This window comes from Coregonus lavaretus, assembly GCF_964263955.1.
Source record: "Coregonus lavaretus genome assembly, chromosome: 5".
NCBI lineage: Eukaryota > Metazoa > Chordata > Actinopteri > Salmoniformes > Salmonidae > Coregonus > Coregonus lavaretus.
In genome coordinates, this window is record NC_139992.1 from 44,856,677 (window position 1) to 44,928,765 (window position 72,089).

General features: G+C 44.6%; 1 pseudogene across 1 annotated transcript; it reads right to left on the reverse strand.

Moving 5' to 3' along the window:
- Positions 1–22,509: 22,509 nt before the first annotated feature.
- LOC311129425 (protein FAM180A-like) lies at positions 22,510–34,126 on the reverse strand (annotated as a pseudogene). Its single transcript has 4 exons — positions 34,048–34,126; positions 29,273–29,434; positions 28,499–28,596; positions 22,510–22,860 (listed from the first exon to the last, which is right to left on the reverse strand). The product of its transcript is annotated as a protein FAM180A-like (transcript).
- Positions 34,127–72,089: the final 37,963 nt, after the last annotated feature.

The window sequence follows — 72,089 nt, forward strand, 5'->3', positions numbered from 1 at the left end:
TGAATCCAGGTGAAAGCTATGATCCCTTATTGATGTCACCTGTTAAATCCATGTAGATGAAGGGGAAAAGACAGGTTAAAGAAGGACTTTTAAGCCTTGAGACAATTGAGACATGGATTGTGTATGTATGCCATTCAGAGGGTGAATGGGCAAGTCAAAAGATTTAAGTGCTGTTGAACGGGGTATGGAAGTAGGTGCCAGGCACACCGGTTTGAGTGTGTCAAGAACAGCAACGCTGCTGGGTTTTTCACGCTCAACAGTTTCTCGTGTGTATCAAGAATGGTCCACCACCCAAAGGACATCCAGCCAACTTGACACAACTGTGGGAAGCATTGGAGTCAACATGGGCCAGCATCCCTGTGTAACGTTTGACACCTTGTAGAGTCCATGCCCTGACTAATTGAGGCTGTTCTGAGGGCAAAAAGGGGGTGAAACTCATTATTAGGAAGGTGTTCCTAATGTTTTCTACACTCAGTGTATAGAGAATAGCATGCCATGTACCTCTGATAAATACTACCCAAATAGCACACGACATCCCAATCAACAGACTGAAGCTTATTGCAAACCCTCTCCTCAATTACCATGGGAATGATGGGCGTGTTAACGAGGCAGGAGCGTGAGTAGTGGACGCATGAACAAGCTAATGATGGATTGATTCGCGTGTTGTGCGTGTTATGAGAGGTGGAATAAGGACATATTGTTTTCTCTGTTGGTGCAGCTGCTCTGGTTTTGCATATCTCTCCCTCCATCTGTGCACATAGTTGTGGCTGCCGCTGCCACTTAGCCATGAAAGAGTGCAAAAACAGCAGAAAACGTGAATAGTGGAAATAATGGGATCCCTGCCAGAGGGGGAATCTGATCTGAAAAGCACTGGACGGCCCCTCTGTGTGTTAGATTAATAGAGAGGCCGTAGCCACCCTGGACGGACGGAGAGAGAGGAGGAATTCAGCCGGAGTCATGGTCGGTGTTGAAACAGCTTGAGGTAGATCTCCTCAGACACTCGTCTTTGAAAGCGCTCCCCTTGGACCATGTTTAAGAATTCCATTACTGTAGTACAGTTGCAGTTCTGGTGGAATCAGCACAGCAGAGACTTCTTCAGTCTAATGTGGAATGACTTGGCATTTGAGAGGGAAACTTTTTATAAACGAGGGCATTTACATATCTAAAGGACATCATGTGATCTCACAGCGGAGGCAAGACGGAAGGTCCAGAAATAACAGCCTATAGAGAAAGGAGAGGAGGAACTCAATTAACTCAGTGACTCATAATACCCAGACAAACTCATAAGAGCGAGTCTGTGTCAAAATGAATGATTACTTCTAAACTAGCTTCTGGCTGACTTCTGTTTGACCCCAGACTACATGAATCCCACAAACTAAATTCAACCCAGAACACTTTATAATCTCCCTTCATACCTGATCCTATTATGAATCGCATACCTTCGAGGTCGCCCAATGATGACTAAGGCAGCCAGGGTGCGAGGATAGAAAGACATCATCGAATAATAACGCTGCTTCTCACTGTTACCAACTGTTACCTCTCATACATACCAACTCCCAGAAAGTCCCACAGGAAGGGCCAGAGTTAGAATATGGGATCAATCAACGGTTATAATATCTCCACCTTCCTACTACTCTCCTCCTTTCTTCCCTGAGGTGCACTGTACCAGTCAACTTTAATATCAACTGGTCCGTCTGTGTCTGTGACCTAGACTGGCTCTGTGTGAGGCCTTCCTGTTGTTTATGACATGTATACAGCAGACCTGGGTTCAAACACTATTTGAAATCATTTGTAAATACTTGTGCTAGGCTTGAATGATCTTTTCTGGCCAATAAAGTAGTCGCAAAAGTGCAAACCCTGACCATCTGGCACTCCAGGCAGGCTAGAGCAAACACTAATTTCAAATAGTATCTGAACCCAGGTCTGGTATACAGCACAGTGAACTGTTTGGCGAACCCCTCCTCACCCCTCACCCCCTGCCACTGAACAATATTGTCTGTCACAGTGCCAGACACCTCAGCAAGGGGTACAGTATAATATATCATATGTGCCCTCGCAGGTATTATCTTCTCAATTACATCTGTCTAGCTCAGGCATTAACTTCAATAGGAAAAACAAATTGGAGTTGGGTTATAAGATTTATACCACTTCCTGTAGTTTTGTCTAGCCATTGTCTGTGATAAAGGGTACAGTTACTAGCAGAGATAATTCTGACCTTCCTATCCAGGGATCTATGGCATATCATTTCGATTTATGGATTTTGGAGGATGACAAATGGGTCTAGTACAGATGCATGTTACCTTCTGTCATGATGAGAACGTGAAGTTATCAGGTAAAGGTCAAATTTGAAGGACCAGTGTCCCATGTACACTGTAATAATTGCCTCCTCCAATGATTCATAAAAGCGAGTGGACTAGTCTATTTCTTTCTGTCCATGTTTCAGCTGCTCAAAGGGCTCCATTCACATTCAGAAGCCACAGACATCTGTGTACCATTACTCAGCGGATGTTACCAGCTCCTAAATAAGTTATTCAAATGATGAGCATGTGAGTGAGAGAGTGACACAGAGAGAGACACAGAGAGAGAGACATGGTGCTGAGGGACAGAAAGACTGACCAATAGGCAGATACAACAGTATGTTTCACCTCATGACCAGAGCTATAGTGTAGTGCTTCTCATTCTCTTCCATTATCATAGCTTCCTCTATGCTTGTCAAGTACATGGTTATGGGTCATTACTCTCCCATAAAGCCCCATTCAATTTCATTACAATGACTTCTGCCTTCTACTGTGGTCCTCTGTAGCTCAGCTGGTAGAGCACGGCGCTTGTAACGCCAAGGTAGTGGGTTCGATCCCCGGGACCACCCATACACAAAAAAAAAAATGTATGCACGCATGACTGTAAGTCGCTTTGGATAAAAGCGTCTGCTAAATGGCATATTATTTTATATTATTACTGGATTTGATTGCATTTCATGCCTCATTTCACATCCCTGATATTGTGTTGATTTATTTCTCCCATAAGCCAACAGGCACTACTGATAGAGTTGTAGCACTGATGGAGAGTTCTACTGCCTTTGTGGTGGAACATTGAAACAATATCAAAGCAAGTGGCCAAAAGAGGTAAATTACCACAGTATGAACAGATCAGAACAGCACCGCCAGCTAGGCTCCTGCTCCTGGAATAGGAACACCTGAAAACACTCTCCTTCAATCCCAAGTGTATCAGTTCCCAGGATCTAACATGGAGCACAAAACATGGCTCCTGTCTGGAACTCATGTGACCCTGCTGACAGAAAACAAGTGAACACACGGGACGCAGTTTGGCCTTCCTTTAGACAGGTGGAGGACTTGTTAACTCTTCCTCCTCAGAGGGGATATAGATGGATACTAGTTTAAAAACACACAACCGAAGCCTTGGAAAGAATGCAGCCCTATTCGTGCCGACCCGCCCAGTTAGTTGGAAGCTGAAAATCTGGTATGAAAAGCAGCTTTCCGTCTTGTAAAGGGGATTGTTGCTTTAACCTCTGACTAAACTCTCCTATCAGCAATGTGCTAGTGATTTGGTTAGTGGGTCAAAAGCTTTTGATAATACCTCCTCTGATTACTTTGACACTGAACACCCCTGAAGACAGACACTGATGAGTTACTAGGGAACCAATCAGAGCCTAGAGAACCTTTAGAAAACAACAACATTCCACACAGACCGATCCATCATAATCTACATGGCTGCAGCTGACAGTTTAACATGGGGGTGAAGGCAGAAGGTTCCTTTAGGGCGTTTTTAGTTCTGCATCTAGACTCCTGTAATTTGACTGTCATCTTGGATCATCACCGGGATCTTCAGCTGTTCATTGGGATCCTCTGCCGGAATTTTAATCAGCTCGTGTCAATGTAGAAGAATTCTCAACGGGACATTCCTTCTTCAATCAGATCACGGCGGGGGCGAATTGCTCAATACTCAGTATTCTATGGCCATTCTTCCCTAAGCAGATCATGTCAATGTCAACTGGGAATGGTCATGCTTCTCCGATTGAGCCTCCGTCACAATCCAAGTGTCAATCAGAGTAATGACCTTTCTGACCGCCGAGGAAATAGAGAATGCCTGATTCACTGCTTCTGCCACCACCGTTCATCTCTACCCATTCAACACAGAATAGCTGTCAATGGTCTGTCTGGCAGCCCAAAGTCTAAGCCCAGTTTGTGTATGTGGAAGTCCAAGCCTCTCGCTACGTAAATGGTAACAATAAGGTATAATGTACACAAAGTCTCAGAGCAAGGGAAAGTCAGTGACATCCATCTTGGAACATGTAAACTCCTCATATTCCCCAAAGACTCATTCACAATAGCTTTCAACATGGATGGAGACCTGAATGGCCCACAGATGAACAACCTCAACGTTATTTGAAATGTCTATCTAGATAGCAAATTAATCTAAATATATAAATAAATGTTGAGTTTAGCCTGACTTTCAACTCAACCAAAGCTGAGTTTCATAGAAAGTTCAAAGTTCAAGAAAAAACACCTTAGATAAGGTAAACCTCTTAGGATAGGCAACATAAATTGACGAGGGTCAGGCTATCCCAGAGCTTACAACTCCAACTGCCATCCATTTCCATACACCAACAGACTGCTCTGGATGCACAGAAGCCTTGGCCCAGTGGCCCCACATGCTGCCTGCCTCTGAACAGATGTGCTGGGAGCTGCCGCCCCCTGATCCAATGATGCGTGACGAATGGCTGGATTTCTCCAGAGGTCAGGGGTCAAACCATATCCCTTACTCGGTCTGGGCATTAAACACAGATGCATGACGTTAGTTTCCATGCCTATGCTGCCTTGGGAGACCCACGGTGGTGCCTGTGACCGTGGCCCTCCCCACGGATCGGCTACCCCAACAACCACTCACCATGAACCCAAACTAACTAGCCCCATGTACCCAGCCCTATTTCATCCATGATCCATCCCTATGGAGCTATGTAGACCTACAACCCCACATCCACTCAAGGTTACCCCAGACCGCCCCCCCAGATACCCACTAAAGCCACTCACCTGTGGATGTAGAAAGCCTGAACACAGAGTGTAGGGGAAGGTCAACATGTTCCCTAAGCCTAGGTCAGGGATTCAATTTTCAATCTGCCGTGGCCTTCAGTCTTTCCCAACCCAGATGTGCTTCTCTCTTCCTGGGAGATAAACACAGATTCAGCAAAGGCCCGACCGATGTTTCCACGGCTAGATCATCTGCACAATATTATCAGGGATTGTTATGATCCGTTATCTGCAGCATAATTGGATAATCATTGGTTGTATGGAGCTGGTTTAGCATTTGAACGTAAACAAGACCCAATTCTGAACAAAAGTGTGTTGCCAAATGCTCCACCATTTCCAGAAATCTGATGTTTTAGATATAATTTTCCACTTCAGAGCAACGTTTTGTTTACTAGCAGATACCATTCCTGGAACCCAGTCACCAGGAAAAATGCTTTTAACCCACTCCCTAATCAAAACAAACGGAATTGCATTGTGACCATGCTTTCCCTTCACCAAGGACAGAGTGCCTTATCTAGAAATCACATGATCAATAAAGCTATACATTTTCATTTTACCTGGTGACTTCATTCTCCATGAGTAACTGTAGGCAGGGGGCCCTGTGTATTGTTGTCCCTCCCTCCACATGCTGTATAAATTAGGTAGAAACTAAGACAAATGTATCTGATTAGAGTGGACTGGCAGGTTAGCACAGAGAAGGGAGGGGATATTGGCCACTGTGTCTCGCAGCACTTACAAATTGGCCTTGCGCAAACATCCTGCTGTTTTATATGCTTCCTGGGGTCATGGGTCAACAGACGTGCATGATCAATCACAGCCCTAAATCAGGATCTGAATGCATTCTGTCATCAACACAGTGGAATTCAATTAGGTTTAATTCATTTTAAAGACCTGCTATCAGCCTCATTGTTACTTTTGTTGATGAATGGGTTTTTTAACAGGTGAAGGCTATGCTAGGATTGCATGCCTCCCCATGTCAAAAGGAACTGCAGCGAGTGCATTAATGGAAAGAGGAGAAAAGTGACACTTGATTTCCGCTTACCAGCTGCATTCCAGAAGCTCTTTTGGTCTATGCCAGCAGACCATTATTTATGTTGGTTCCACAATTCAATCAGGAGGTCCCCTAAGACCAGACCAATCAGAAGCAGAGAGACTGATTTGAGCCTCAGACATGTTAATCAATAACTGTATTATTGGTGTGTGGATACAGTGGCTTGTGAAAGTATTCACCCCCCTTGGCATTTTCCCATTTTATTGCCTTACAACCTGGAATTAAAATGGATTTTTGGGGGGTTTGTATCATTTGATTTACACAACATGCCTACCACTTTGAAGATGCAAACAAACAAGAAATAAGACAAAAAAACAGAAAACTTGAGCATGCGTAACTATTCACCCCCCCAAAGTCAATACTTTGTAGAGCCACCTTTTGCAGCAATTACAGCTGCAAATCTCTTGGGGTATGTCTCTATAACCTTGGCACATCTAGCCACTGGGATTTTTGCCCATTCTTCAAGGCAAAACTGCTCCAGCTCCTTCAAGTTGGATGGGTTCCGCTGGTGTACAGCAATCTTTAAGTCATACCACAGATTCTCAATTGGTTTGAGGTCTGGGCTTTGACTAGGCCATTCCAAGACATTTAAATGTTTCCTCTTAAACCATTCAAGTGTTGCTTTAGCAGTATGCTTAGGGTCATAGTCCTGCTGGAAGGTGAACCTCCGTCCCAGTGTCAAATCTCTGGAAGACTGAAACAGGTTTCCCTCATGAATTTCCCTGTATTTAGCGCCATCCATCATTCCTTCAATTCTGATCAGTTTCCCAGTCCCTGCCGATGAAAAACATCCCCACAGGATGATGCTGCCACTACCATGCTTCATTGTGGGGATGGTGTTCTCAGGGTGATGAGAGGTGTTGGGTTTGCGCCAGACATAGCGTTTTCCTTGATGGCCAAAAAGCTCCATTTTTGTCTCATCTGACCAGAGTACCTTCTTCCATATGTTTGGGGAGTCTCCCACATGCCTTTTGGCGAACACCAAACGTGTTTGCTTATTTTTTTTTCTTGAAGCAATGGCTTTTTTCTGGCCACTCTTCCGTGAAGCCCAGCTCTGTGGAGTGTACGGCTTAAAGTGGTCCTATGGACAGATACTCCAATCTCCGCTGTGGAGCTTTGCAGTTCCTTCAGGGTTATCTTTGGTCTCTTTGTTGCCTCTCTGATTAATGCCCTCCTTGCCTGGTCCGTGAGTTTTGGTGGTCGGCCCTCTCTTGACAGGTTTGTTATGGTGCCATATTCTTTCCATTTTTTAATAAGGGATTTAATGGTGCTCCGTGGGGTATTCAAAGATTCAGATATTTTTTTATAACCCAACCCTGATCTGCACTTCTCCACAACTTTGTCCCTGACCTGTTTGGAGAGCTCCTTGGTCTTCATGGTGCTGCTTGCTTGGTGGTGCCCCTTGCTTAATGGTGTTGCAGACTCTCGGGCCTTTCAGAACAGGTGTATATATACTGAGATCATGTGACACAGATTGCACACAGGTGGACTTTATTTAACTAATTATGTGACTTCTGAAGGTAATTAGTTGCACCAGATCTTATTTAGGGGCTTCATAGCAAAGGGGGTGAATACATATGCACACACCACTTTTCCATTATTACTTTTTTTGAATTTCTTGAAACAAATACTTTTTTTCATTTCACTTCACCAATTTGGACTATTTTGTGTATGTCCATTACATGAAATCCAAACAAAAATCAATTTAAATTACAGGTTGTAATGCAACAAAATAGGAAAAATGCCAAGGGGGATGAATACTTTTGCAAGGCACTGTAGGTTTCTCTGCAGAAGTAGTACCTCTGATTAGTGTCTGCATTTTGAACAGGAAGTGAGTACTCTTGTCCATCCATTGTTTAGGACCTTGTTTAGTCTTTTCAAATAAGGTTTAACATATTCCAGTCTTTTTAACTTTTTGAATTAGAAAGGCATTTGCCTTTGCCTCCACTCATATTTCAGATAGGTGAAAGAAAAATAGCCTTATAGCTATTCTTATTCTGGGCATTTAAAGAAAATAGCTTAGTAACAAATAAATCTCCGCTTAAAGCCACTGAACAAGCAGATACAGCTAAATGAAGAGATAAGAGACCATTTAAACCTACCCATTCATTTCATTCCAGGCTTTTTGTAATGTCATCCGTAAAGTATGACAATAACAAGTAGTAGGAGTACATAGGTATTTACTGCATATAACAAGGTCCTACAATTTCTGGTATTAAATAAGAAAAAATCATCAATCAAATACACATTCATTTACTGATATGTGGATATACTGTAATTCGCTAGACAACTTGCAACTTTTCACAATTTCCAAAAGCGTTCTTACCAGTACATCTTGATGATCTTAGACTTTTCGTATAGCCCACTGATTGCAATATTTTCTTGACCATATCCTGGAATCACTTACATATTGCTTGTTTGGTTCTTCATGTTGTAAGGTCAGATATGAGCTCATTCTCTGAGGGAGGGTTGCTGCAGTGTTAAGGCCAGCTCTGTATCATAAGAAACATGCTCTTACACCAAACCATCAGGCAGTCAACAGGCTGGATTACAAACACATGTGGACAACATGAGGCAAGGCTGGGAGTAAGGTGACGATAAGACATAAATATTGGGTAAACAGAAAACAAACAAGAACACCCTCACAGACCGTTCACCCACCACAAGCTACGGGTGTGGGGGTGAAACGTTGGCACAAAATAAACAAGTGTTTTAGGGATACTGCTTGAAGCTACTCCTTCTTTTACCACCACGTCCAACAATTGAATTGCACCCAGGTCTCTGACCTAACAGTACCAATCAGTTATATTACTCTAACAGTGTGACCGCACTATTGAGTCCCTCATGTTTTAAAGGGGATGACTTCAGGCCAGATCAATATGGTCCAATCCACAGGGGGATAGGCTGATGGGGTGGGGGGATGCCCACCCGTGTTCTAATCCCAGAGGAACAGCCACTCACCCACCCTCCTGAGCCAGCAATACCGTAAATGTGTGTGTGTACAAAAGTGTGTGTGTGTGTGTGTTTGTGTGTACATGGCTGTATTAATACTAGCTATTTAATTGGCCCAGCCTCATAGCGCTCTAGTATAGTACTTTGCTAATTACGTGAATGGATGACCTGGGGACCCAGGCGGGACACACTTAGGTAATTCTACTTAGGCTCTGATTGATTTTGTCAACATTAACCTGTGGTTCATATTCCTCCAGCACGCTATGGGCCCTCTTCCTCATTACAGCCCCAGAGAGGACCAAGGTTCATCTGCCATGTGTCCGGCGCTGGGCCTGCGGTCACATCTTCCATTGCTGCATCTGCAAAAGTATGAGAGGTTCCCTGCATGGCGTGTGTTGAGTCATGGACATCAGAACCTGTTATTACTGTTACAGTGAGTTTTGATTCTCCGTATTTAAAGATGAATGGGCTCCATATCAGGGAGTATCGACCACGTTAATGGACTCATGGACTTATGTATGGAGCTGTCATTGGGTCAGGACGCTTCAAGCCATATACTGAACCAGTTTCATTACTAGTCTACATATGAACACATTTACTGTTCTGCATAATCAGCATACAGAAGTGTCCTTGAGAGTCTCCACAAAGCTGTAAAGCAATGACTTGAATGTGATGAAGAGAAAGCCTCTTATCTGATCATGATGTGTTTAGGGTTCCATGCTGATTCCATGTCTGAACTCCATGTCTGGACTATGAGACTGAACACGCTGCAGGAGCACCAGAGCCAACGTTCAGGACAAAGAGCAGATGTTCGCTAGATAACCTCTCTCTGGTCAATTTTGGCACCCTAACCAGACAAGGATTTCCTGGGTAAACTACAAGTTGGCTGTATCGGGAAGGAATCACAAAAGCCGGGCTGAAGTTAAGCTTTGTGAATATGGATATACAGTATGCCTCCCACATATACATCAGTGGGATCAGGAACAGTAAAAGCAAAGGCCTAGAGCTATATGCATACTTTAGTTGATTACACATCAATCATAGGTCTATTTAACAGATAGGAGATAGGAGCAAACATGATCATAACTGTAAAGTCTGTCAGTGATGCCAAGATATACAGTGCCTTCGGAAAGTATTCAGACCCCTTGACTTTTTCCACATTTTGTTACGTTACAGCTTTATTCTAAAATTGATTAAATTCTGTTTTTTTTCTCATCCATTTTTTGAAATTGTTGCCATTTTATAATACATTTTTTACATAAGTATTCAGACCCTTTACTCAGTACTTTGTTGAAACACCTTTGGCAGCGACTACAGCCTCGAGTCTTCTTGGGGATGACACTACACGCTTGGCACACCTGTATTTGGGGAGTTTCTCCCATCTTCTCTGCAGATCCTCTCAAGCTCTGTCAAGTTGGATGGGGAGCGTTGCTGGACAGCTATTTTCAGTTCTCTCCAGAGATGTTCGATCAGGTTCAAGTCCGGGCTCTGGCTGGGCCACTCAAGGACATTCAGAGACTTGTCCTGAAGCCACTCCTGCGTTGTCTTGGCTGTGTGCTTAGGGTTGTTGTCCTGTTGGAAGGTGAACCGTCACCCCAGTCTGAGGTCCTGAGCGCTCTGGAGCAGGTTTTCATCAAGGATCTCTCTGTACTTTGCTCCGTTCATCTTTGCCTCGATCCTGACTAGTCTCCCAGTCCCTGCCGCTGAAAAACATCCCCACAGCATGATGCTGCCAGCACCATGCTTCACCGTAGGGATGGTGGCAGGTTTCCTCCAGACATGACGCTTGGCATTCAGGCCAAAGAGTTCAATATTGGTTTCATCGACCAGAGAATCTTGTTTCTCATGGTCTGAGAGTCTTTAGGTGCCTTTTGGCAAACTCAAAGCAGGCTGTCATGTGCCTTTTACTGAGTAGCTTCTGTCTGGCCACTCTACCATAAAGGCCTGATTGGTGGAGTGCTGCAGAGATGGTTGTCCTTCTGGATGGTTCTCCCATCTCCACAGAGGAACTCTAGAGCTCTGCCAGAGTGACCATCGGGTTCTTGGTCACCTCCCTGACCAAGGCCCTTCTCCCCCGATTGTTCAGTTTGGCCGGGCGGCCAGCTCTAGGAAGAGTCTTGGTGGTTCCAAACTTCTTCCATTGAAGAATGATGGAGGGCACTGTGTTCTTGAGGACCTTCAATGCTGCAGAAATATTTTGCTACCCTTCCCCAGACCTGTGCCTCGACCCAATCCTGTCTCGGAGCTCTACAGACAATTCCTTCGACCTCATGGCTTGGTTTTTGCTGTGACATGCACTGTCAACTGTGGGACCTTTTATAGACAGTTGTGTGCCTTTCCAAATCATGTCCAATCAATTGAATTTACCCCAGGTGGACTCCAATCAAGTTGAAGAAACATCTCAAGGATGATCAATGGAAACAGGATGCACCTGAGCTCAATTTCGAGTCTCATAGCAAAGGGTCTGAGTACTTATAAGGTATTTCTGTTTTTTATTTTTAATACATTTGCTAACATTTCTAAAAACCTGTTTTTGCTTTGTCATTATGGGGTATTGTGTGTAGATTGCGGAGGATTTTGTTTTATTTAATCCATTTTAGAATAAGGCTGTAACGTAACAACATTTAGAAAAAGTCAAGGGGTCTGAATACTTTCCGAAGGCACTGTATATATATATATATATATATATATATATATATATATATATATATATATATATAATCTCTTTCTCTATCTTTTCTCTCTATCTTTGTCTCTCTACATTAATCCTCATGTGGACACATTTATCACCACATTATATCCCTCCTACTGTGTGTGGTGTATTCTCCGGGACACTAATGCTTCAACTCCTCATCCCAAAGCATCTGCAGAGTCGTTATGTGACTCAGTCAACACATCTGTTCCACTGAAAAACATCATTAACAAGAAAGAAGGGGAAAGAGGGATTCACCAAGCCAACAGCTATTTAGTTTCTACTATCTGATCCAAGTAAACATACTTTCCCCATTGTGGAATAAAACCTGGGGCGTGTTAGGTCAAACAATGTTTGTCAGATAGATACCTCCCATAAGGCACCACGGTGACGACTAAGGGATGATCTAGGGAGGGTATGTGACATGTGTCTCTTACTGATGAGGTCATAAAGTGGAGACTGTCATACCCCCTAAGGTCCATCATACTGTAGGTGGACATTCCCCTGGAATACAAATCAGATGGCGTGTTGAAATGGAAGGATAAGCAGTTTGACTAAACGGCTCACAGGTTCAGGCTGGCTGCCTGAGGGCCACACGCTTCTTCACAGCTAGTTTCACACTGAACACACACACACACACATAATGGACCTGCTGCCTATGGTGACTGGCAGCTCAGGGGTGGGTTGGAGCAGTGTCTGAGGGGAACACACACACAGACGAATGCGCGAACGCACGCACGCAAGCAAGCAAGCACACACACACACACAGGTACTGTATGTGCACACTGACGCACATGCACCTAATTTCACGGTTTACTCTGTGAGAAATAAACACTTTAATTCCCTGTACATCGAGGCCTAACACTGGGTTTCCTGTATGTGTTGACACAACAGCACGATGCACATTAAAACCACACGAAGATGGCTACAGAGAAAACAGAGCCTGCTGACCACAGATCCTAGAGTCACTTAAAGGGGCAATCTGCAGTTGCTACATCCATTTCTGGACTTATAAATTAAGGATATGTACTCATTGATTCTTGAAGAATATAAGTTATAAATGCCTCGAGCTTAGTTACTCCAATATTTGTAAACAAAGTAAATGTAAACAAACACTACATACCCTCAAAACAAAGTTAAAACTGTAATGTTGATATCATGGACAGTCAGTCCTTGTATCCATAGCTCTGTCTATGAATTTGAGAGTGGTTACATTTCTCCAGCCCAATCCCTCAGCTAAATGTATTACCAAAACAGAGGCGGGGATTATGCCTTGTTATTATTTCAACTGCGGATTACCCCTTTAATGATTCATTCTTAAATAAACAGAGAAAATGATAGGATGGAAATCTGCCAAGGACCTAAACAGTGTGGAGTTCATTTACAGTCAAGTGTTTGACTGTTTCAGTCCCACCTTCTGTTTCTGGGTCAGTAACCATTGGTCACAAACCTCAGTGCAGGAAAGCACAGTGTTTATTCTCAAGGTGTTTTCCAACAGTCAGCACACCTCATGGAGCCAGTTGTTTACTCAATACTCACAGTTATCTTCTTACGTTTTCCAAGAAAATCATGCAAGAGTTTCTCCTTGGACGACAACCAATAGAAAAATCAGTTGTGTGATTCCGCCTCCATAAAGATGCCAAGCAACAAGGTGAGACAAATCCTAGCCTGTGATGAACTGGCTAAATGGCAGATATATTTGCACAATGTCCAAGGTGAGTCTATTAAAAACAGATTGCTGTAACCACATAGCTAATACACTGAGTCTATTGTGGGGACTGAGCAGTAAGGGGCAGTGTGGGCACGTGATAAGGCTGTTGCTCCTCTGGCAGTAACTGCTGGGTGGTGTTCAGTAGAGAGAAAACGTTTTGGTGTAGAGAGAAACGTGGAGGTATACTACCAAACGTGTCCAGTAAGAACACAGATTTTTTTTCTCCGGTAGCTAAAAACGTCCCTGGTGGGCTGAATGATTGTGGGCTGAATGGTTGTGGGTCTTGGCCGGCCTCATGCCAAAGTGATAAGGGGCATCTGGGTCCTCCTGACCCCCTCCTTCTCCTTCCTCCTTTTCTTCTACCGTTTAATCAGTGGGCCATGACAACAGCTATTTGAGTCAACAGACCCTTACCAGAGAGTGCAACTAAAGACTCCCTGAGGGATACAGCCACCCGCACTCACCCCCTGACCCCCCCCCCCAATACATCCTCTGACCCCCCCAATACACCACTGACCCCCCAACACACCCCATGACCCCCCAACACACGCCTTGACCCCCCAACACACGCCCTGAACCCCCAACACACGCCTTGACCCCCCAACACACCCCCTGACCCCCCACCAACACACGCCTTGACACGCACAATGTGATTGAGAACTCTGACTCATCTGGAACACATTTAAATTAGAACGAGCCCTGTTTTAAATGTTATTTTTTCTGTTTATATTGCCTGCATCAATCCCATGTGTCATCAAATAAATGACGATGACTCGAAAAACCGAACGCTGGATACAAGATGGAAAATGCTGTTTGTCACGGCCTACATTACAGTGACAGTGATGAGTTCAGATGTGATTTAACTGCAGCATGCTCCACTCTCAATTGGTTCCCTGCCAGGGCTAGTGTGAGCTGACATAGCTCTTCAGGAGGATCAGTTTTGTTACAGATTGTCTTTACCTAATGGAAGAAATGATTCACCTGTAAGCAACCAAATCTAAACCAACCACATCTGAGCTGTTCATGGTCTCCTCTCCAGCCTTGTGGAAGTCAATCAGTACCTGTAGAACACCTGTGATTCCATGTTTAATGGACCAATCAAATGCTGAGGTGTAACAAAAACAGACTCAGCAGGCATCCAGTATCCGCGAATTACAACCGTTACCACAAGGGAATCTGTTCTAGATATGACACAAAATGAGGGTTGCCTGAATTCTTGGTTGGGGGTACCCAAGTAGTTAAACCACATGATCCAAAGATATAAGTACACCGAACAAAAATATAAACACAACATGTAAAGTGTTGGTCCCATGTTTCATGAGCTGAAATAAAAGATGCCAGAAATGTTCCATACGCATAAAAAGCTTATTTCTCTCAAATGTTTTGCACAAATTTGTTTACATCCCTGTTAGTGAGCATTTCTCCTTTGCCAAGGTAATCCATCCACCTGACAGGTGTGGCATATCAAGAAGCTGATTAAACAGCATGATCATTACACATGTGCAGTTTATGCTGGGAACAATAAAATGCCACTAAAATGTGCAGTTTTGTAACACAACACAATGGCACAGATGTCTCAAGTTTTGAGGGAGTGTGCAATTGGCATGCTGACTGCAGGAATGTCCACCAGAGCTGTTGCCAGAGAATTTCATGTTCATTTCTCTACCATAAGCCACCTCCGACGTTGTTTTAGAGAATTTGGCTGTACGTCCAACCGGCCTCACAACCGCAGACCACCTATATGTTGTTGTGTGGGCGAGCAGTATGCTGATGTCAATGTTGGGAACAAAGTGGCGGTGGGGTTAGGGTCACCTAACCTAAGAAGCAGTCACCAAAAAACCACATCAAAGCGGGCATGATAATGCACGGCCCCATGTCGCAAGTATCTGTACACAATTCCTGGAAGCTGAAAATGTCCCAATTCTTCCATGGCCTGCATACTTACCAGACATGTCACCCATTGAGCATGTTTGGGATGCTCTGGATCAATGTGTATGACAGCGTGTCCCAGTTCCCGCCAATATCCAGCAACTTCGCACAGCCATTGAAGAGGAGTGGGACAGCATTCCACAGGCCACAATCAACAGCCTGATCAACTCTATGCAAAAGGGATGTGTTGCGCTGCATGAGGCAAATGGTGGTCACACCAGATACTGACTGGTTTTCTTTTTATAAGGTATCTGTGACCAACAGATGCATATCTGTATTCCCCAGTGTTGTGAAATCCATAGATTAGGTCCTAATTTATTTATTTCAATTGACTGATTTCCTTATGAACTGTAACTCAGTAAAATCTTTGAAATTGTTGCATGTTGCATTTATACTTTTGTTCAGTATGAATATGTAAATGCTCAGATATTTAATTTCAAATGGATCGACATAGAAATCGGCTGAAACAATATGTTATTTATCTCATCAGTATCATATTGGCATGATAACTATTATGGATCTATTGTGACAACTGTATCTACCATTGCTTTTCTAACTGAACTGAGAAACATAAATGGAGAAAAAACATTATTAAATGACACACACACGCTGGATGAGCATTACCCCTTGGGAAGCCAGCACCTGTGGTTGGATTACACCGGGCCAAATTGAGTTAAAGGCCCTTGCAGTGCGTTGTGTTGAAACAGAGCATACCAGAAGTCTCATGAGAACCCAGCACCCCTACATAACAATACTAGATAAGACCTGTAGGGGAGAGTAGGAGAGAACCACCTCATGCTTAAGCCTCATCACTCCCTCCCTGACAACTATCTCCCATTGCTTATCGACTGTGTCAGCGGTGCTATGCCCAACAAATTCATTTTGTGGGAACTTGGAGCAGAATGCCAGAATTCCAAGAGCTGTCATAACTGTGGCCGCTTCGGTTACTGAGCATTATGGGGTTTTGGAGGAGAAGCAGTCACCAAAAAAACACATCAAAGTGGGCAAGTGCTTGGCAAGAAGTAGAGTGACAGTCTTTGCTGTGAGATTCACTTTTGAGGGCAAAAACAGTGACAGAAGCATATATTAACCCAATCAAATGAATGCATGGCATATGTAAATGTGCAAAACAGCTTTTCATCAGAACACACAGAGCATTATTTATTTTCTCTGTTTTGAGACGTATTTTTATCTATTCTTGGTGACATGATTCCAAGTAGTGATAGTGTGTTTATTTCATTTCATGCTGATCTCATGAGCACATGCAGGCTGTTAAAGCAGACTGTTGTGGGTTGGACTGCCCTCCTCATACTGTGTAATTGGCTGTTGGATACACTGATGTATCCCATTCCCTGACTAACACATAGAAAACACACACACACACACACACAAGCACGCAAGGGCACACACTGTAGGCACCATCTCCCTTCTCCCCTCTCACTGTCAAAGCCAGGCTCCCCTGCCATTATACACGCTACATCAGTCTGTCAAAACTCTATGGAAGGATGGGGAAATACCTCAACCATCCCTTCCACCTCCCTACTAAAAATGTGTGGGTCACATTTCTAAAATCCTACGTCACTATCAGCCCCTGGGGAGTAGTGATTCGAGATCTAGTGTTCTGTGTGCTGCCCACTTAACATGGCATGGACCCTAATCAGAGCATTACAGGATTTGTACATTGCCATGGTTACTAGGTGGCACCATTATCTGGGTAATAGCATCACACTGTGCATGGCACTATAGCTCATAAATCAGAACATCTGAACCTAACATCTGGAGTCTCTGACTGTGTCTCAAAACCTCTCCACTTCGTCCTCTTCTCTACCGCTGCCATGTGTGACAATAATTAATACAAATGTTTTCTTTTAAAATCACTTTAATCTATTTTTCCCCTTTTTTCGGCCCACAACAAGAACATATTCTTTCAATGGAGTTTCAAAAGGAGGAATTTGGTCCATATGGGCCGTGCTGAGGGGCTGCCAGTGGAATGTTTTCCATGGAGCGTGTGTCTGATGGATGAGATACAGGCGCTGCATTACTTCCTCCATATAATAATAGGGGGGGGGGGACGCCAAGTCGCACCACAAGGCTGCTTGTGGATGGAAGGAAGGTTAGAAGGATAGACTCCACTGAGTCTGTAAAGGTTTAACGGCATGGTGGGTTTCCAGATTGGGCATTTATCCTTCATCACCAAACAAGGCATTGGTTTAACGGCACGGCGGGTTGCCAGATTGGGTAATTATCCTTCATCACTAGACAAGGCATTGGTTTAGTAGCCTACGTAGTCCCAGCAACACAGCACAAACAGATCTGGGACCAGGCTATTGGTTTAACATATGAGCAACACATGGAGATGTTTAGGCCATTGGTCCCCTTTGCCAGAATGGAGTGATCTGAAGTGAGAATACATGGGTGACAGCTGTAAAAAAAAGAAAAAAAAAAAAAAGTATGCAGTTGATAAGAGTTAAAGGCAGTGTTGATCATTCTCTCAGCTGATATTAATAACACTACATAACACCTCACTAGAGTTTGGAATCCAAACCAGGGCAGCTAGAAAACCGCAACTCAACCGTGACCGAGCAGCCAAGGTCTTAACCAAGGTCTTTAAACAGAAAGGGTTCCCCATAAGGACTTTGATGAAAGGCCGATGTTGACCATCTCCTCTTCTTCCTCCTTGTAATTGTCAGGACCTTGACCACTATAGCAAATAAAGCAGCAGACCAGTCATTTAAGAGATGCTGCAATGCTGCCACCTGGTGAGTAAAAACAAATCCAACCAATATTGTCTCTCTTTAATTTTGAGAATAGGGCCCTAACAGATAATGAAGCTACAATTATAATGGAGATAGTCCAGGAGGATCTTAGAGCTTGGAGGGGACAGAGGGGTCCTGTCTTTGGTACAGGTTCTTCTAAAGGAAGTCCAGGATCCTCCTCCATTTGTACTGCCCTTCCCACAACATGATCACTGCAACAACACATTACAGATTTACAGTAGGGTAAAAATACTAATGAAAACAATCACTTTCAGAGACTTATAATGTAATGTGTAATGTCTAGTGATACTATCGACTGGGTCCTTGATCTAGCCTTACAGTAAATAAGAGCAGATGAGAGATGCTCTGTAAATTCCCTCACCTTTGACCCTGTTCTTGGTGTAAAGCCTAAGGAAGGTGCTGGAGTGGAAGTGAGGAGTGTAGGAAGGTTTGATCAGGTGACAAGCCCCAGGGTAGGACACAGTTGTCAGCAGGTGACCGTTCCCTGTCCTCTCCATCATACTGCACATCTGTGCATAGAGGTCAGAGGTCAGGTGATATCTGGGATAGGCCTTTTAGTGTGCCAACTTATACTGTAATCAATGTATGTGTATGTATGCATTATCAGGTAGTGACAGGTAGCCTAGTGGTTAAGAGTGTTGGGCCATTAACTGAAAGGTTGCTGGTTCGAATCCCCGAGCTGACTAGGTGAAAAATCTGTCTTGAGCAAGGCACTTAACCCTAATTGCTCCTGTTTGTTGCTCTGGACAAGAGCATCTGCTAAATGACTAAAATGTGCAGTATATCCTGGACAGATTCTTCAGTGGCACAGTTCTGGTCAGCTTCTCCAACGACCATCAGTAATGGACACTTTAACCTCGACGGGATTGGTGTCCCATATACGGGACGGTTGAGCTAACATGCGCTAATGTGATTAACATGACTGTTGTAAATAACAGCAAACTTTCCAGGACATAGACATGTGTTATATGGGCAGAAAGTTTACATTCTTGTTAATCTAACTGCACTGTCCAATTTACAGTAGCTATTACAGTGAAAAAATACCATGCTATTGTTTGAGGAGAGTGCACAACAACAAAATACTTATCATGGCAACTGGTTTGATACATTCACCTCTGAAGGTAAATAATGTACTTATGTGACAGGTTAAAGGAAATATTCATAGCCTGTTATACACTAAAAAGTATTAGTAAGTTCATAGTATGTGAGGATCTTAAAATATCTAAGCTTAATAAGATCATGCATTCAGTACTAGTTCATTGAGATTGATAAAATTCATAACTGTGTTAAAAGTTTAAAATCCGTCAAGCGTAAGAGGAATGTGTAAACGTTATATTGACTACTTTATTTTGTGGTGCCTAATTTAAGGGTAAAAGTGTTAATCTGAGATCTACTAAATGCTCTTAATCTATGAGCCTGAGATCGATTGCTCTGGTCTCCACCCAAGTTCCCGGGGAAATTGCGGTCTTCATCATTACACTCAAGATTTCAGTGAGGAAACATAACTGCATCACTCTCGTGATTATTTCTCCCCTTTTTCAGGTACGGTATTGATAAAACAGAGTTAATTTAAATGTAATAACTTGCTAACATGTCAAGAGTGTTTAAGGTGTGTTTTAGTAACATCTTGAGTAAGTTAGAGTTAAGTTTGCAGAGTGTAATATGTGCGTGTGTGAGTGGAACCCTGCTTGGTTGCAGCGAAGAATAGCTTCGTACTGAGAGTAGCTGCCATTTTATGTTAACACTTACATTCAGTAATCTTGCTCTGATTTGTCATCCTGAGGGTCCCAGAGATAAAATATAGCATAGTTTTGTTTGATAAAATCCATTTTTATATTCAAATGTAGGAACTGGGTTCTACAGTTTGAACCCTTGCTGTCTCTGGCTCCACACCCACCCCGCCCGGCCATCTAGATGTGTGAAAGTTAGTGTATAAGCTAATGATCAATCATGTATGACATTCCTGGGAGTGTGTGAACTTACATTTTGTATTACCATATCATTTTTGTATGTTCTCTATAGTTATGTACTTGATAATGTATAAATTGACCAATTCGGCACATTTGGCAGACTTTATACAAAATAGTCCAGTATTGCAATGCTTCACTGGATCAATCTGAAACGTTGCTGCCATCTAGTGGCCAAAATCTAAATTGCGCCTAAACTGAAATTTAATATTGTGGCCTTTCTCTTGTATTTCAAAGATGATGGAACAAAAGATGTATAGAAAACACATTTTTTTTGTTTGTATTATCTTTTACCAGATCTAATGTGTTATATTCTCCTACATTCATTTCACATTTCCGCAAACTTGAAAGTGTTTCCTTTCAAATGGTCTCAAGAATATGCATATCCTTGCTTCAGGTCCTGAGATACAGGCAGTTAGATTTGGGTATGTCATTTTAGGCGAAAATTGAAAAAAAGGGTCCGATCCTTAAGAGGTTTTAACCTCCTGACCTATGGGGTCAAAAAGAGGTCCAAACACATGTCAGTTCCTCATTGTACAAATGCATACAGTATAGTGTACATACAATGCAGTCAGAATTATGTGTGAAAGATGCCATCACCTCTACTTTAGGGTCACTCTCAGTGATGGGCTGGATCATTTCTCTCCAGATCAAATGGTTGTTCTCATCAAAGTGCATCTTGTGCATATTTCTAGAGATTTGAGCAAAATGTAACTATAATTTCAGTGCATTCCAAATGAGGTCATTTACCATTGCTTCATAATAGGTTAAAACACACTCACTTGTTGTACTTGTCAGCTATTTACACAAGGGATCTTTTGAAAGGGAAAACATGGCTGCCACTAATACACACCATACATCTGGGCTGAAAAAGTTGGAAAATATGAGAGAGTTGTGTCTACACAGCAACTTAAAAGTAATTGTTTACAGTATTTGCATTCACTAATTAACTGGTTATCAATCAAACAAGTCAAATTCAAAGAGGAAGGTGTGGAATAATGACATCAGAATAAACGGCCAGGGATAAGGATACAGAACTTCCCAGTGAGAAGCCAAACACAGCCACTCTATCACTGGCCACCTGGGGGTGGTCTCTCAGCATACTGAAGGCTGTCTGCAGTAGGGGAGACAGTGTACATTTCTCACCCAGGTACACAACAAACTTGAGAGCACACACACTTCAGGCCTTTTGCATCTTTTTCCACAATAAAATGTACATACCTCAAAGTACTTGCATCCTATGGCAACTGTTGTGGAGAAGTCCGTGAGGTACTGCAGCACTAGGGAGACGTAGCTTTGGGATGCTAACAGGGAGGATCGATGCTCAAACAGCCCCCCCACCCCCCCTCCTCCCCCAGACAGCTCCAGCACAGCAAGGAATGGTCCAGGACCTTATAGAGGAAAACACATGCAGTAGTATAGTATAGTATAGTATATATTGATGTCTATCTTCTGACATCCTCCCTGCAGGCTAGAGCAGCTAAAATCCTCTACTTCCAAAATAAAAACAGGTTGGGACTGAGGCAAATCCCTCCCCACATTTTGCAAATGTGAGTGAACATTCTCAAGTCATATCACTCATTTGCACATAATCATAACATGGCATTTTTCAAAAGAGGACCATAGCACTCTCCAAAAAGTATTGTTGGTGCATAAAACCTGTGAATCCAGATAAGCAAAAAAAATTGTAATGGGTCCGCAGTCAAAAAGATAAAGCTTACTGCATGAGTATAGCATACGCATTCTTTTCAGCTGAACAGCCTTCTTCAGTGTGTAGGTTGGTTCATAACATGCCCATAACTATGGTACAGTTAAACAAAAATCATGTTGATAATTATTTTATTATAACATCAATTACAGAGAAATAAGCTGAGTAAATTGATACCCCTGTCTTCATCCAAAGCAATGTTCCAGTTCAATGCAATATTTCTGCACCTCATGGGACTATTTTTTAAATGAAGCTCCTTTTGGCATCAGGACCATGCTGGGGAAAGTTTATGTGATTGTGATAAACAGCTGAGAAGATTATGACAGAAGATTTGATAAAGACCTGTAATGAATCATGACAGAGTGACTGACAAAGTATTACAAATATTTGTCTACATCTGAAGTCCAGGAACAAGGCAGAATCCGATAGATAGAACATGAACAGGATATAGTTCACATGCCTCCTTTTCCCACATCTTCCCTTCAATATGACTAGATTATATCATAATTTGATCATAACCAAAAATATTACATTATCAGAACAGTCAATTTGATAATACAATGCAACTCGATAGAAAACATCCTTTGTACTCTCTGCCAAAAAGTGACTTCTGTTACAGTATAAAAGAGTCAGTATATTACAGTATCTAAAAGATGTGTCCACATAAGTCCATAACACTAGTTGTGCTGAGGTGTCCTGGGTGGGGGCGTCAGATCTTCTTGTATGGCCCTAAACAGCTGCAGCAGGGCTTCTCCCCACAGCGCCTTCTGGTGTTGGGAGGTGGTATGATCCAGAGTCTGGGCAGTGTACACCATAGTAAGCACTGTGCGCTCAAAGTCCTCCCTGCTAAGGGCACCTCTGCGCTGGGACAGGTGAGAGGTCAAACGTCTGATCTCTGAGAGTTTCTTGGGCAGAATGTCCTCACAGATGACCTCCAGCTTTTGGACCCTCCTCAGAGACGCCAGCTCCTGGTCTGGGATCACGAAGGGCTTGTCCTCACCCTCGATCTGCAGGCCTGCCAGCAGGATCTAGAAGACATCCACAGTGGTATCAGATTCTTTAAAGGTTCTATCAGATCCACTTTTCATATATCCATCTGTCATGTCAATACCTTCATGTTCTGGGATTGTTTGATTGATTTAATCAATTGGCTGATTGAATGATTCGATCAACAGAGCGATTTCCCACATTTAACATAGTCAGGGTGAAACTCACCTCATGCACCCCCAATGGTATAACTGGAACACAAGTCAAGCTCTTACCACCAGGGGGCATACAATACATTACAAAATATGTTTGCTGCCTTATTCTTCTGTTGAATCGGACTAAACACTCAATAATTAAGACCTTCCCAGCTCTGCAGATTTTGCTGCGAAGAGACAGAATCATTAGATAATTTGTTTTGGTACTGTCCATTTGTAGCTTGTTTTTGGTCACAGTTCCAGGAATGGCTGAATAATTGCAATATTTATCTAGAGCTAACCATGCAGATAGCACTACTGGGTGATCTGAAAAGTCATAGTCAATCGAGCTATAATATATTAAATACTTTTAGCAAAAATGTTTATTTTCAATTTACAATCTGTAGAAATAATGAGAATAGAAAGGTTCAGAACTTTCGTGAAACATCACAGCATAGTTGAAAAATATATAAATCCAATATGTTGTTTAGAGATAGATGGGAGGTTTTAATGGAGCTGAAGGTTGGGACTAATAACAACTAATAACAATAAGATAACTAATGTAAAACATACTGTGTCCATAATACAGTTGTGGTCAAAAGTTTTGAGAATGACACAAATACTAATTTTCACAAAGTCTGCTGCCTCAGTTTTGATGATGGCAATTTGCATATACTCCAGAATGTCATGAAGAATGATCAGATGAATTGCAATTAATTGCAAAGTCCCTCTTTGCCATGAAAATGAACTTAATCCCCAAAAAACATTTCCACTGCATTTCAGCCCTGCCACAAAAGGACCAGCTGCCATCATGTCAGTGATTCTCTCGTTAACACAGGTGAGAGTGTTGATGAGGACAAGGCTGGAGATCACTCTGTCATGCTGATTGAGTTAGAATAACAGACTGGAAGCTTTAAAGGGAGGGTGGTGCTTGAAATCATTGTTCTTCCTCTGTTAACCATGGTTACCTGCAAGGAAACACGTGCCATCATCATTGCTTTGCACAAAAAGGGCTTCAGGGCATCGGGATCGGGGCACCAGCAGTGCAGAGTTTGCTCAGGAATGGCAGCAGGCAGGTGTGAGTGCATCTGCACGCACAGTGAGGCGAAGACTTTTGGAGGATGGCCTGGTGTCGAGAAGGGCAGCAAAGAAACCACTTCTCTCCAGGAAAAACATCAGGGACAGACTGATATTCTGCAAAAGGTACAGGGATTGGACTGCTGAGGACTGGGGTAAAGTCATTTTCTCTGATGAAGCCCCTTTCCGATTGTTTGGGGCATCCGGAAAAAAGCATGTCCGGAGAAGACAAGGTGAGCGCTACCATCTGTCCTGTGTCATGCCAACAGTAAAGCATCCTGAGACCATTCATGTGTGGGGTTGCTTCTCAGCCAAGGGAGTGGGCTCAATCACAATTTTGCCTAAGAACACAGCCATGAATAAAGAATGGTACCAATACATCCTCCGAGAGCAACTTCTCCCAACCATCTAAGAACAGTTTGGTGACGACCAATGCCTTTTCCAGCATGATGGAGCACCTTGCCATAAGGCAAAAGTGATAACTAAGTGGCTCGGGGAACAAAACATTGAAATGATGGGTCCATGGCCAGGAAAATCCCCAGACCTTAATCCCATTGAGAACTTGTGGTCGATCCTCAAGAGGCGGGTGGACAAACAAAAACCCACAAATTCTGACAAACTCCAAGCATTGATAATGCAAGAATGGGCTGCCATCGGTCAGGATGTGGCCCAGAAGTTAATTGACAGCATGCCAGGGCGGATTGCAGAGGTCTTGAAAAAGAAGGGTCAACACCGCAAATATTGAATCTTTGCATAAACTTAATGTAATTGTCAATAAAAGCCTTTGACACTTATGGAATGCTTGTAATTATACCATAGTAAAAATATCTCATAACACTGAAGCAGCGAACTTTGTGAAGACCAATACTTGTGTCATTTTCAAAACTTTTGACCACGACTGTATGTGTATAGGTTATAGGTTAAGAATTTTTGTGAAAGAGCACAGATATGGCATATAGAAGCAAACCGGATGGACATCATGAAAACGATTGGAGAGGTTTAGGGTAGAGGAAGTTCAGGAGTAAAAATAAACAAAATAGAACTATTGTAAAATTGACTGTGTCCATAAAATGTATATAGTATGTATAAGCTGGAAGTAGAGGCCTAAGCGTTGTTGTTCACTAGTTTGCTCCAATTAGGGGAGGGGTGGTAGGGTTAGAAGGTAATAAAGGAACATATATTTTTTTAAAGGATATGTATATATACAGTGGGGAAAAAAAGTATTTAGTCAGCCACCAATTGTGCAAGTTCTCCCACTTAAAAAGATGAGAGAGGCCTGTAATTTTCATCATAGGTACACGTCAACTATGACAGACAAAATGAGAAAGAAAAATCCAGAAAATCACATTGTAGGATTTTTTATGAATTTATTTGCAAATTATGGTGGAAAATAAGTATTTGGTCAATAACAAAAGTTTCTCAATACTTTGTTATATACCCTTTGTTGGCAATGACACAGGTCAAACGTTTTCTGTAAGTCTTCACAAGGTTTTCACACACTGTTGCTGGTATTTTGGCCCATTCCTCCATGCAGATCTCCTCTAGAGCAGTGATGTTTTGGGGCTGTCGCTGGGCAACACGGACTTTCAACTCCCTCCAAAGATTTTCTATGGGGTTGAGATCTGGAGACTGTCTAGGCCACTCCAGGACCTTGAAATGCTTCTTACGAAGCCACTCCTTCGTTGCCCGGGCGGTGTGTTTGGGATCATTGTCATGCTGAAAGACCCAGCCACGTTTCATCTTCAATGCCCTTGCTGATGGAAGGAGGTTTTCACTCAAAATCTCACGATACATGGCCCCATTCATTCTTTCCTTTACACGGATCAGTCGTCCTGGTCCCTTTGCAGAAAAACAGCCCCAAAGCATGATGTTTCCACCCCCATGCTTCACAGTAGGTATGGTGTTCTTTGGATGCAACTCAGCATTCTTTGTCCTCCAAACACGAAGAGTTTAGTTTTTACCAAAAAGTTCTATTTTGGTTTCATCTGACCATATGACATTCTCCCAATCCTCTTCTGGATCATCCAAATGCACTCTAGCAAACTTCAGACGGGCCTGGACATGCACTGGCTTAAGCAGGGGGACACGTCTTGCACTGCAGGATTTGAGTCCCTGGCGGCGTAGTGTGTTACTGATGGTAGGCTTTGTTACTTTGGTCCCAGCTCTCTGCAGGCCATTCACTAGGTCCCCCCGTGTGGTTCTGGGATTTTTGCTAACCGTTCTTGTGATCATTTTGACCTCACTGTGTGAGATCTTGCGTGGAGCCCCAGATCGAGGGAGATTATCAGTGGTCTTGTATGTCTTCCATTTCCTAATAATTGCTCCCACAGTTGATTTCTTCAAACCAAGCTGCTTACCTATTGCAGATTCAGTCTTCCCAGCCTGGTGCAGGTCTACAATTTTGTTTCTGGTGTCCTTTGACAGCTCTTTGGTCTTGGCCAAAGTGGAGTTTGAAGTGTGACTGTTTGAGGTTGTGGACAGGTGTCTTTTATACTGATAACAAGTTCAAACAGGTGCCATTAATACAGGTAACGAGTGGAGGACAGAGGACCCTCTTAAATAAGAAGTTACAGGTCTGTGAGAGCCAGAAATCTTGCTTGTTTGTAGGTGACCAAATACTAATTTTCCACCATAATTTGCAAATAAATTCATCAAAAATCCTACAATGTGATTTTCTGGATTTTTTTTTCTCAATTTGTCTGTCATAGTTGACGTGTACCTATGATGAAAATTACAGGCCTCTCTCATCTTTTTAAGTGGGAGAACTTGCACAATTGGTGGCTGACTAAATACTTTTTTTCCCCACTGTATGTATGTATATGTGCAAAGCTGTCATTAAGGCAAAAGGTGGCTATATATTTTTTGGTTACTACATGATTCCATATGTGTTATTTCATAGTTTTGATGTCTTCACTATTATTCTACATTGTAAAAATATTTAAAAATAAAGAAAAACCCTTCAATGAGTAGTTGTGTCCAAACTTTTGACTGGTGGTGTATATATATATATATATATATATATATATATATATATATATATATATATATATATATATATATATATATATATTTGCAAAAAATATATATTGGGGATTGGAAGTGATGCAGACAATTACATTAATGGAAGTTACAATATATCTGCAATATTAAAGCTGACCTACCCCCTAAAAAACTAAAAAATATAAAAATAATAATCACCCTAAAAAAATTAAGACCTTAAAAATAAGTTTCTGTTCCTTCCATGGATAGAGGGACGGTTTACCTTGAGTAACCTGACTCCTGTTGCCAAAGTTAAAGTTTATGAATTTCAGAAACTCTGGAGTTTGAACCCATGAGGACCAGTGGCTTCCCCAAAAAGATATCCAAGAAAAAAGGTTTTCAAATAAATTATCTTTCGTCTATCAGTGTTTCATAATTGTCCTTCAATTTGCAAGAGGCTAAATGTATCTCAATGGAGAAAGCATTAGAGTAAGTGAAACAGCGCCCCTCTGTCTGTATGTGTAGGCCATCTATCTGATGATGTCTGGTCAAAAAGAGTATGGAATTAGGCCTCCCTTGATAAAAATAAATAAAAATAAAATAGCCAATCAGTGTTGAGCTAAACTGAGTGAGCTCAATTGTGAATGGTCCTGGCGCACCAAAAGAAAAGTGTCAAGGGAAGCCAGTTTGGATTTGGCTTCACTCCAATCACATCACATCGAAAGCCAAACGTCATTGACAGAAACAACTTGAATTGTTGCATCTTGTTGTCCTCCGGTGGCTAGCTAGCTAGCTAAAATTGGCCCTTTCCTAAATTAGCCATGGATGGAGATAGGGATTTGGACTTGTGGTTGACTTGAGCTTTCAGGTATGTTTCACTTGTTATGCCTAAGATATTTTATTTATAAGCAATGCCGAATGTGGCATTGATTTTGATGCAACATGTTTTGCTGCTACCCCACAAGATTCACAAACCTTGAATAACATATAACCTCTGTGTCCATGTTTTCCACTCAAACAGCAGAGTGGTGGATGGTTGAGCAGTATATGTCCAGACATATTGTTTGCTCCTTGGGCTCCAACATACCAGCTGTAATATGTATGGATGAATCTGTGTTGTGCCCACAGTGGATATGGTCTGGCTCAACAACGAGAAGAAGCAGGGGCCTCTGGGATATGGAGTTCAATATCAGTACATTATTAAGTATTAAAGACAAAACTATCTGACAGGAGGGTCTCTGGATGATCCATTGTGGGTCGGAGAGAAGAGACAGACTGTAACAGACAGAGCCTGGAATAAAACTTTAAGTTTGTGGAAGATTTGACTTTATCTGACAATCTTCTTGTTTCCATGTAACATTCACAATGGATTAAATTCCCTTTAAGCTCATTAAGGTAATTTAAGCAGAGCTGGCTATTTTCGACTCACCTCAAACAGCAGGTTAACATCTTCCACAGAGTTATGGAAGGTGGGGTTGACCAATGAGTGTGCGCCACGCTTCACTCTAAAAGCTGATGGGTAAAGGGCTGAAGAGAGAGGAAAGAAAAAGTGAGAAGAGAGATAGCATTTTGAGTAATTGAAGGACTCATTAAACCAACGGCAACCAAAAGGAGGCCCGAAATACAATAGATCCTGAATTTCTCGTTGAGTGGGTGAATGTGGATGCCATTGTTGAGACCAGGAGGTCAGTCAAACTCAACACATGTTGCAGGATTTACATAGTGCCATAGGTCTACAGTATAGCATACAATATATTCAAATACATTCACACAGTGGCTATAGGTCAGGTAAAATCCTACACTTACTGCATACTGCAAACATGTCTAAGGTAGGTTAAACTATCTAGTCCCAGGTTTGTGTGGGAGACAACTGGGGTGTAAACTGCAGCAGATGTCCCTATGTGAAACCGGGTGAAAACCCTTAAACCTCTGACACCGGTAATTGCTGGTATGTCCCACGTTATAGATGCCCCCTCCTTTCAAAGACCCATGTGTGTCTATAGGGTATAGGCTATAGGGTAGGGTGGTCAGATTTCAAAGTGTCAGGGCATATGTGCCGCAGCAGGCCTGAGAGTTCAGGAGCTGTGGTCTGCTCCTCATAAAACTCTCTCACCCTTCAGAACTGCAAACTAAGGCAGCTCTGTCTTTTATAAGGGGAGCTAACCAGGAGCAGAAGCAGAGAAACACCTGGGCACAAGCTTACCAACTGGGTTCGAACCTTGGTCTCTTGCATACCACAAGACTGCTGAGCTAAAGGCAGCTCCTGAGCTAAATGCAGCTCCTGAGCTAAATGCAGCTAAGGCAGGTATTCTGATCTCAGATAAGATCATTCACTGAACCACCTCCTTCACACCTATCATTTTACCTGTAGGGGAGATGTGGTAGTTCTTAGGTCTACAAATGACATTAAGTGAGATAATAGGACTTTGAGTGGCTTCTTTTGACAGGGTTTTCTCTTTATTACTCAGAGCGGCTTCTTAACAGTGAGGGGATGATTTGAGGCAGGAGTCACAGTACTGACATGAGAATATCCTTTACCAGTTTGAGAGACAGCTACAGTACATAGTGGAAATACTTGTGGTTTCCATGTGGTTGATGCCATTCCATTGACTCCATTCCAGCCATTATTGTGAGCCGTCCTCCCCTCAGCAGCCTCCACTGCTAGAGATGACCCAGCCCAACCCAAGGAAAGTTTGGTGCAAGCAGCATCTCTCCCTCAATACCTTATTTGCTTTCTTTTCCATTACAGCCCTGAATACCTGGCAGGGACTCCGACTGTGTGTTGAAAGTACAGGGCCATGTGCTTTTGGGTTGAAGGGTCAGGTACAGACAGACAAGGTCCAAATAAGTAGCTTGATTGGAAGTCGGAGCATGTTTGAAGTGGACACAAACAAACCATCGATCATGCAGTGCTTCAGTCTGTCTGAGGAATGCCTGGGCCCTTGACAGAACAGAAAGGTCATGGTAGGAACACAGCGTGACTAGGGGGTAAATCACGTTTTCCTCTCAACAGCTCAGAGTTCAATGATGTTGTGACTGAGCTTTATGAAATGCAACATGCAGGGCTACTGTTCGTCCATACTTTACACCATCAGGTACTCATTCTCTCATACATACAACATCTGACAGAGAGAGTGACATTCTTTCTGAGCTTGGTTAGATTCCCTACTACTGTACAGTCGTGGTCAAAAGTTTTGAGAATGACACAAGTATTGGTCTTCACAAAGTTCGCTGCTTCAGTGTTATGATATATTTTTGTCAGATGTTACTATGGTATACTGAAGTATAATTACAAGCATTCCATAAGTGTCAAAGGCTTTTATTGACAATTACATTAAGTTTATGCAAAGAGTCAATATTTGCAGTGTTGACCCTTCTTTTTCAAGACCTCTGCAATCCGCCCTGGCATGCTGTCAATTAACTTCTGGGCCACATCCTGACTGATGGCAGCCCATTCTTGCATAATCAATGGTTGGAGTTTGTCAGAATTTGTGGGTTTTTGTTTGTCCACCCGCCTCTTGAGGATCGACCACAAGTTCTCAATGGGATTAAGGTCTGGGGAGTATCCTGGCCATGGACCCATCATTTCAATGTTTTGTTCCCCGAGCCACTTAGTTATCACTTTTGCCTTATGGCAAGGTGCTCCATCATGCTGGAAAAGGCATTGGTCGTCACCAAACTGTTCTTAGATGGTTGGGAGAAGTTGCTCTCAGAGGATGCGTTGGTACCATTCTTTATTCATGGCTGTGTTCTTAGGCAAAATTGTGAGCCCACTCCCTTGGCTGAGAAGCAACCCCACACATGAATGGTCTCAGGATGCTTTACTGTTGGCATGACACAGGACTGATGGTAGCGCTCACCTTGTCTTCTCCGGACAAGCTTTTTTCCGGATGCCCCATACAATCGGAAAGGGGATTCATCAGAGAAAATGACTTTACCCCAGTCCTCAGCAGTCTAATCCCTGTACCTTTTGCAGAATATCAGTCTGTCCCTGATGTTTTTCCTGGAGATAAGTGGCTTCTTTGCAGCCCTTCTTGACACCAGGCCATCCTCCAAATGTCTTCACCTCACTGTGCGTGCAGATGCACTCGCACCTGCCTGCTGCCATTCCTGAGCAAGCTCTGCACTGGTGGTGCCCCGATCCCGCAGCTGAATCAACTTTAGGAGACGTCCTGGCGCTTGCTGGACTTTCTTGGGCGCACTGGCGCCTTCTTCACAACAAAATTAGTATTTGTGTCATTCTCAAAACTTTTGACCTCGACTGTAGAATGTGCTCTTGTTACTAATCCAAGCCAGATATCCAATCACTGCTGTTTGAGCCAAGAGAAATATAGGCTCACAGAGCTTAACGAGGATCATAGTTTAAACATTGGCCCTCTCTCTCTATGGAAACTGATCAGGAATCAACTCCTGGTCAACTGACACCCAGCACAATTCCACTGTTCTCCGACTGTACTCCTTATGGAATCTGATCCAAGATCAGCTCTTGCCACTCCCAGTCCCCCTCCACTGTACTCCTAACCGTCCGGCCACCAAGGCCTCACACTCTCGATGGGACAACACTGGCCACATTCTCCCCATTCAGAAACAGGGTTAAAGCAGCAGTATTGGAATGCATAAGCATACAGAACACACACATAGGGACAATAACAACTTTTATTGGCACAGAGCCAGTGTGAACAGTGGGGTTATGAGGTCTATGAGGTTCATTTGTATGCTTCATTTTCCATGAATCGTTTGATGTTAAGGCGATGCTGTACCTCTGTGGAGATGTTAGCTCCAAAATGGCTGCTCCAACCAGCCATACATTTTTATGGGTTTCACCACTAGTTGCACAGGCGCCATACATACAGCAGCTGTGAGGAATGCCAGACATTGATGTCATAGTTTTCACCCAGATTTGGGCTGATATGTGCTACTGTGCATCCAAGTGTGATACTGATCAGTATGTACTGGAAAGCCGAAGCCCCAATGTTGACTTTTATCCAGCAGCACATCCTTTCCTAATGCCTTCCAGTGTGAATCTGTAAGTGGAGGAAGGTGGAGCTGGAATTCCACACACAGATGATGAGTTGAGTCCACTGTGTTGAGCTCAAGGCAGAAGTGAAGAACAGGAGGGAACCATCTATTCACCTCAGCAGAACAACAGCAACACAAAGAAACATCTATGTGCAATGCTCATGTGATGTGTAACCTTGCCTGAGACCTGAAGACTCATGTAATGCCTAGGCTTTAGCTCAGCGGGTTAACACAGTCATCTGATATACAGTAGACTCGGTTTCTAAATTTAGCTGGTCACATATGGAATAAGTGGTTGCTGGTTTAATGTGGATGATCCACTTCTGAAAGCAGATCTCAGTATTCAAAGCTCTGAGCTAGAAGAAACCAATCATCGTTCATGCTTCTCGGCCCACTGTAGCGCTAGAATAAATAATCAGTGTTTGCTAGGACACTGTCCCCTGTGTCCTCACAAATAAGCAGGGAACTTGTAATCTCCCTCTAAGCACTTGCAATGAGCCAGGGGAAAACACAAAGCCAATAATTACAAGCAGTGCTGAATGGTCTTGGCTAGAATTGTGTCGTGATTAGAGAAAAGCAGCCAAAACAGAGGTCACATTACCTCAGGTTTACAGTAATGGTTATTTGGCTTAAAGTTGGAGCCAAAACCAAAGTCAGGAACATTTCCCATACTACAACTGATGAATTATGTTTCCTTAACCAGTTTACATTTTTGTATTGTGATCTCTTAACTGATATTTCCCACAAAATACACACTCTGGAGCAAGCTAAATATATGTCCTAATCAGAACTTTCCCAGTGAACCGAAGACCTAAGAGCTCCAAATATGGGACAAGATATGTCTCAATATTGAAGGGATAACAATACATCAAGTCAGATATGCAGATGTTTTGCCAAGCTGCTGCAGTCAAAACAGCTGGGGAAGAATTTGGCAGCAGTCAGAGGGACACAGGGGCCAGAGACAGTCACATTGGCTACACTTACAGCTTGTCCCCAATTCTAAATCACTGTCTGTTTGTCCCCTCTATCAAATCCTAAATATTCAGATGTGGTCTTTAGGGGTGACCTGAAGTTCAATAGTCATACAGTAGATAGGCTTAGTACTCGTATGAGATGGATGTAATAATATTTTCCTAATGGATACTGAGACACATGATTGACAAACCAGTTTCCCCTCTGGGATAAATAAAGTTTGTATTATTTTATCTTACCATGTCAGTATCCATTACTGGATCTCATCCGCCAGCAAAGACCTGAGCTAAGTTGCGTTTCCTGAAGCAGGTTCAACATCATGTGACTGATTCAGTGATTTAAATCCACCCTCCTACATTCCTTAATTCGGAGGGATCTATTTTCGGCAGTCGACATTTCCAAGGAACTAAATGTTGACGTGTGTGGGAGGGAGGGACAATGTATGAATGTGGATCCAAATGTTTGGATTCAATAACAACAAGGCACTTGAAGTTGTTTTTCACTGGGAACCTTGTTGAAAGATATTCAGAACATAGCATTCTTCTCCTTCATATCAACACAATCACATACATACAGGAGCCCAACACCCACAGCCTTGCCAAAGCAAACAAAACATTTGTATTTTCTTCAAAAAACATAAAATCTTATAAAAGTCTGCAAACACATCAGATAAAAGTCTGCAAAAATCTGCATGCATAAAACAATAGAGCCTACTTAAATACACCTAAATAATCTATTTGGCAGCAAAATGTTCAGTTATAATAGCACACACCAATACAAAATACATAACCATATGGTTTTGTTTTTTCCTTTGATTCATTAAGATTAGATTTTAAAAAATCCATAATGCAGTTCATTTCTTCCTATTGATACTAGTTCTGAGAACGTCTACACAACAGCCATTAACTTTCTATGAAAGCATCTATGTTGACCCCTCAAACTGACCTGAAGTCAGTCTAAGCTCTGTGAGGTGCTCAGGTGTCCTACCTTTCCTCCAGTGTTGAGCAGCAGCCAGGTACAGCTGGCAGTAGAACACAGTGATGAGTAGACACCACCGATGCATCATGATGACCCTCGGCCCAGCACACATACACTGACTACCGTCCTGCCCTGATGTCTCTCTTGCTCTCTCCCTCGGGCCCAGTAGACATCCACTGACACTGCCCTGTCGTCTGTCTGTCTCCCTGGGCTTTGAATGTGAGTCAGTCACTAGCCAATCACAGCAGCCAGCCAGGCCCCAGCTGGAGAGAGCTGAATACAAACAACCATCAGGAGAATGAGGTAAGAATGCTGACTGGAGCACTGCTAAACCACTTCACATGCAACTGCTTCATTCACTCACTCACTCTCTCTCACTCTCTCACTCTCCTCTTTTTCTCTTCTTCTACCTCTCTTTTTCTCTCACTCTAGTCTCTCTCTCTCTCCCCCTTCTCTCTCCCCCTCTGTCTGTGACTGAGTGCTGAGTTCTCTCTGGCCAGGCTGTCATCTGGAAGTCATCAGGACCCAGGGAATGCCTGCTCTGTTAGTGGCTGGACTCAGGGACGGCCTGTTCAATAGGGCGATATGGGCGACGCACTGCCAAACGGGAAAAGGAAGGGATTTTTTTTCTAATCAATTATATCACGGCAACAGTAGTTATCAGTGTTGTAATCTGATCTGACTGCCACTAAATGTCAAATCAGGCTAAAGTCGTGCTTCAAATGGCCCCGCCCGTTTTTGGGCGATTTCAGTCAGGTTGAAAATCGCCCAGAAGTCTCTCATAGCCTGTCATGTAAAATCTATTTTTTTCAAATTTCAAAGCTTTCAATACATTCTCTATGGGTGTCTGTGGGCTTGCACTTACGCGCTTTCGTCATACGTGACGTAACCATGAACGTAACTAAGCAAATAGCGGCTAGCAGCGTCTCTTTGCGACCTGCAGTGTGGCGTTATTTTATGTTTTTAATTTGTACACTTAGTGGCGTTATTTTATGTTTTTAATTTGTACACTTAGTTTACAAACATTCTGCCAACCATGGATTTCGAGTGGTGGGTTTTGGACTGATCTTGTTGATCGTGTACATACCCGCTACGAACGGACTAAATAATGAAAACGTTGCTGGCAGCGGAATCCAATACAGCTGGGAGACTTGGCTGGATGACAGAGTCCCGGACAGAGAAGTGGAGCCGGCCGGCTTCACCTTGGTCGGAGCGGACCTCGATCTGACAGTCACAGGGAAAATCGATCCTGGTAAGAGAGCGACTCTGTACCCCCGAGCCCCGACATTGAACTGCTTTCTGTGTCACTGTGACCTTACTATCTGCCCCGTGAGTTCCCCCAATTGTTTGTTACCGTTGTGTACTGTTGATAATCACAAGTTTACTGGAGAACTGAGACCAAGTAGAGACTTTGGACAGGGTGGATATGGTATAATAAAGGCAGTTTATTCAGAGGTAAAGATATCTGGAATCGCGTGCACGGACTCGTTCGTCAAACTCTTAGGGAGCTATCTGAAGAGAGCCCCGAAAACATTGTGTGCTGACATTTTATACAATAAATGATGTAGGTTGAATCTAGTAGTTCTGATCTTCTGATTGGTCCTGATGAGTTGGGCGAGGTCCCCTCCACTGTTGCATTGGCTCTGAGTCGGGTTCTCTGTCTTCAAATGTTCAGCCTAAAGAGAGGGGATTTTTGTGTGTGTGTGTGTGTGTGTTTAACAGTGATGATGTGTGTGTGTGTGTGTGTGTTTAACAGTGATGATGTGTGTGTGTGTGTGTGTTATCAGTGATGATGTGTGTGTGTGTGTGTGTGTGTGTCCTCAGAGCAAGAACTCGTGAGTTGGAAGAACTGAGAGACCTATGGCGTGGGTGTTGTCCTTGGCCACCTGCTGACAAGGCTGACAAGATAGGACTCTTTTGTCCATTGTTATAGGATAGGAACAGCATTGATTGAAAACAAACGCCCAACACAAAATGGGTCATGCACAAGATTTTAGTCAGACCAAGCTATAACATTATATATTTACTACGACAGTACATTCAACCAAAAGCTAATATAACAAAGGCATCAGAGATTATTTATAATCTGTCACAGAAACTGGAATCCATCTCCCCAGATCAGTCAATAAATGCTTCTGGTATTGACTTATATGCTGCCCCTGTCTTCATGTTGTTGCTGGACATATCTTTTTTAAAATGTGTGTAGGTCACCTAAATCATCAGAAAAATTGCCCCTCCTGAGAATTTTTTCAGGAGCCGCCACTGGCTGGACTGCTGCTCACTAAGCTACTGACTGAGGTAGAAATGACACCAGACTGACTGCAGCAGTAACAACCTGTAAAACCTGTCCGATATCATCATCATCATGGTCACCGTCGTTTCCAATATGGTTTCCTTCATCATTAGCATAATGGTCATCATCGTCATATTGTAACCTCGTCCCCAGGCTTATTGCTACCTCACACAGAGACAACGATGGTGGCTGAGACTATCACTATTGTGAGGAATACCACATCACCATCATCATCATCATCATCATACTCTGTCTCAGAATCCACTTGCATTCCTCATATTGACTACACAGTAAGTGTCTAACGGCTTCAGCACAGACAAGAGTAAAACACCAATAGCTGCCCACTTCAAATACATCCACTCCACATACAATAGATTATAGTACAGTATAGCATTTCAGAATTCTCTTCGTCTCTCCATTGTCCTCTCAACAGTTTCTGTTCTCTTTGTAGTTACATAATGTCCGTTACAATAACATTCAGAGCTCTTGCTACCCAGGGCCAAGGAGCATAGTGGTTTGCTCAGGAATCCAGGGGCTTTGCTTTGGTTGGCCTGGCCTCTGACATGAAGGAAAAGAACAGGAAAAAAAAAGATATTTCAGAAATGAATCTGCTATTATTAAACAGAATTACACCATTCTACCTTAGCTTACTGACTGTGGATGACAAATGTTTTTGCAGTATGCATTTCAGAGCTCAACCAATATCTGCTATATGAGTACTCTACTGCTGAGAACTAATGGTCTATGCATAAATTATAATTTGGGTTAAATGTTTTGTTTTACAATTACGGCTTCTATCTTGTCAGCTCATGATCATAAAAAATGTGACTGATGACATATAAAATCAAAATGAAAAGCTGAATTGCCAGCGGTTTTAATGATCCACATCACATCACTATTACCACCACCATGATTAGGTAACTTCAAACATTTCACTGATATACCAGGCAATGCTGGATGGCATGATTAATTCAGCGCCCTCTGACTTTCAAGTTATTTGCTTTACGAACACCATATGTTGATTTGAAATGTTCTCCTCTAAAACCAGATGGGCACCTGAGGTATTCTGCCCTTCCGTGTCTCACTGAAGGAACACAAAGTATATTCAAATAAAGGATGATGAGAGAAAGTGATGATATTCCCAGTGGACAAACTTTAACACCTGTCTTTCAGTACATTACACAGTCAACTCATAAGGTAATAACAGATGGTGTTCTGAGTCTGAGAGAACAATGTCCAGAAGGTAAAGAAAACATCCTCCCCACAGTGTGTCTCTCATCTCCTTGCTGGAAGGTGCATAGTAGAGGGGAACTCTAGTCTTTTTGTTGACCTACCCAGAACCTTTACTCTTAGAAGAAAGACAGTAGTAAATCAGCCTGTTGAAATGGATGAGGAGGTGACACCGTGACACAGGACCATGTACACGGCCAGGATTTACTCAGAGTAAGGTCAAATGGTCGAATAAAGCATATGCCAGTGGTCACATGGTCAAGTAAAGCATATCCCAGTGGTCACATGGTCAAGTAAAGCATATCCCAGTGGTCACATGGTCAAGTAATGCATATCCCAGTGGTCACATGGTCAAGTAAAGCATATCCCTAACTGTAGGCAAAACAATTAAATTAGTTCCAGAAGTTCCTGGATACCTGACCAGGAAAAACTACTGGCCCTAATTATTTCTACTGACGTGTAGTTCTCCATTTACCAGCAGGGGGCAGGCTAAGAACACATTATGTATGTTAATTTTTTTTCCTTCACTCCAGCACCCTATCAGACTGATGCCGTTTTCAAACTATTTTGGTGATGCTGCATGAATTTGAGAATGAATTCTATTAAGATAAGTGCTCACGATATGAATGCACTTGAGAGAGATGTAAGGGTTGTTTGGGTTCAGGTCCAGGTGGGGACCCTTGAGAAATCGCTCAAGCGCTTAATTGCCCAAGTCGTGCTATAAAGAAAGCTCTGTAATACATAAAATATGCAAATGAATAGGAGTCCATTATAAGTCTGTAAAAGCCTCAATAGTCAAATAATTTTTTGACAAGAGAAGTGCAGCTGCAGTCCCTACATGAGAACTACAAAATAAAAGCATATTTGTTTACACTCCAGACTTTAAATGTCACATGACTGTAATTACCAGCAATCAGGATGGGGCAGATTATACAGAATAGTTATTTGAGCTGTAGCCAAAGGTTTAATGGAAAATATAAATTCTTGGCAGGGTCAGCACCAGTGCCTATCTAATACGTCTTCCACCACACAATTCTGAGTCATCCGACATCAAGATTGACTTGTATTTCCCTAAAAACATACAACATAAGAGACCCATTACGAATAGACAAACCATTACTGTGGAAACGTATCCTAAACCCTGTCATTAGTTTAGAGCTAATTTGTCTGGACACAGACAGCGGCTCAGCTGCTTGGTCCCTCTCCACTGTGTCTTAACTGCAAATGGAGCTGACGTCTCCTGGCCCTCTCCCATGACAGCTCCTCTTATTATGGTTGGCCAGAGGAACACAAACCATCCAGGCTCTTTTAGAGAGATTCCACTGCTGCTGCTGTTGATTATGCCTCCGCCCAAGACCAGCGGAGCCTGCAGCACTAACCAGCCAAATCACAACACCAACACCAGCCTCATTACTCAGACATAAAGACAATTACAATGCAATAATGACTCATTATGGACATTATGGTTTGTAATTGCTTAGCAATTAATGACCACCGGTGGCGAAGTTCCCTGAAATGCTCTTTGGGTTTTTCTGTTGCCCCGCCACCTTTTGACCAGTCCAACACTTCAGTAATGAGAAGAACAACTTAATTGGTGTCTGAAACTTCACCAGAAGGCGGTATTTGCTCCTGTTTCAATCATTAGTGTTAGTCATTGAAGTTCCAGGTACAGTATCCTGAAGCTTGTCTCTGTATTGATGTCAGTGTCTCTGTGTTGAGCCATTATTGCATGTCTTGGCTGAATTCCTCAGAGCTGCAGGTTGTTGTTGGTGTGTCGTGGGCAGTGACACATTCGCCCTGGACAACAGCTTTTCCTGTGACTTTCCTGTGGAGAGTGAGAGGTGTTGATGATGGTGACACGCTGAGAGCTACCTGCCTTGTTACATGTGGGCAGAGTGATTATTTCTGACACAATGATCAGGGAGGTACACAGGTGTCAGGTCACGCTGTAGCAATTACCAATTATAGCGCAGCATTTGTAATGAATACAATGAAGGCATGTTCGCTGACCGGAGAGCCATCACCACCTCTACCTCCTGCCCTCCTCTCCCTCCCCCTGTCCCCCTCCTCTCCCTCCCTCCGTCCCCCTCATCTCCGCCTCCAGGGACAACGCTGTCACCTGCAGAAAGGTTGAGGGGAGTGTCACCGGACCAGTCTGTGAGTGACAGGTGCATGGTAATGGTGGCATTGCCTGGTGATGCGACTCTAGTTGACGGAAGGTTTGGGAAGGGAAATTCTGGTCGCTACGCCCACGGACTGCACACACAGGTAGGCTAATGTTGAGAGAAATGCATCTGCTGTTGAAATAGTTGGGGATGACTCAACATACAGACAACAGCTGGTAGAAGTCGCACCAACTTCAAAGGACAAAACATTAAATGTATCTCTCTCTCTCTCTCAAAATCTCTCCAACCCTTCTAATAATAATAATAATAATAATAATAATAATAATAATAATAATAATAATAATGTGTTTGATACCATTCCACTGATTCCGCTCCAGCCATTACCACGAGCCCATCCACCCCAATTAAGGAGCCACCAACCCCCTGTGTATTTAATATAGTGTTTTTCATACAGAATCTCAAAGTCACTTTTAAAAAACAAAAACAAATTCAGGGAGCTGGCAGTTGATGGGAGATGGTCTTCCACAGCTAGATGATGATGCAGTTCAGTAAAGGAGTAGCTTGAGTGGAGGTGGCGTCAATGGTTCAGCCAGGGAGGGAGAAACAACAGTCGGGAGCTCTTCATCAGGAACCTCTGTCTCTGAAGTTCACTGCTACTCCTCTTCTGTAGGTAGGCTGGAACATCCACCACCGAATGTGTAGCACCCACTTGGGTGATGCTTCGGCAGCTATAAGCACCTGAGAGACCACCACACCTCGTCAGTAATCACCAAGAGTCTCCTACAAGGCAAGCCTCGGTCATCCCCTCACACCACAGTCCACATCCTTCCAGAAACCAAGGCAGGTGGAATAGAAATTTGGTGCTGTGTTGATCAGTTGTTGATGCATCATTCAAATTAGATTCGCCAGCTAGCTAGCTAATGCTAGCCAAGCCAAGTGGCGCAGTGGTCTAAGGCACTGCATTGCAGTGCTAGCTGTGCCACTAGAGATCCTGGTTCGAATCCAGGCTCTGTCGTAGCTGGCCGCGACCGGGAGACCCATGGGGCAGCACACAATTGGCCCAGCGTCGTCCAGGGTAGGGGATGGAATGGCCGGCAGGGATGTAAATCAGTTGGTAGAGCATGGTGTTTGCAATGCCAGGGTTGTGGGTTTGATTCCCAAGGGGGGCCAGTATGTAAAAATAATGTATGCACTCACAAACTGTAAGTCGCTTTGGATAAGAGCGTCTGCTAAATGACGTAATGTAAATGTAAACAGACTTTCCAGCTAGCTAGTTAATGCTAGCCAAGCCAAGTAAAACTGACTTCCCAGCCAGCTAGCTAATGCTAGCCAAGCCAAGTAAACATACTTCCCAGCTAGCTAGTGCTAGCCAAGCCAAGTAAACAGACTTCCCAGCTAGCTAGCTAATGCTAGCCAAGCCAAGTAAACAGACATCTCAGCTAGATAGCTAATGCTAGCCAAGCCAAGTAAACAGACTTGCCATCGTCAGTCCTGCAACTCCATGGGCCACCACCAGATATTTTTGCTCAACCCTCACCAGGTTATCAAAAAACACAAAAAATAGTTTCAAAATGCAACATAAAACACTTAATTATACAAATATAAACTCCGCAAAAAAAGAAACGTCCTCTCACTGTCAACTGCGTTTATTTTCAGCAAACTTAACATGTGTAAATATTTGTATAAACATAACAAGATTCAACAACTGAGACATAGACTGGGGGGGGGGGGGGGGGTAACAGTCAATATCTGGTGTGGCCACCAGCTGCATTAAGTACTGCAGTGCATCTCCTCCTCATGGACTGCACCAGATTTGCCCGTTCTTGCTGTGAGATGTTACCCCACTCTTCCACCAAGGCACCTGCAAGTTCCTGGACATTTCTTGGGGGGATGGCCCTAGTCCTCACCCTCCGATCCAACAGGTCCCAGGCGTGCTCAATGGGATTGAGATCTGGGCTCTTCGCTGGCCATGGCAGAACACTGACATTCCTGTCTTGCAGGAAATCACGCACAGAACAAGCAGTATGGCTGGTGGCATTGTCATGCTGGAGGGTCATGTCAGGATGAGCCTGCAGGAAGGGTACCACATGAGGGAGGATGATGTCTTCCCTGTAACGCACAGCGTTGAGATTGCCTGCAATGACAACAAGCTCAGTCCGATGATGCTATGACACACCGCCCCAGACCATGACGCGAATCCGACCATCACCCCTGGTGAGACAAAACCGTGACTCGTCAGTGAAGAGCACTTGTTGCCTGTCCTGTCTGGTCCAGCGACGGTGGGTTTGTGCCCATAGGCGACATTGTTGCCGGTGATGTCTGGTGAGGACCTGCCTTACAACAGGCCTACAAGCCCTCAGTCCAGCCTCTCTCAGCCTATTGCGGACAGTCTGAGCACTGATGAAGGGATTGTGCTTTCCTGGTGTAACTTGGGCAGTTGTTGTTGCCATCCTGTACCTGTCCCGCAGGTGTGATGTTCGGATGTACCGATACTGTGCAGGTGTTGTTACACGTGGTCTGCCACTGCGAGGACGATCAGCTGTCCGTCCTGTCTCCCTGTAGCGCTGTCTTAGGCGTCTCACAGTACGGATATTGCAATTTATTGCCCTGGCCACATCTGCAGTCCTCATGCCTCCTTGCAGCATGCCTAAGGCACGTTCACGCAGATGAGCAGGGACCCTGGGCATCTTTCTTTTGGTGTTTTTCAGAGTCAGTAGAAAGGCCTCTTTAGTGTCCTAAGTTTTCATAACTGTGACCTTAATTGCCTACCGTCTGTAAGCTGTTAGTGTCTTAACGACGTTCCACAGGTGCATGTTCATTAATTGTTTATGGTTCATTGAACAAGCATGGGAAACAGTGTTTAAACCCTTTACAATTAAGATCTGTGAAGTTATTTGGATTTCTACGAATTATCTTTGAAAGACAGGGTCCTGAAAAAGGGACGTTTCTTTTTTTGCTGAGTTTATCTACAATATTGACAGAGCTCTCTGCCTAGGCTTCCTCACGGTGCCATGGCAACAAAAACATCCCAACTTTGTATGCTGTTTGTACTCTACAGAAGAGTCTGCCTTGAGCTTAGGAGCGGATGAAAGCGGGGGGAGAGAGAGAGCGAGACAATGAGAGAGACAGAGAGAGAGAGGTCTGAAGTGAACCCGCCTGAAAAGGTGAGCTGGGACACGACAGGCTCTCTTGGGGGGCATTCTAGGACAGGTGTAGGGAGGCATGTTCAATGAGGTCTAATAGTCAGGGTGGAGGAAAACGGAAGGACCTCAGAGTAGCGTGCGTGTTGTTTTGCACAAGTGGACAGCGAACAGATCAAAGCCTGGACCAGAGGTGGCTAATGGGAGGATTAGCTGCTTGATGCACAACACAGGAAACATGCACTGCCAGCAGAAACAGAGAGAGAGAACAGAGAGAGAGAACAGAGAGAGAGGAAAATAAACTTTAGTCTGCACTCAGATGGGGAAAGGATGGGAAGAGTCTGAACAAAGTGGGGTTAGGATAGACCAAGAGGGAATATGTTAAAATGCATCCAAGTCAACGGTATTGGTTGAAGAGGATATAGGTGTTGTTGAGTAGCCAGCACTCTTATGTTGGTTTACAGATGTCCATAAACCCACAGCAGAATAAGAGGATGTTGTAACTGTTGGCTGCAGAATATACAGTATGTTGTGTTCACCCGTAATGCATTATACTGTATATACTGTAAACGCACTACAAACGCAACAATTTCAAAGATTTTAATGAGTTACCATTCATATGAGGAAATCGAATCTATGGATTTCACATGACGTGGAATACAGATATGCATCTGTTGGTCACAGATACCTTTTGTGCATTCAAATTACCATTGATAAAATGCAATTGTGTTCGCTGTCCATAGCTAATGCCTGCCCATACCATAAACCCACCGCCACCATGGGGCACTCTTTTCACAACGTTGACATCAGCAAACCGCTCGCCCACACGACGCCTGACACATGGTTTACGGTTGTAAGGCCAGTTGGACGTTGGAGGCGGCTTATGGTAGAGAAATTAACATTAAATTATCTGGCAACAGCTCTGGTGGACATTCCTGCAGTCAGCATTCCAATTGCATGCTCCCTCAAAACTTGAGACATCTGTGGCATTGTGTTGTGTGACAAAACATTTTAGAGTGGCCTTTTATTGTCCCCATCACAGGTAAACCTGTGTAATAATATTCCTGCTGTTTAATCAGCTTCTTGATATGCCACACCTGTCAGGTGGATGGATTATCTCGGCAAAGGAGCAATGCTCTCTAACAGGGATGTAAACAAATGTGTGTACAACATTTGAGAGAAATAAGCTTTTTGTGCGTATGGAACATTTCTGGGATATTCTATTTCAGCTCATGAAACATGGGACCAACACTTTACATGTTGCGTTTATATTTTTGTTCAGTGTAGTATATGATGACTGTGGTTATTATGTCACTCTGTTACTCTTCAATAAGGGCGTTAGGGTAATAAGCTCCCACAAAGCAGAACCATTATGTGATAATTCCATTAATCTCCCCTGAGACAGTGATGCAGCTGCAATAATATAAAATATTATGTTTGGCACTGAGAGGATTTACATTTCTCTCCCATTCTCTACTCTCAGGGATTGTCTTGTTGCTATGCAGTGTAATCATTTCCCTAACCACAGAGTTCTATGTAAAAAAAAACAAAGAAGAAAGAAAAACAAAGGGTGAGCTTAGCTACATTTATGACCTTACCCACTGGGCAAAAACTGGTTGAATCAACGTTGTTTCCAAGTAATTTCAACCCAAAAAAAATCAACATGATGATGTTGAATCAATGTGGAAAACAAAGTGGATTAGCAAAAAGTCATCAAATCAACATTAGGGCATTTCTGTTTTTTTTTTACCCACATTTGAACTTAAATCCAATGACATGACCATTTTTTGTTGTTGATTTCATTTTAGTTGACAACTCAACCAAATGTAAATCAAATCAAGAAGTTGAACTGACATCTGTGCCCAGTGGGTATGTCACGCCCTGACCTATAGAACTCTAGTTAGTTTGGTCAGGGTGTGCATGTTTAGTTCTAGGTTGTTGTATATCTATGTTTAGATTCTAGTTGTTATACTTCTATGTTTTGCCGGGTATGATTCCCAATCAGAGGCAGCTGTCGCTCGTTGTCTCTGATTGGGGATCATACTTAAGTAGCCTGGTTGCAGTCCTTGTTGTGGGATCTTGTTTGTGTTTTGGTGTGTTTGGCTTGTTTGTGTATAGCCTTCTGACATCACGTTTCGTTGCCTTGTTGTTTTGTCAGTGTTTATTGTTTTAATAAACATGTCTGCATTCCACGCTGCACCTTGGTCTAATCCGTTTCTCAACGAGCGTGACAGAAGATCCCACCAACAATGGACCAAGCAGCATGTCCGGGAGAAGCAGACACCTTGGACACAGGTGGGGAAGAGTTTTTGGACATGGGAGGAGATATTGGCAGGTAAAGGACCCTGGGCGAAGGAGGAGGCCCAGGTAGGAGAGGAGAGAGAGACAGCCCAAAGATAATTTTTTGGGGGGGCTAAAAGGGTGGTCGGGGATCGATAGAGAAGAGCCCCGACCACTGCACTCGTGGGGGCTCAAGGGGGAGTCCTCACTGGAGGAGGACTGGGCGCGGAGAGTAAAAGACTGGTATAGTCGGAGATCTCTACAGTTCCCAGTCCGGGAAGACCTCGTACCTGCGTCTCGCACCAAGCTAGTGGTGCATGCTCCCAGTCCGGTACGGCCCGTACCTGCTCCCCGCACCAAGCCAGTGGTGCGTGTTCCCAGTCCAGTACGGCCCGTCCCTGCTCATCGCACCAAGCCAGTGGTGCGTGTTCCCAGTCCAGTACGGCCCGTCCCTGCTCCTCGCACCAAACCAGTGGTGCGTGTCACCAGCCCGGGAAGCCCCGTACCTGCTCCCCGCACCAGACCAGTGGTGCGTGTCCCCAGTCCGGCCCGGCCCGTTCCTGCTCCTCGCACCAGACCTGTGGTGCGTGTCTCCGGTCCGGCCCGGCCCGTTCCTGCTCCTCGCACCAGACCAGTGGTGCGTGTTCTCAGTCCGGCCCGGCCCGGCCCGTGCCTGCTCCTCGCACCAAGCCAGTGGTGCGTGTTCCCAGTCCGGCACGGCCCGTGCCCGTTCCACCGGTGCCTGGTCCAGCACCGGTCAGCTGCTCCACTCCGGAGTCAGAGCAGTCCGCTCCACCGGTGCCTAGTCCAGCTACAGTCAGCGGCTCCACTCCGGAGTCAGAGCAGTCCGCTCCACCGGTGCCCAGTCCAGCTCAGGTCAGCGACTCCACTCCGGAGTGAGAGCAGTCCGCTCCACCGGTGCCCAGTCCAGCTCAGGTCAGTGACTCCACTCCGGAGTCAGAGGAGTCCGCTCCACCGGTGCCCAGTCCAGCTCCAGTCAGCGGCTCCACTCCGGAGCTAGAGCAGTCCGCTCCACCGGTGCCAAGTCCAGTTCCGGTCAGCGGCTCCACTCCGGAGCCAGAGCAGTCCGCTCCACCGGGATCCGGTTCAGCTCTGGTCAGCGGCTCCACTCCGGAGCTAGAGCAGTCCGCTCCACCGGTGCCAAGTCCAGCTCAGGTCAGTGACTCCACTCCGGAGTCAGAGGAGTCCGCTCCACCGGTGCCCAGTCCAGTTCCGGTCAGCGGCTCCACTCCGGAGCCAGAGCAGTCCGCTCCACCGGGATCCGGTTCAGCTCCGGTCAGCGGCTCCACTCCGGGTCCAGACGTCAGCCCCTCTCCAGGTTCGGGGTCTCCCACACCAGGGTCCAGACAGGGATCGGTGCATCATGGGAGGACTGAGAGGGGAAGCTCCGCGTTGAGGTCCAGACCGGTCCAGGGGTGCAACGTGGAGGCAGTAAGGGAGAAGACGTCACGCCCGGAGCTGGAGCCGCCACCGAGGCTGGAAGCCCACCCGGACCCTCCCCTGTTAAGTCAGGTTTGTGCGGCCGGAGTCCGCACCTTTGGGGGAGGGGTACTGTCACGCCCTGACCTATAGAACTCTAGTTAGTTTGGTCAGGGTGTGCATGTTTAGTTCTAGGTTGTTGTATATCTATGTTTAGATTCTAGTTGTTATACTTCTATGTTTTGCCGGGTATGATTCCCAATCAGAGGCAGCTGTCGCTCGTTGTCTCTGATTGGGGATCATACTTAAGTAGCCTGATTGCAGTCCTTGTTGTGGGATCTTGTTTGTGTTTCGGTGTGTTTGGCTTGTTTGTGTATAGCCTTCCGACGTCACGTTTCGTTGCCTTTTGTTGTTTTGTCAGGGTTTTATTGTTTTAATAAACATGTATGCATTCCACGCTGCGCCTTGGTCTAATCCGTCTCTCAACGAGCGTGACAGGGTGCCTGTAATAACTTAGGCTACTGTACTGCATGTAAATGAGACTGTGACTTCAAGCTGATGTAAAGAACCAACATTCATATTCAATGACCATGTCAATCTTGTCAATGAAAGGGATGCATAGCAAAATGACTGGCTGGATGTACTGTAAGGTTAGTGTAATGGACATACAGTATGATAGAATAAACGAAAAGGCAAGAATGTCAATAGATAACCCAATACACATTTCTTTCCAGCTTTAGCAGAAAGAGAAGCATCTTTGTATGAAAAGCTAGTTCTACAGCTTTAGCTAAATTGGAGGCATTTTTTATGTTACAAAATGGCAGTTCAGGGCTTTGGTTTCATATATCCAATTTTAAATAGACGCACAGCATTTGAGTGGGTGGGACTCAGCTTGAAGCCCATCTTGTTTTTTGTTGCACTCCTTTTCAACCTTTTCTGCGCTCAATGCTTGCCAAATCAAATCTTCCCCTTGTTAAAATCTCACACTTCCTCTTCTGAAATCCCCTCAAAGCTGTCTACCGCAGAGCAAAATGCCTCGTTAGATCAGAGGCAGAGCTGCCGTCTATATTCCAGAAAGAGACATTTCCAAATTCAACAATGGCTCTTACATGTAACAATCAGCCCATCCAAAAATATATTGTTGCACTAAAAAGCCCCTCACAAAAAGACACCTGCACAATCCCCTACACACATACAGACATACAAAAAGAATCATATAGCCTGTAGTCCTTACACACTCACTCATATGCACTCATTCATGCACACGCACACACTGATGAGGACAGAACGAACATTAGTGAGGTGGCAGACACAGTCGATGTGTATTCGGCTGAGCCCGGTGAAGCACGAAGCTAGCTAACCCACTACCTGGACTAGCTAGCGGGTAGCTACTGGTAACTATTAGCAACTGTGGATAGTTGTTTCATGCCTGAGAGTACCTGTAATTACGCTAGCTAGCTGCCTACAATAATTACATATAATAATGCCTACCATTCAGCTGTTTTTCTAACCTCATTGTCTGAAGCGTTAACATTAGGTAGTAAGTGGCTACTGTGCTTGAAATGTAGCTAGCTTGTTGCTACCTGGATAGCTACTAAACAATAGCTGGAATGACCTAGCGAACAGACGCGAACTGGCTGAGTCAATTCAGTGGCTAGCTTTGCACTTGGCTAGCTAACAGTAGCTGCTAGGGATAAGATATAACCTACATTTGTGTTTTGTTTTTACATACTGGTAGCCAGAGTCGTTCAAGGGAATTCTGGACATGGGTGACTAGTTAACGTTAGCTTGGCTCTCTCTGTGTGTTCGTGCCGTGGGAGGAGGGGTTTCTTCGTTGTCAGAAAGCAATGGCTAGCTAGTATGATAACTATTCTAGCTAACTAACTGGCTGAATAAGTTTGACGACGGACTCGCTCAAGCTGTCAGGACTAACCCACAACGTTAGACACGGACACGAATGATCTGCTTGGCGTGTTGACACACTGGTGGTTTGTTGTGGCCGAGTATTGGTGCTAAACCGTGTTGTTGGAGTCCGGCATGCTAGTTGGCTGTGGCATCATATGACTAGGTGCCCTGGACGGTTTTCACGGAAGAATACTGTACCAAGTTAGCTAGCTGAATAAACTAAGTTAGTCTATTCCTAGAAAACATTGAACCGCTGTAGTTTACAACAATTATAGTTTCTGAGGTGGAAGTTGGGAGAGTTATATTTGGGTGTTTCAGTGAAACGTAAGTGAGGGAGGCCCCGCTCTCTCGCTTTCCCAGATGTTTAGTTAATTTCATTCCGATCTCCTTTGCATTATTGGAGCCATTTTTGTAGCCTGTCAACTATGTGTCTGTCTATCCCTGTTCTCTCCTCTCTGCACAGGCTATACAAACGCCTCACACCGCGTGGCTGCTGCCTCTCTAACCTGGTGATCCCTGCACGACTTCTTGGCGCTGACGGAAACATGGATTACCACTGAAAACACTGTTACTCCTACTGCTCTCTCCTCGTCTGACCATGTGTTCTCGCATACCCCGAGAGCATCTGGTCAGCGGGGTGGTGGCACAGGAATCCTCATCTCTCCCAAGTGGACATTCTCTCTTTTTCCCCTGACCCATCTGTCTATCTCCTCATTTGAATTCCATGCTGTCACAGTCACTAGCCCATTCAAGTTTAACATCCTTGTCATTTATCGCCCTCCAGGTTCCCTTGGAGAGTTCATCAATGAGCTTGACGCCTTGATAATTTGACCTCACCCTCTCACAGTCCCCCCCTACTCACAAGGCAGGCAATACGCTTGACCTCATCTTTACTAGATGCTGTTCTTCTACTAATCTCACTGCAACTCCCCTCCATGTCTCCGACCACTACTTTGTATCCTTTTCTCTCTCGCTCTCCTCCAACACTACTCACTCTGCCCCTACTCAGATGATAATAATCAGTCGCAACCTTCGCTCTCTCTCTCTCCCGCTACTCTCTCCTCTTCCATCCTATCATCTCTTCCCTCTGCTTAATCCTTCTCCCTCCAATCTCCTGATTCTGCCTCCTCAACCCTCCTCTCCTCCCTTTCTGCATCCTTTGACTCTCTATGTCCCCTATCCTCCCGGCCGGCCCGGTTCTCCCCTCCTGCTCCGTGGCTTGATGACTCATTGCGAGCTCACAGAACAGGGCTCCGGGCAGCCGAGCGGAAATGGAGGAAAACTAGTCTCCTAACTAATCTGTTTCTGCTGCTAAAGCCACTTTCTACCACTCTAAATTACAAGCATCTGCCTCTAACCCTAGGAAGCTCTTTGCCACCTTCTCCTCCCTGCTGAATCCTCCTCCCCCTCCCCCCCTCCTCCCTCTCTGTGGATGACTTCGTCAACCATTTTGAAAAGAAGGTTGACGACATCCGATCCTCGTTTGTTAAGTCAAATGACACTGCTGGTCCTGCTCACACTGCCCTACCCTATGCTTTGACTTCTTTCTCCCCTCTCTCTCCAGATGAAATCTTGCGACTTGTGACGGCCGGCCGCCCAACAACCTGCCCGCTTGACCCTATCCCCTCCTCTCTTCTCCAGACCATCTCTGGTGACCTTCTCCCTTACCTCACCACGCTCATCAACTCATCCTTGACCGCTGGCTATGTCCCTTCCGTCTTCAAGAGAGCGAGAGTTGCACCCCTTCTCAAAAAAACAACACTCGATCCCTCTGATGTCAACAACTACAGACCAGTATCCCTTCTTTCTTTTCTCTTCAAAACTCTTGAGCGTGCCGTCTTTAGCCAACTCTCTTGCTATCTCTCTCAGAATGACCTTCTTGATCCAAACCAGTCAGGTTTCAAGACTGGTCATTCAACTGAGACTGCTCTTCTCTGTGTCACGGAGGCTCTCCGCACTGCTAAAGCTAACTCTCTCTCCTCTGCTCTTGTCCTTCTAGACCTGCCTTTGATACTGTGAACCATCAGATCCTCCTCTCCACCCTCTCCGAGTTGGGCATCTCCGGCGCGGCTCACTCTTGGATTGCGTCCTACCTGACCGGTCGCTCCTACCAAGTGGCGTGGCGAGAATCTGTCTCCGCACCACGTGCTCTGACCACTGGTGTCCCCCAGGGCTCAGTTCTAGGCCCTCTCCTATTCTCTCTATACACCAAGTCACTAGGCTCTGTCATATCCTCACATGGCCACTCCTATCATTGCTACGCAGACGACACACAACTAATCTTCTCCTTTCCCCCATCTGATAACCAGGTGGTGAACTGCATCTCTGCATGTCTGGCAGACATATCAGTGTGGATGACGGATCACCACCTCAAGCTGAACCTCGGCAAGACGGAGCTGCTGTTCCTCCCGGGGAAGGACTGCCCATTCCATGATCTCGCCATCACGGTTGACAACTCCGTTGTGTCCTCCTCCCAGAGTGCGAAGAGCCTTGGCGTGATCCTGGACAACACCCTGTCGTTCTCCGCTAACATCAAGGCAGTGAGCCGATCCTGTAGGTTCATGCTCTACAACATTCGGAGAGTACGACCCTGCCTTACACAGGAAGCGGCACAGGTCCTAATCCAGGTACTTGTCATCTCCCGTCTGCATTACTGCAACTCACTGTTGGCTGGGCTCCCTGCCTGTGCCATTAAACCCCTACAACTCATCCAGAATGCCGCAGCCCATCTGGTGTTCAACCTTCCCAAGTTCTCTCACGTCACCCCGCTCCTCCGCACACTCCACTGGCTTCCAGTTGAAGCTTGCATCTGTTACAAGACCATGGTGCTTGCCTACGGAGCTGTGAGGAGAACGGCACCTCCGTACCTTCAGGCTCTGATCAGTCCCTACACCCAAACGAGGGCATTGCATTCATCCACCTCTGGCCTGCTGGCCCCCCTACCTCTGCGGAAGCACAGTTCCCGCTCAGCCCAGTCAAAACTGTTCGTTGCTCTGACACCCAAATGGTGGAACAAGCTCCCTCACGACGCCAGGACAGCGGAGTCACTCACCACCTTCCGGAGACACTTGAAACCCCACCTCTTTAAGGAATACCTGGGATAGGATAAAGTAATCCTTCTACCCCCCCTTACCCCACCCCACCCCCCCAAAATCTTTTTAAAATATATTGTAAAGTGGTTATCCCACTGGCTATAAGGTGAATGCACCAATTTGTAAGTCGCTCTGGATAAGAGCGTCTGCTAAATGACGTAAATTTAAATGTAAATGTACACTGCTCAAAAAAATAAAGGGAACACTTAAACAACACAATGTAACTCCAAGTCAATCACACTTCTGTGAAATCAAACTGTCCACTTAGGAAGCACCATTGATTGACAATACATTTCACATGCTGTTGTGCAAATGGAATAGACAACAGGTGGAAATTATAGGCAATTAGCAAGACACCCCCAATAAAGAAGTGGTTCTGCAGGTGGTGACCACAGACCACTTCTCAGTTCCTATGCTTCCTGGCTGATGTTTTGGTCACTTTTGAATGCTGGCGGTGCTTTCACTCTAGTGGTAGCATGAGACAGAGTCTACAACCCACACAAGTGGCTCAGGTAGTGCAGCTCATCCAGGATGGCACATCAATGCGAGCTGTGGCAAGAAGGTTTGCTGTGTCTGTCAGCGTAGTGTCCAGAGCATGTAGACGCTACCAGGAGACAGGCCAGTACATCAGGAGACGTGGAGGAGGCCGTAGGAGGGCAACAACCCAGCAGCAGGACCGCTACCTCCGCCTTTGTGCAAGGAGGAGCAGGAGGAGCACTGCCAGAGCCCTGCAAAATGACCTCCAGCAGGCCACAAATGTGCATGTGTCTGCTCAAACGGTCAGAAACAGACTCCATGAGGGTGGTATGAGTGCCCAACGTCCACAGGTGGGGGTTGTGCTTACAGCCCAACACCGTGCAGGACGTTTGGCATTTGCCAGAGAACACCAAGATTGGCAAATTCGCCACTGGTGCCCTGTGCTCTTCACTGATGAAAGCAGGTTCACACTGAGCACATGTGAAAGACGTGACAGTCTGGAGACGCCGTGGAGAACGTTCTGCTGCCTGCAACATCCTCCAGCATGACCGGTTTGGCGGTGGGTCAGTCATGGTGTGGGGAGGCATTTCTTTGGGGGGCACAGCCCTCCATGTGCTCGCCAGAGGTAGCCTGACTGCCATTAGGTACCGAGATGAGATCCTCAGACCCCTTGTGAGACCATATGCTGGTGCGGTTGGCCCTGGGTTCCTCCTAATGCAAGACAATGCTAGACCTCATGTGGCTGGAGTGTGTCAGCAGTTCCTGCAAGAGGAAGGCATTGATGCTATGGACTGGCCCGCCAGTTCCCCAGACCTGAATCCAATTGAGCACATCTGGGACATCTGTCTCGCTCCATCCACCAACGTTGCACCACAGACTGTCCAGGAGTTGGCGGATGCTTTAGTCCAGGTCTGGGAGGAGATCCCTCAGGAGACCATCCGCCACCTCATCAGGAGCATGCCCAGGCGTTGTAGGGACGTCATACAGGCACGTGGAAGCCACACACACTACTGAGCCTCATTTTGACTTGTTTTAAGGACATTACATCAAAGTTGGATCAGCCTGTAGTGTGGTTTTCCACTTTAATTTGGAGGGTGACTCCAAATCCAGACCTCCATGGGTTGATACATTTGATTTCCATTGATAATTTTTGTGTGATTTTGCTGTCAGCACATTCAACTATGTAAAGAAAAAAGTATTTAATAAGATTATTTCATTCATTCAGATCTAGGATGTGTTGTTTAAGTGTTCCCTTTATTTTTTTGAGCAGTGTATGTATCCACAGTCCCTCCCTCCCTCTGTGTTGTTTACTGTGTGTGGACGTGATCCCCCCTCCTCCAGTCCCCCTGCTGTGTGTCATTCATTCCCCTCATTAGATATCTCATGATATACCCCCTCTAAAAGCCTCTCTCATTACATTCTTTCCTCTGCAGCAGCAGATCCACTCTGGTGACTCTCTTCTCTAACACAGCTTTCAGGACAAGGGGGACCAGGCAGCAAATAGCCAACAATGTGCTTTGCCTCACAGATACTGTAAATCCCTGCTAAACTTCTTAACCCAGCTAAAAGTTTTCATTGAGCCTTGTTAGAGACAGAGACATTGTATGAATTCCTAAACCACTGTACCCACCATAGAGGACTAAGAACTTGTTTTGTCATCACTATCATGTTCATAAATATCTATCCAAACTATCTACAAATGCCATATTAAGCACTGCTTTGCCTGCTGGGCTCTTCTGCAGAGTGAAAACGCAAGGGGGCAGGGAGGGAGGGATGGAGGGAGGGAGGGAGGGAGAGAAAAGTGTGTGCCCTCAGTTCTCGCTCCTCTCTACTGGTGGTCACCTCTGCAGAGGTCAGAATGATTACCAACAAGGCTGCTCAAAGGCACAATCTCCTGTCTGAGCCTCTGGATGGAGCACTCCCTTCCGTTTCCATCAGTCCATCTCTCCCTCCTTCTCTCTCCACCTCCACCTCTCTCTCTTTCCCCCTCAATTTCCCTCTCTGTTTTTCACTGATTCTGTCTCTGCCTCTCTCCGAGTTGCCTGTTGTGAGCGTGTGTGAGTTTCACTCCTCAACCTCAAGGTCAGTTTTAGGTATAATCAGAGGTAGACAATGCCTGACAAAAAGTGTTATGGCTGACCTGTCTGAAAGGTCTGGCAGGTCTGGCCTTGAACACAGCGAAGTAGTACACTCTTACAAAAAAAAGGTGCTGTCTAGAACATACATGGATTCTTCAGCTGTCCCCATAGGGGAACCCTTTGAAGAACCCTTGTTGGTTCCAGGTAGAAACCTTTTGGTTCTTAGTAGAACCGTTTTGGGTTCCATGTAGAATCCTCTGTGGAATGGGTTCTACATGGAACCCAAAACGGTTCTACTTGGAACCAAAAGGGTTCTACCTGGAACCAACAAGGGTTTTACCTGGAACCAAAAAGGGTTCTCCTATGGGGACAGCTGAAGAATCCTTTCGGAACCCTTGTAGTTACAGTGTTCCTGCTTTGTCCACATTCCCCGACAGTAACTATCTCCACCCCCCCCCCCCTCTCTCTCTTTCTCTCTCTCTCTCTCTCTCTCTCTCTCTCTCTCTCTCTCTCTCTCTCTCAGACAAGGTGTTTGGCTTTCATCCTTTTCACTGGAGAGGTGTGTCCTGAAAAATAAGGTTTTGTGTTTTTGTGTATTCTGTCTCATCCCCAGTAGGGCTGTTCTGAGAGACAGGGTACACAAGCCCCTCCCAGCCCTAACTGACCTGACCTCTAGCGACACGTGACACGAACACACACACACACCCACCACCACCCTGTACGCATGCTAACAGATGGAATATGGCCACCGGTGGGGCTAATGGATTTTTCCTGTTATTGGTCAGGGCTCAGTGACCAGCACCTGGGGACATATGTGATCCAGGGGAGAATTGATTACCCCTCGCAGTAAACAAACAAATCCCAAAGCTCTTTTTATCCTGATCTCAAAGCCATCCCTGTTGCCGAGTGTCGTCAGTAAGAACACGCTCGGGGGGGACTGTGGTTTAACAATGCAAACCTGAACTAGAGCCAACTTGTGCTTCAGAATCTCTTTTGGATTCCATGGAAGCCCAGGGGAAGTTGGGCATCTCTCGTGATGACGATTTGATCATCCTAGATACAGTAACTTAGATGCCATTTATCGTCCTGGAGTAGGGTGACCACATTTAAAATACCCAAATGCGGGACAAAGTGATGATTTTGCGGAACACTCGAGGGACAGCGTATACTACATGTCAAATTTAACAATACATCCATCCCACTATATGAGCAACTAAATCCAGTGAAAATTGGCAACTTAGTTTCTTTGTGTTTTCTTCCAACACAATAAAGTAATGATGTCTTTGTACGCTCAAGTGATTTCCGTGTGGCTTTGCCTTCGCTCGTGCTAAAGATGTCTGGCCCTAATCAAGATGAATTAGCCACAGAGAGAAATTGGATGGGCCCTTGTGAGCTCTGCCTTCTTTGCGCTCTTACCCCTCTCCGTTTGACAACTGAATTGCTAATGCAGAGATCCTGAGCAATTAAAGAACACCACTGTTGACAGAAAGGGCCTGGAGAGGAAAGAGCGACTAGACAGGGGACGAGATGGAGAGTCTTAGCAACAGACAGACAGAAGGTGTTCTAAGAGGGATTCTCTCAGAGCACACAACAATGCTGACAAGAAAATAAAAAACAGATTGCTGAGAAGATAATGCAGAGGGTAAGAGTGACACGGACAGAAAATACTGGATATAAAACCTCCCGCTAAATGTTGTCATGTCAGCAGGATTTTGGGAGCTCAGAGGATTAGCGAATAACCGGGCCTGCTGGGTGTGATGGATGACTTTTAGTGTCACTACCTGCAGGGGCTTCAGCTGTGTGACATTTCCTGCCCCTCATTATAAATCTCCCTTTGTTAGCCATGCTGAGAGCTGGGTTGAACAAGGTTGAGCATGGTTGAGATGAGGACTGGATGGGATGTTTTCCCTGGTTGTCACCCAAGGAGCAGTCTGGCTCAGGATGGGTCCCCTGAGGACCGTGAGGACCACTGGGCTGGGCTGGTCTGGGCTGGTCTGGATAATGAGCTGTTCAGACATCCAGGGCAGTGGACTCACCTCCAAGGTCAGCCCTGGCCCAGACCACTCGGCCCAGACCACTCAGCCCAGACGGCTAGGGACAACCCTGAGGTGGGTGGTAGTAGAGGTTACACACACAGACAGAACTAGTCCATGCTTTTACTCTCACATTAGCATGTACAGATACACACACACACACTCACACATGCACACACAAACACACAGGTAACAATGTACAACAATAGAATGTTGTGGCCACATGAGTTTGAAAAATATACATTAGCTCAATATAACTACCTCACAAATCACAATATCATTCATTTCATGATTAGCTGTGGCTCCATACTGTCCATTTAACAGAAATCTAAAGTAGATTACATTTTTAAACAAGATTACAGAATATTGGCAGACCGGTTAGTTAGACAAGCAAAATGATCTCAGACAGTTACTGTCCCAAGACGTAGTTCCCACCTATACAAATGTCCTGTCCATTAAGCATCATCATTCACTGTCAATCTTAATGCTGTTCTAAGCACACAGTTAGCCTACACTATGATACACTGTCCTGTGCTGCAGATAAATCAGACACATCGTTCCGACAGGAGAAGAGACAAATTACTTCTGGCTAATCATTCGTACCTCTATGTCAAGTCTTCACCCCTCTGGCCTGCAGAGAGCTCTCCTAACCCCTCTCTAAGACAGAGAGACTCATACATAACTTGATGTCATCACACTGACAGAGAGAGTCCAACAGATCCACATCCCCAAGGTAACACAAAAGCTCCCTTCTCCAGGTGAAGTCTGGTTTGTTTCAAAAGTTTGCGAGAGGGAGAAAAGTTGAAGCTGTTTTGACAGCATGCACAAACACTCAAGAGAGACCAAACTTAAACTCTCCTAACCCCACCTAACCCACCAAGAAACACCCACTCCAAATCACTTGCTGTCTAAACTCAGACTCAAATAGAGCTTGTCTTGGGGCGTGTGATAAACAAACAAGCAAGAGAGACAAAACTGAATTAAAACTGTTGTTTATCTTTAGTCTGGTAATTCCAACAGCCTTACTCAGTGAGAAGAATATTGAACTCTCTGCAATACCATACCAACCCCCTAAGCACTCTGAATGCAACAGACCAAATAATCAGCTCTGAAACAGTATAAATGTCAATTCTCAGTCTGTGACTGTTAGCAACAAAATCTCAAAGAGTGCACACTTTTTGATTAGCCTGTTTGTTTATTGGCAGGTTTTGGATAGGTACAGAGTTCATTTATTTATGAAAATGCAGAAATGTAATGGGAGTTGAGTTGTAAAAACAATAAATCATAAATAACAAGGCATTGTGGCGCTGAAAGATAAAATTGTCTGCATAACTATTATACTGGGCCACTAAATCAGCCTTTGAAAATGTAATATGTCTTTCTGGAAGTGTTAACTTGCTTTTGTCAATAGTCCTAGATTAATTTAGGATGTTGACAACTACAGTAACTCACTTCTGCACAAGTCATGCATTTATATCAATAGGGCATTTACACGGTTGGAGTACCTTGTGTGTATCTCAAATTAGCATTCAACCTATTGTGACCAAGGAGGAAAAGTTCATCGAACTAGAAAGTACAGTGCAGTAAGTGATTGGTAAGTAAGAGATTGTGAAAAGTCATTATCATGACACTCCAATGTTCATAACAACTATTTAAGAACTTGGGTTCCCTAAATCAATACCACATATTGCATGCTTAGAGATCTCCTCTGTCTTTGTCAAATCCATTCCCTCATTAATTTCTCTTCAGCAAGGAAAGATGTTCCAGAAACTAACGTCTGAAGGGTCCCTGTTTAGAAGCCACTCGGGGACTCTGTGACTCCATAGCCAATCAGCTGAGAGCTCTCCATAACATCATTAACCACAATACACCATTAAGGAGCTCTGTAGTCAACTTGAACAGTCAGACCTGTCCCTGACTAAAACCTGCTGCTGGAGCCAAATCGAAAAGTTGGCAGAAAGGGCTCCTGATGCAACAATGAATAAAGCAAAACAAGTTGCTAATACAATTTCTCTGCACAGTAAACAAATAAATGTTCAGGTAAATTGGAACTATTAAGAGGTGCAGGGTAATTATTCTGAGAGACACATCAACGTTTAACAGACAGAACTCCCATCTTGCTGTCCAGTTCATCTCAATTCACAGCAGTTCATCTAATCTCCTGATGCCCTCTACTGTTCTCCTCATCTAATCGGCTTTAATGTTCAGCCCTCTCCTGTTTTCCCCATCTAAAGGTCTTTAATGTTCAGCCCTCTCCTGTTCTCCCCATCTAAAGGTCTTTAATGTTCAGCCCTCTCCTGTTCTCCCCATCTAAAGGTCTTTAATGTTCAGCCCTCTCCTGTTCTCCCCATCTAAAGGTCTTTAATATTCAGCCCTCTCCTGTTTTCTTTCTCCCTCCTCCACGTCATCCTCCTCCTTCACCACCTCCTCCTTCCCATCCTCCTGTTCCTCCACCTCTTCCTCCTCCACCCCCCCCCCCTTCTCCTCTACCTCCTCCACCACCTCCCCTCTTTCCCCCACTCCTCCACAGCCCCCTCCTGTAATCCCTATTCACCCATGACTGCGTGGCCATGCACATCTCCAACTCAATCATCAAGTTTGATTACAACACAAACAGTGGTAGGCCTGATTGCCAACAATGACGATACAGCCTACAGGGAGAAGGTGATATGGCGGAGTGGTGCCAGGAAAATGTGTGGACAGTGGTGAAGAAGGCACAACAGCGCGTCTTCGACCTCAGGAGGCTGAAGAAATGTGGCATGGTCCCTAACACCCTCACAAACTTCTACAGATGCATAATTTATATTCCGGACTCTGACATTGCTCGTTCTGATATTTCTTAATTTCTATCATTTTACTTTCTGGATTATGTGCGTATTGTTTTGTATTGCTAGGTATTACTGCACTGTTGGAGCTAGAAACATAAGCATTTCGCTGCACCTGCGATAACATCTGCAAATCTGTGTACGAGAACAATAAACTTTGATTTTGATTATATTTTCCTCCCCTCTCCATCAAAGTGGGCTTCCCTCTCCACACCACCTGCTAGACATTTCCTGTGAGGCTCAGGCCTCAGGACACATTAATGCACTGACCTTTCCCTTAATAACTGATGATTAGCTTTAAATGACTTTCTAATCTCCCTCTCAGGCCAGCTCCTCTAGCACCAGGGCTAATGCTGCCTCCCCCCTCAGTCTCCACCTCTCGCTCTGTCTCTGTCCCCACCTTTGTCCTCTGGGCCCAAAGCCATTAATGATGATATCGGCCGGGGCCACAACCTACGCATCCTGCCTCCTCCTCCGTCAGTATTGCTACCATTAATATGATGATATGGCATGTTGGGAGAAACTACGGATGATGAACACAGCACAATCTAAAGGGTAGCAAGACTGTTGTGATGCCGTCATAATTCAGTAAAAATAACACCAGGGATGCAGTGGAGGGTAAACGCTAGTCCCCACCCGTCATCATACAGTAAAAATAACACCAGGGATGCAGTGGAGGGTAAACGCTAGACCCACCCTTCATCATACAGTAAAAATAACACCAGGTATGCAGTGGAGGGTAAACGCTAGTCCCCACCCTTCATCATACAGTAAAAATAACACCAGGGATGCAGTGGAGGGTAAACGCTAGTCCTCACCTGTCATCATACAGTAAAAATAACACCAGGGATGCAGTGGAGGGTAAACGCTAGTCCCCACCCGTCATCATACAGTAAAAATAACACCAGGGATGCAGTGGAGGGTAAACGCTAGTCCCCACCCTTCATCATACAGTAAAAATAACACCAGGGATGCAGTGGAGGGTAAACGCTAGTCCCCACCCTTCATCATACAGTAAAAATAACACCAGGGATGCAGTGGAGGGTAAACGCTAGTCCCCACCCGTCATCATACAGTAAAAATAACACCAGGTATGCAGTGGAGGGTAAACGCTAGTCCCCACCCTTCATCATACAGTAGAAATAACACCAGGGATGCAGTAGAGAGTAATCGCTAGTCCCCGCCCGTCATCATACAGTAAAAATAACACCAGGGATGCGGTGGAGGGTAAACGCTAGTCCCCACCCATCATCATACAGTAAAAATAACACCAGGGATGCAGTGGAGGGTACACACTAGTCCCCACCCTTCATCATACAGTAAAAATAACACCAGGGATGCAGTGGAGGGTAAACGCTAGTCCCCACCCTTCATCATACAGTAAAAATAACACCAGGGATGCAGTGGAGGGTAAACACTAGTCCCCACCCGTCATCATACAGTAAAAATAACACCAGGGATGCAGTGGAGGGTAAACGCTAGTCCCAGCCGTCATCTCGACAGGCGTTTACTTTACTTTTTCTACTACTACATCCCTGAACACAACACTGCACCTAGCGCAGAGGTAAAAGCATTGGTTTCATCATAACATTTGGTTTTCTACTGTACTGTGGAGTCATTTCATTAAACTTTCATGTTTTATTTTTCAGGTAAAGGATAGCTCCAAAATGGTAAACCACACACGTTGCTAGTGTAAACTTAGGGAAATTAATAACACTCCTAAACCAACATCACACATCTGTAGATCAAAACCTTGGAGACCTGTATGGATGGGGGAGGAGTGGGTCCTCCAGTCAGGATATAAGGAGATGTCAACTAGACCGCCAACACTCCTACCTGACCATTAATATTTTATGGACCCAACCTTGATTTTTTTATAGGACACGTCTTGATACCTCGAGAGCTCAAGGATAACATTTTTTCTTCTTAAATTCAAAGCGGGACGATCTTCTTAAGAGGTTATCCGATGAGGGAAAAACACACTTAAAAATATAATAAATATAAAGACAAATGGCCAAAGAGGAGCCCAAATAATGACTTATTGATTGAGAAATTAAAATTAATACCTTTCCTCTCGCCCCAAGAAAGAGACACGTGCTGAGGGGGCAAGGAAAAGAATCTAGGCGATTCTCCAAACGAATCATTTCCAAACCTGTGAGTGTCGCCCACCCTGCTTTGAAGGACTCTCGGGATGCACAATCTCCAAATCTCCATCTAATTTTCATTCTATTTCTGTCCTTCCTCTCTATATATTACGCCTTCCAGTCTTTATCAAACAGATTGAGCAGAGATAGAGAGGTGATAAACCTCCAATGAAGGATTATTTGGCCAATGAAACGAGAAGGAGGAATTTCTCTCTCCCTCTCACTTCTTGAAATTAAAAGTATAACATTGCAATCATCTGCCTCTCGACGGACATCCCACTAACCCATCCGTCTGAAGCCATGCGGAAAAGTCGATTCAGTTTGTTTGTGTTCCAATGAGGTAGAACTTGAGGAGGAGAGATAAGGAATCTAAATGTCCCCATTCTGTTGATGGCTGAAGAGGAAACATAGGCCTCTATCTCTATCAGAGGAGGCTGGTGGGAGGAGCTATAGGAGGATGGGCTCATAGTAGTGGCTGGAATGGAATTAATGGAACCGAGTCAAACGTGGTTACCATATGTTTGATGTGTGATACCGCATTCCAATTATTCCATTCCAGCCATTACAATGAGCCCGTCCTCCTATAGCACCTCCCACCAGCCTCCTCTATTCTATTCTCTATAATACTATGTTATGTAAAGGCCTCGTAACCCCAATATCAGTCTTCAGATAAGAAGAAAGGCTGACCAAGCTTTGGTCTCTCTCTATATACAGGAGTGTACTGCTACCCCCATAATAATCATATAAAGTACCTCATATTTGTTGAGGATATTGAGTCATTAGGAGAAACCTGGATAATCACAACACCATCATCTTAAAACTAGCTACTTGATGTCTTTAAAGTTATTGTTCATCACACAATACACAGAGTACAGTATATGCTTCTTCAGACTGTGGGTTGGTGCTGGACACATGGAATTACAGTGAGGGAAAAAAGTATTTGATCCCCTGCTGATTTTATACGTTTGCCCACTGACAAAGACATGATCAGTCTATCATTTTAATGTTAGGTTTATTTGAACAGTGAGAGACAGAATAACAACAAAAAAATCCAGAAAAACGCATGTCAAAAATGTTATAAATTGATTTGCATTTTAATGAGGGAAATAAGTATTTGACCCCTCTGCAAAACAGCCTTGGCCGTGTGTTTTTTTGGTCATTGTCATGCTGGAATACCCATCCACGACCCATTTTCAATGCCCTGGCTGAGGGAAGGAGGTTCTCACCCAAGATTTGACGGTACATGGCCCCGTACATCGTCCATTTGATGCAGTGAAGTTGTCCTGTCCCCTTAGCAGAAAAACACCCCCAAAGCATAATGTTTCCACCTCCATGTTTGACGGTGGGGATGGTGTTCATGGGGTCATAGGCAGCATTCCTCCTCCTCCAAACACGGCGAGTTGAGTTAATGCCAAAGAGCTCGATTTTGGTCTCATTTGACCACAACACTTTCACCCAGTTCTCCTCTGAATCATTCATATGTTCATTGGCAAACTTCGGACGGCCCTGTATATGTGCTTTCTTGAGCAGGGGGACCTTGCGGGCGCTGCAGGATTTCAGTCCTTCACGGCGTAGTGTGTTACCAATTGTTTTCTTGGTGACTATGGTCCCAGCTGCCTTGAGATCATTGACAAGATCCTCCTGTGTAGTTCTGGGCTGATTCCTCACCATTCTCATGATCATTACAACTCCACGAGGTGAGATCTTGCATGGAGCCCCAGGCCGAGGGAGATTGACAGTTATTTTGTGTTTCTTCCATTTGCGAATAATCGCACCAACTGTTGTCACCTTCTCACCAAGCTGCTTGGCGATGGTCTTGTAGCCCATTCCAGCCTTGTGTAGGTCTACAATCTTGTCCCTGACATCCTTGGAGAGCTCTTTGGTCTTGGCCATGGTGGAGAGTTTGGAATCTGATTGATTGATTGCTTCTGTGGACAGGTGTCTTTTATACAGGTAACAAGCTGAGATTAGGAGCACTCCCTTTAAGAGTGTGCTCCTAATCTCAGCTCGTTGCCTGTATAAAAGACACCTGGGAGCCAGAAATCTTTCTGATTGAGAGGGGGTCTAATACTTATTTCCCTCATTAAAATGCAAATCAATTTATAACATTTTTGACATGTGTTTTCCTTGATTTCTTTGTTGTTATTCTGTCTCTCACTGTTCAAATAAACCTACCATTAAAATTATAGACTGATCATTTCTTTGTCAGTGGGCAAACGTACAAAATCAGCAGGGGATCAAATACTTTTTTCCCTCACTGTACCATAGAAGAAAAGTAAAAAACCTGAGCTTTACTGTGGTCCTGTAATAGACAGATGGCTGAGGACTATTAGGAATTCCTGTGAAGTTGGGCTTGAAAAACAACAAGCTGAAAGAGTACGTGCCAGGGAGTATAGAGAGAGGGAAATATCGCCTCAGCCCTTCTGTTGAAGAGTGTTTCAGTGGAGAATTAGAATCAACACTTAGGCAAGAGATTGAAGCCTCAATCAAGAGTTTAACCAGAATTTACATCATAACTAATTAACAACATGGATACAAGAGGGGAGAGAAAATACTAAAGTCTCCTTTAAATGAATGGAGATAATCAACTACTGTACTGCCTGACCCGCAGGTCAGGAAAATGTATTTAAAAGGATCCACTCAAACTTCCTATCCTAAAGAGCCAAGCACAAAAACAACTTCCTGCCAATCACCCAACTTGTTCAAATGAGCTCAAGAACGACTTGTCTTTTAGGTGTCTTTTTAAGTCTGAAACCTCCCGTCACCCCACACCAACCATCCAATCAAAGATCCCAGAGGACTTTCATCAACAGAGATGTTACAGAGGTGTTAAGACATCTCAGCGCCTCGTCCTGTCCGTCTCTGGCTAATGGCCCCGGCTGGCAAGGCTCTACAGTGGGAGATGGAATTAATTGGCTTTTTTGGGAGAAGACACACACTAATGACACACACTCATGCATGCGCCCACATGCAACTTATAGGGCTGGTTGTTGCTTGTGCAGTGCATTTGGACTGGTGCTGAACATTTCAAAGGAAATCCTAAGAAAAATGTATGAAGTGTGCAAATGGACAATGAAAGAAACATAAACCAAGAAGAGATACGACCAGATGAACAGCTTACCCAAACGGCCAGCAATGCACTGAAACAGTGTCAATTTAGTTTCACTATTTCCCTTTGAAAGGCCAAAAATCACATATCCACCCTCAGCATCCATCTCTTCTTATCCAGGCCACAATGTCTAGCAGATGTGAACGGATTAAAACTGTTGTTTTGACTTCAGCTCTTTGGCAAAATATAAAATGTTCTATTTTCTTGATATTTCTCGCTGGATCTCTCTCCCAGGAGGAGAACCGCAGGACATTACTATTATGAACATTATGTTTCTTTGGAAACTCCACTCGACTGGTGTCACGGTCGTTCATAAACGGGACGGACCAAGGCGCAGCGTGATATGCCAACATGTTTATTAAACGAATAAACACAACAACAAGACAATAAACTAACGATACGTGACGTCCTAAGGTACACACAACAAACCTCACACGGAACAAGATCCCACAACCCACTAGTGCCAATAGGCTGCCTAAGTATGGTCCCCAATCGGAGACAACGAGCGACAGCTGCCTCTGATTGGGAACCACACCGGCCAACATAGATCTAGAATACTAGATCCTACAACATAAAACAAACACAACAAGGAATATACACACCCTGACTCAACATATAAGCGTCCCCTGAGTCAGGGCGTGACAACTGGTGTCGGATGCTTCGACCAATGACAACATTTAGATATACACTGAGTGTACCAAACATTAGGAACACCTTCCTAATATTAAGTTGCACCCCCTTTTGCCCTCAGAACAGCCTCAATTCGTTGGGGCATGGACTCTACAAGGTGTAGAAAGCATTCCACAGGGATGCCCATGTTGACTCCTATGCTTCCCACAATTGTGTCAAGTTGGCTGGATGTCCTTTGGGTGGTGGATCATTCTTGATACACACGGGAAACTGTTGAGCGTCAAAAACCCAGCAGCGTTGCAGTTCTTGACACACTCAAACCGCTGCACCTAGCACCTACTACCATACCACATTCAAAGGCACTTATATTTTGTCCTCCCCCATTCATCCTCTGAATGGCACACACACACAATCCATGTCTCAATTGTCTCAAGGCTTGAAAATCCTTTAGATTTCCACCTAAATAGACATACCCAAAAGTAACTGCTATTCATGTGTAATTACATGATTCTGACATGCAAAAATGTGGTATATTTGGAAAGAAGACATCTGGGAGATTATGAGGAAATGATCAGAAAATAGATAGGAGTTACATAGTTCAGAATACACAAGATCAAGCACACACAAAATAACCGTTTTTTATTTTATTAATTTTGAAAGTCATCTTTCATTGACAAGCTATAAGTGAATTATTGATGACCAGAGCTGGAAACATCAGATTGCTTCCACAACATGTGAACAATATCAGAAAAAAATGGGATTGATAGACCTAACAACTAGAAATGGGCAGATGTTTTAGTAAGTGGTGTCAGGTGTCCCCTGTAGCTCAGTTGGTAGAGCATGGTGCTTGCAACGCCAGGGTTGTGGGTTCGTTTCCCATGGGGGGCCAGTATGAAAAATGTATGCACTCACTAACTGTAAGTCGCTCTGGATAAGAGCGTCTGCTAAATGACTAAAATGTAAAAATGTGTGGTCACGGGACGTTTCCAAGTGTCCCTAAACCTCTCCAAAGTGGCATATGTCTGTAAATTACATAATTCCAGTGATATTACATATTTGCAATGCTATTTGTTCAGTATAAAAACATAATTTCTACCATATCTGTGATGAGGTGTGAATGACGGAGTCAGGCGCAGGTGGTAAAACACTGAAATCAAGAGTTTACTCAGTGTACAATAATGTAGCGCATATAGCGACAGAACGAAACTAGCACAAGGGAAAATCAACCTTGGCTGCATACAAGCTCAACCGAGCTACTCACTCTCACAACAAACAATCACTCACAAAGGACAAGGGGGCAGAGGGAACACATATACACAGACTAATGAGGGAATGAGTACCAGGTGTGTGTGATTGACAAGACAAGACAAGACAAATGGAGTGATGATAAATGGAGCGGTAGTGGCTAGTAAGCCGGTGACGACGAACGCCGAAACCTGCCCGAGCAAGGAGGAGGGGCAGCCTTGGCTGAATTCGTGACAATATCAACCTCGCTCAATCATTGTGGTGGTGTTATGGGGTATCCAGGGTAAATTCAAGTGTCCTTTCAACCTCTCCAAAGTGTCCGAAGGTGGTAATTGCACTGTTTTTGCACACTGAATGTACCTAAAAGTTATTGTTCACTATAAAAACTAAATTTCTACAACACCAATCTCTCTCAAACATTGTGGTGGCGTCGGGGGACATACATTGGATATCCAAGTGTTTTTTCAACCTCTCCAAAGTGCCTGAACATTTAGCCTAGGCATACAGTGGGGGAAAAAAGAATTTAGTCAGCCACCAATTGTGCAAGTTCTCCCACTTAAAAAGATGAGAGAGGCCTGTAATTTTCATCATAGGTACACGTCAACTATGACAGACAAATTGAGAAAAAAACTATCCAGAAAATCACATTGTAGGATTTTGAATGAATTTATTTGCAAATTATGGTGGAAAATAAGTATTTGGTCACCTACAAACAAGCAAGAATTCTGGCTCTCACAGACCTGTAACTTCTTCTTTAAGAGGCTCCTCTGTCCTCCACTCGTTACCTGTATTAATGGCACCTGTTTGAACTTGTTATCAGTATAAAAGACACCTGTCCACAACCTCAAACAGTCACACTCCAAACTCCACTATGGCCAAGACCAAAGAGCTGTCAAAGGACACCAGAAACAAAATTGTAGACCTGCACCAGGCTGGGAAGACTGAATCTGCAATAGGTAAGCAGCTTGGTTTGAAGAAATCAACTGTGGGAGCAATTATTAGGAAATGGAAGACATACAAGACCACTGATAATCTCCCTCGATCTGGGGCTCCACGCAAGATCTCACCCCGTGGGGTCAAAATGATCACAAGAACGGTGAGCAAAAATCCCAGAACCACACGGGGGGACCTAGTGAATGACCTGCAGAGAGCTGGGACCAAAGTAACAAAGCCTACCATCAGTAACACACTACGCCGCCAGGGACTCAAATCCTGCAGTGCCAGACGTGTCCCCCTGCTTAAGCCAGTACATGTCCAGGCCCGTCTGAAGTTTGCTAGAGTGCATTTGGATGATCCAGAAGAGGATTGGGAGAATGTAATATGGTCAGATGAAACCAAAATATAACTTTTTGGTAAAAACTCAACTCGTCGTGTTTGGAGGACAAAGAATGCTGAGTTGCTTCCAAAGAACACCATACCTACTGTGAAGCATGGGGGTGGAAACATCATGCTTTGGGGCTGTTTTTCTGCAAAGGGACCAGGACGACTGATCCGTGTAAAGGAAAGAATGAATGGGGCCATGTATCGTGAGATTTTGAGTGAAAACCTCCTTCCATCAGCAAGGGCATTGAAGATGAAACGTGGCTGGGTCTTTCAGCATGACAATGATCCCAAACACACCGCCCGGGCAACGAAGGAGTGGCTTCGTAAGAAGCATTTCAAGGTCTTGGAGTGGCCTAGCCAGTCTCCAGATCTCAACCCCATAGAAAATCTTTGGAGGGAGTTGAAAGTCCGTGTTGCCCAGCGACAGCCCCAAAACATCACTGCTCTAGAGGAGATCTGCATGGAGGAATGGGCCAAAATACCAGCAACAATGTGTGAAAACCTTGTGAAGACTTACAGAAAACGTTTGACCTGTGTCATTGCCAACAAAGGGTATATAACAACGTATTGAGAAGCTTTTGTTATTGACCAAATACTTATTTTCCACCATAATTTGCAAATAAATTCATTAAAAATCCTACAATGTGATTTTCTGGAGAAAAAAAATCTCATTTTGTCTGTCATAGTTGACGTGTACCTATGATGAAAATTACAGGCCTCTCTCATCTTTTTAAGTGGGAGAACGTGCACAATTGGTGGCTGACTAAATACTTTTTCCCCCACTGTATCCAATGTATTGGTCCCACATACAAATGAACTGTTTACAAAGCCAATATACATTTACATTTTAGTAGACACTCTTATCCTGAGTGACTTACAGTTAGTGAATGCATACATGTTTTTATTTTTTTTATTTTTTCATACTGGCCCCCCGTGGGAAACGAACCCACATCCCTGCCGGCCAAACCCTCCCCTACCTTGGACGACGCTGGACCAATTGTGTGCCACACAAGGGTCTCCGGTCACGGCCGGCTACGACAGAGCCTGGACTCAAACCAGGACCTCTAGTGGCACAGCTAGCACTGCGATGCAGTGCCTTAGACCACTGCGCCACTCGGGAGTACAAATATAAAAGCAACAGATATACATAAAAGAATATAACTAAATGTCTTAACTAGAAATAAGCTTAACTATTTCAAATGGCATTCGTGTTCATTTTGCATCCCATTAGATTTCACTTTCACCATAGCTTGTGCATGTCATGATAGTCTTTGAAGCAGTCCCTCTCTGCCAGGAAACAAAACATGATCTGGCATTTCACCCTTCCCCCTCCCCTGTGTTTTGTGCAATGCTTGCAGTTCTTCCTTTTGTCATGCGTGTTGGATAGTGGTGCTCACCTTGAGTGGGGGGTCTTGTGATGGTTGTGAGGTTGCTTTAGGCCCCCAATTCAGCCATTTCCAACACCAGTTGCTCTCGGAAGGCCAACTGGGAGAAAGGGGTTTGACCTTTTGCTTTGGCCATCTGCTTGTGGAGAATGAAAGCATTTACTGTAGCAATGTCCACAAAGTGGTAAAAAGTATTATACCACTTCCTGGTTTTGTGGATGACCTGGTAGTAGCCTATCAGAGCATCAGATAGGTCGACACTCCCTATGCTGGCATTGTAGTCCTTCACAGAAACAGGAATGGGGACATTCTTCCTCACCCATGCCCCATTGCTATTTTTCACCCTCATTGAGACATGGTCGTTATTGAATGTCTTATGCTGTGTGGTGAGCATGGTTACTTCCCTAGGGTCCTTCCATTTCACAAAAAGCAGCTTGTTAGTCCTGATCCAACGTATGGTCCCCCTCTCCGCAGTCATGTTGTTTACCTTGGTCTTGGGGAAACCGATTCTGTTCGGACGAATGGTGCCACAAGACCCTATTTTTTTCCAAGAGGTCTATGAAAAGTGGATGTAGAACCATCAGACAGGGTGATTGACATAGCAGTGGGGGGTGAAGACCTTGACCGGGAGGGGCGCTTGCTGGGGAGAGGTGGCTCCCAAACATCATCATCCAAATCCTCTGCATCCTCCACTCTGTGGTGAATAAAATAAAGGGATATGTTGTTGTAAGACACACAGAATTACAGTTGACTAAATCTACAAAATGACATTCCTGTAAAGTAAAAACACCAAGTTTAAACTTTATCTACATTGACGCCCTCCAGGTTCCCTTGGAGAGTTCATCAATGAGCTTGACGCCTTGATAAGTTCCTTTCCTGAGGGTGGCTCACCCCTCACAGTTCTGGGGGACTTCAACCTCCCTACGTCTACCTTTGACTCATTTCTCTCTGCCTCCTTCTTTCCACTCCTCTCCTCTTTTGACCTCACCCTCTCACCGTCCCCCCCTACTCACAAGGCAGGCAATACGCTTGACCTCATCTTTACTAGATGCTGTTCTTCTACTAATATCACTGCAACTCCCCTCCATGTCTCCGACCACTACTTTGTATCCTTTTCTCTCTCGCTCTCCTCCAACACTACTCACTCTGCCCCTACTGAGATGGTAATGTACCGTCGCAACCTTCGCTCTCTCTCTCTCTCTCTCCCGCTACTCTCTCCTCTTCCATCCTATCATCTCTTCCCTCTGCTCAATCCTTCTCCCTCCAATCTCCTGATTCTGCCTCCTCAACCCTCCTCTCCTCCCTTTCTGCATCCTTTGACTCTCTATGTCCCCTATCCTCCCGGCCGGCTCGGTCCTCCCCTCCAGCTCCGTGGCTTGATGACTCATTGCGAGCTCACAGAACAGGGCTCCGGGCAGCCGAGCGGAAATGGAGGAAAACTAGACTCCCTGCGGACCTGGCATCTTTTCACTCCCTCCTCTCTACATTTTCTTCATCTGTTTCTGCTGCTAAGGCCACTTTCTACCACTCTAAATTCCAAGTATCTGCCTCTAAACCTAGGAAGCTCTTTGCCACCTTCTCCTCCCTGCTGAATCCTCCTCCCCCTCCCCCCCCCCTCCTCCCTCTCAGTGGATGACGTCGTCAACCATTTTGAAAAGAAGGTTGACGACATCCGATCCTCGTTTGTTAAGTCAAATGACACTAATGGTCCTGCTCACACTGCCCTACCCTATGATTTGACTTCTTTCTCCCCTCTCTCTCCAGATAAAATCTTGCGACTTGTGACGGCCGGCCGCCCAACAAACTGCCCGCTTGACCCTATCCCCTCCTCTCTTCTCCAGACCATCTCCGGTGACCTTCTCCCTTACCTCACCTCGCTGATCAACTCATCCTTGACCGCTGGCTATGTCCCTTCCGTCTTCAAGAGAGCGAGAGTTGCACCCCTTCTCAAAAAACCAACACTCGATCCCTCTGATGTCAACAACTACAGACCAGTATCCCTTCTTTCTTTTCTCTCCAAAACTCTTGAGCGTGCTGTCTTTAGCCAACTCTCTTGCTATCTCTCTCAGAATGACCTTCTTGATCCAAACCAGTCAGGTTTCAAGACTGGTCATTCAACTGAGACTGCTCTTCTCTGTGTCACGGAGGCTCTCCGCACTGCTAAAGCTAACTCTCTCTCCTCTGCTCTTGTCCTTCTAGACCTGTCTGCTGCCTTTGATACTGTGAACCATCAGATCCTCCTCTCCACCCTCTCCGATCTGGGCATCTCCGGCGCGGCTCACTCTTGGATTGCGTCCTACCTGACCGGTCGCTCCTACCAAGTGGCGTGGCGAGAATCTGTCTCCGCACCACGTGCTCTCACCACTGGTGTCCCCCAGGGCTCAGTTCTAGGCCCTCTCCTATTCTCGCTATACACCAAGTCACTTGGCTCTGTCATATCCTCACATGGCCTCTCCTATCATTGCTACGCAGACGACACACAACTAATCTTCTCCTTTCCCCCTTCTGATAACCAGTTGGCGAATCGCATCTCTGCATGTCTGGCAGACATATCAGTGTGGATGACGGATCACCACCTCAAGCTGAACCTTGGCAAGACGGAGCTGCTCTTCCTCCCGGGGAAGGACTGCCTATTCCATGATCTCGCCATCACGGTTGACAACTCTGTTGTGTCCTCCTCCCAGAGTGCGAAGAGTCTTGGCGTGACCCTGGACAACACCCTGTTGTTCTCCGCTAACATCAAGGTGGTGACCCGATCCTGTAGGTTCATGCTCTACAACAGCCCAGTCAAAACTGTTCGCTGCTCTGGCACCCCAATGGTGGAACAAGCTCCCTCACGACGCCAGGACAGCGGAGTCACTCACCACCTTCCGGAGACATTTGAAACCCCACCTCTTTAAGGAATACCTGGGATAGGATAAAGTAATCCTTCTACCCCCCCCCCCCCCCCCTTACCCCACCCCACTGGCTATAAGGTGAATGCACCAATTTGTAAGTCGCTCTGGATAAGAGCGTCTGCTAAATGACGTAAATGTAATGTAAAAATTGACTCACATAGGTGTGAAGCACACACACAATGCAAACAGTAACACTTTGGAGACAAAGGCAGAGGTGAGAACCACAAATAAACAATGGTAAATTAGCTATATAAAGTCAATAAAATAATTTACTTAGATCTATTTATTTTTATTTATTTATTTCACCTATATTTAACCAGGTAAGCCAGTTGAGAACAAGTTCTCATTTACAACTGTGACCTGGCCAAGATAAAGCAAAGCAGTGCGATAAAAACAACA